This window comes from Henckelia pumila, chromosome 3 (genome assembly GCF_033568475.1).
Source record: "Henckelia pumila isolate YLH828 chromosome 3, ASM3356847v2, whole genome shotgun sequence".
Lineage (NCBI taxonomy): Eukaryota > Viridiplantae > Streptophyta > Magnoliopsida > Lamiales > Gesneriaceae > Henckelia > Henckelia pumila.
The window spans coordinates 38,174,013-38,246,101 of NC_133122.1; the positions used below are offsets into that span (position 1 = coordinate 38,174,013).

At 35.5% G+C, this 72,089-nt stretch overlaps 6 protein-coding genes across 6 annotated transcripts in view; 4 read left to right on the forward strand and 2 right to left on the reverse strand.

Annotated features, from left to right (window-relative positions):
• Positions 1 to 8,991: 8,991 nt before the first annotated feature.
• Positions 8,992 to 13,930, forward strand: LOC140890799 (CDPK-related kinase 1-like). Its single transcript, XM_073298859.1, has 11 exons — positions 8,992 to 10,125; positions 10,741 to 10,871; positions 11,087 to 11,128; positions 11,215 to 11,323; positions 11,456 to 11,534; positions 11,617 to 11,913; positions 12,082 to 12,194; positions 12,933 to 13,040; positions 13,126 to 13,188; positions 13,280 to 13,447; positions 13,724 to 13,930. The coding sequence occupies exons 1-11, from the start codon at positions 9,634 to 9,636 to the stop codon at positions 13,859 to 13,861; spliced, it is 1,740 nt and encodes a 579-aa protein (XP_073154960.1). The 5' UTR covers positions 8,992 to 9,633; the 3' UTR covers positions 13,862 to 13,930.
• A 452-nt stretch (positions 13,931 to 14,382) lies between these two features.
• On the reverse strand, positions 14,383 to 20,281 carry LOC140890800 (rhomboid-like protein 20). Its single transcript, XM_073298860.1, has 8 exons — positions 20,019 to 20,281; positions 19,837 to 19,937; positions 18,927 to 19,067; positions 17,163 to 17,229; positions 16,372 to 16,523; positions 16,118 to 16,219; positions 15,475 to 15,600; positions 14,383 to 14,945 (listed from the first exon to the last, which is right to left on the reverse strand). Exons 1-8 carry the CDS (start codon positions 20,041 to 20,043, stop codon positions 14,772 to 14,774), a joined length of 888 nt encoding a protein of 295 aa, XP_073154961.1. The 5' UTR covers positions 20,044 to 20,281; the 3' UTR covers positions 14,383 to 14,771.
• A 34,345-nt stretch (positions 20,282 to 54,626) lies between these two features.
• LOC140890474 (pentatricopeptide repeat-containing protein At1g80270, mitochondrial-like) lies at positions 54,627 to 58,653 on the forward strand. The gene is made up of 3 exons (XM_073298295.1): positions 54,627 to 54,783; positions 56,078 to 56,663; positions 57,222 to 58,653. The coding sequence occupies exons 1-3, from the start codon at positions 54,749 to 54,751 to the stop codon at positions 58,467 to 58,469; spliced, it is 1,869 nt and encodes a 622-aa protein (XP_073154396.1). The 5' UTR covers positions 54,627 to 54,748; the 3' UTR covers positions 58,470 to 58,653.
• A 518-nt stretch (positions 58,654 to 59,171) lies between these two features.
• Positions 59,172 to 61,296, forward strand: LOC140887692 (F-box protein SKIP23-like). The gene has a single exon (XM_073295118.1). The coding sequence runs from the start codon at positions 59,625 to 59,627 to the stop codon at positions 60,714 to 60,716; it is 1,092 nt and encodes a 363-aa protein (XP_073151219.1). The 5' UTR covers positions 59,172 to 59,624; the 3' UTR covers positions 60,717 to 61,296.
• A 114-nt stretch (positions 61,297 to 61,410) lies between these two features.
• LOC140887691 (DNA gyrase subunit B, chloroplastic/mitochondrial-like) lies at positions 61,411 to 69,991 on the reverse strand. The gene is made up of 21 exons (XM_073295117.1): positions 69,790 to 69,991; positions 69,040 to 69,184; positions 68,875 to 68,955; positions 68,655 to 68,768; positions 68,515 to 68,571; positions 67,897 to 67,998; positions 66,474 to 66,624; positions 66,290 to 66,366; positions 65,811 to 65,921; positions 65,013 to 65,083; positions 64,679 to 64,820; positions 64,499 to 64,597; positions 64,238 to 64,366; positions 63,985 to 64,099; positions 63,670 to 63,737; positions 63,293 to 63,406; positions 63,056 to 63,172; positions 62,439 to 62,492; positions 62,211 to 62,316; positions 62,007 to 62,137; positions 61,411 to 61,773 (listed from the first exon to the last, which is right to left on the reverse strand). Exons 1-21 carry the CDS (start codon positions 69,942 to 69,944, stop codon positions 61,705 to 61,707), a joined length of 2,208 nt encoding a protein of 735 aa, XP_073151218.1. The 5' UTR covers positions 69,945 to 69,991; the 3' UTR covers positions 61,411 to 61,704.
• Positions 69,992 to 71,531: 1,540 nt separating this feature from the next.
• Positions 71,532 to 72,089, forward strand: part of LOC140887699 (transcription factor-like protein DPB) — a 6,427-nt gene continuing 5,869 nt past the window's right edge. The window contains exon 1 of the mRNA XM_073295129.1: positions 71,532 to 72,089. This exon is cut by the window's right edge and continues 354 nt beyond it. The gene's annotated coding sequence lies outside the window, so the exon portion shown is untranslated.

The following is a 72,089-nucleotide window of genomic DNA, read 5'->3' on the forward strand; positions in this document are numbered from 1 at the left end:
GAAGTATTTTTTTCACAATCCGAACTTATTATGTGATAGAGGAGATGATTAAATATGTTTCTTAGCCATGGTTGTGTCTAGGCTGCTGGTCAAGGTCCCTAGGAGGTATAAGGTGAGTCTAGGCTCGATTGGCTCGGATGGTTCAAGCCAAAAGTGCCTAGAATTGGAGCTGGTTCGATCGGGCTCCCTTGGTGCGCAGATTAGGGTTTTGAGAAGGGGGGGGCTCGGCGAGGAGGTCCAGGCTGCATGGGGCTGGGGGCTGGGGCAGGTCAGGTCCGCCCAGACGTGGGCTACGTCTGGGCGGCGGCGCTCCGGCCAGGGGCGGCCGGAGCAGGCCGGCAGCAGCCACGGAGTGGCTGCTGCTCACGGCCGCAGCCGAGAAGGGGATAGGGCGACGGGTCCTAGGGTTTTCAGTTGGGTCCGGGTCGTGTCTGTGGTCCGGGTTGGGTCAGTAGGGTAGTGGGTCGGGTTAAGTTTGGTTCGGGTCTGGGTTGGTGGGCCGGGCTTGAGTCTTTTTAATTTTAAAGTATTTTATGATTTGATGGGTTTTTGGGCCAATTAATTAGAAATAAAATGTTTTGGATTCCATTTAATTATTTGGGATAAATTTAATTATTTTTGGGATTAATTAAATTAATTTAAGTTAATCCAATAATTTTTATGGGCTTGGGGGCCCATGGAAGTTATTGGGTCAGTCTTTGGGCTTTTGGGCTCATTGGGCCAGAATGGGTTGTTAATTGATTAGCACTCTAGTGTTCTTTATTTCTCCATATATTGATGATCTTACAGTTAGTTACGATTCTTCTTTTTATTGAAGATTGGGGAAGTGTCCTTATTCAGGGGAAGCACTTGATAGCTTAGGCATCGAGGCAGCTGAAACCGCATGAGACTCAAGGTCTGATTCCTGATTTTGAGCTCGCAGTGATCTTATATCTTGGAAGATCTGTCATCACCATATTATGGTAGAGTTCCAAAATATTTTTTGATCTAGAAGTTGAAGTATTTTTTTCACAATCCGAACTTATTATGTGATAGAGGAGATGATTAAATATGTTTCTTAGCCATGGTTGTGTCTAGGCTGCTGGTCAAGGTCCCTAGGAGGTATAAGGTGAGTCTAGGCTCGATTGGCTCGGATGGTTCAAGCCAAAAGTGCCTAGAATTGGAGCTGGTTCGATCGGGCTCCCTTGGTGCGCAGATTAGGGTTTTGAGAAGGGGGGGGCTCGGCGAGGAGGTCCAGGCTGCATGGGGCTGGGGGCTGGGGCAGGTCAGGTCCGCCCAGACGTGGGCTACGTCTGGGCGGCGGCGCTCCGGCCAGGGGCGGCCGGAGCAGGCGCTGCTCACGGCCGCAGCCGAGAAGGGGATAGGGCGACGGGTCCTAGGGTTTTCAGTTGGGTCCGGGTCGGGTCTGTGGTCCGGGTTGGGTCAGTAGGGTAGTGGGTCGGGTTAAGTTTGGTCCGGGTCCGGGTTGGTGGGCCGGGCTCGAGTCTTTTTAATTTTAAAGTATTTTATGATTTGATGGGTTTTTGGGCCAATTAATTAGAAATAAAATGTTTTGGGTTCCATTTAATTATTTGGGATAAATTTAATTATTTTTGGGATTAATTAAATTAATTTAAGTTAATCAAATAATTTTTATGGGCTTGAAGGCCCATGGAAGTTATTGGGTCAGTCTTTGGGCTTTTGGGCCCATTGGGCCAGAATGGGTTGTTAATGAGCTTGAATTATTTAATTGGGCTTAGAATAATTTTATTGGGCTTAGGTATGTTATTGGGCCAGTCTCAGTGTTAATGGGCCAGATTTAAGTAAATGGGCTTGAGAGTTTAGGGCCAGCAGTCCAGTACAATCCATGAGAAATTTGCATGTGTCCTGAATATATATTTAATTATTTTATGCATGGGAGTTATTTTAATATTTATATGTTAGTATGAAATTAAATTAAATATATATGAAGGACACACATTTTAATTAAGTACATGCATTCATGAAATTAATTTTATGTACGATTAAATGCTTAAGGTTGAGCAATAAGAAAATATTTTATGTTGGAAGTTGAATTAGTGTGACAATTTAAGATTTGAGGGGGATTCGTCCCCATATGTGAACTATTGAAGGGCAGTTTACTGCCAATTTAAGAGGTGATTCGTCATCGCCACGTACGTTGGTTTCCACGCTGATCAGTATTTAATGTATGATTTAAGGTTACACTACGGATACAACCATGCGATGTTAGAAAATAATTTGCTCAACAATATTTATGTGTTATGTTATTTAAGATAATTTAAGTTATGATTTGTTATGATGTTTTTAAGCATGCACCTTCATGTATATGTTATGTATTAGTATTAAATTGATTTAAATTATTTTAAACCATTGTTATGTTAGCATGTTGGGCCTCTAGGCTCACTACACTGGTATGGTGCAGGTGAGTACGTAGAGGAGGATGTAGCTCCTACCGGCGGCGAGGACATATGAGCGAACATGCAGTGACCCCGTGACCGTGTTAGATGTCTGATTCACGTTGCATGTTTTTGAATATGTCAGCATGTTACACATTTTTAAGTATTTTTCATTGGTTGGGTTTGAAATATTTTATTTAAATATTTTCATTGCATGCAAACTTTAATCATTTTATTTATGCAGTATTTTAATTCAATATTTGACTCAGATATTTATTTTATTAATGAATGCATTTTTATTTGAGTTATTTATTTATTTATTTTTAAATCTTTTTATTCTGTGCATATATGTATGGGCATATATGTACATATTTTATTTAGTAAGTATAAAAAAAAAAAAAAATTCCGCATATTTATTTATTAATTATAGAGTTAGGGTCGTTTCATAGGTAATACCCAAATCATGCATCCAACGGTTCGTATTTGTACACATAAGCGTAATTAATTACATATTGTTGACGTGACAAATCATGAGACATTAGATTTATCATTGGGGTATTACCCATATATTAATTTGAAATCTACCGTAAAACCCATAAGGTAGGTTGAAATAAACCATTGAGCTCCCCCTTATAGTGTCATAATTGTGGGGGTTTGTGGCAGTAAACGATGATTAGTTGTGTGGTTAATAACATCCTACACTAAGGTTAGTATTCATTAATTAATATGCATGAACATCACCAACCAATTAATATCTCTTCAAATTTTTGTCTTGTTTTCTTTTATATTTGTCACTTCCGAGGCTGATAAGAGGGCGAAAAGTAATTATTGATGTTTAGAACTTGCACAAATAAGGAGCAAATCCTAACAAATTTCAACGAAAAAGATGAACATGAACGAACCGATCTCATACTAAAATGAGAGAATAGTCTAAGACTGTGCAGCTATGAAACTGTAGGAGGACTTTAAAAATTGATAAGTATTACTCATATCAACAATGAACATCTTCTTTTCGAGAGCTCAACACATAAGAAATCCAAAGTTAAGCATGCTTGACTTTAAATGATTATGAGATGAATGACCAGCTGAAAAGTTTATCAATGTGCGTATGAATGATAACATAAGCAAACTGAAAAAATTCGTGTTGATACAATAATGATACTGTCGAATCTAGTGCGATGCAATATTATTTTATACTAGCATAATCGCACACACGTGTTGCGTGTGTATAAAATCATATTATATGTTTAATATTTTATGTTATGTATAAATATTATTTTTTCCATAGCATTTAAATTTATTTATTTTATTTATAAAATAATATAAAAATAAATTTAAAATTTATTTATCAATTTATCTTATCTATAATGTTTAGTTGAGAAAAATATGGAAATTTTAAAAAAAACAAATAAAAATAAAAGTGTAATATTTATCACATAATTAAGGACAATTTCGACAAATGAAAACATGGTGTCTAAAAAAAAGATTTTTTTATATACAGGGAGAAATATTCATCATAATTGATGCATGATTTTAATAATATTATTATTAATTAATTAATTAATTAATTAATGTAATTAAAAATTTAATTGGTTGTGACCGGTCGTGTTGGATTTTGGATGAAGGCCATCTGATAGTTTTAAAAGAAATTATAATGAAAATTGAGTATGTCTAATGTGATACGGTTTTACAGATTTATATTCATAATATGGATTTATCCGACTCATATTTATTGAAAAGCAATGATTTTAACAAAAAAAAATAATATTTTTCATAAATCGAATCTAACCGGAGATCTGTATCACAAAATTGACCCGTAAAATTATCTTATAAAAGTTTTTGTGATGCAAAATTATATAAATGATCAATTGTCTCTCTTGTTAGTGACTCATTATTGGTTAAAAACTCAAGTCAGTAGATGGAAATCGAATTTAATTATTTTTGGGATTTAGAATAATATAATAAATTTGAATATATATATATATATTTGATCCCAAATTTGAATATATTTTAATAAATAGAAAAAAATTTACAATTTTAGACTTTATTCATATAATTCAAATTTATTGAATTAATCTAGATCCCAAAAATAAATACTACATAAATTTGAGTTACCTGACTAGCTAGTAAAGTAGAAGTCGTGGTGGTTGAAACCTATTTATTGTTAATTATGATGTGATGGCACGTTGTATCAATTTATTTCAATATAAATACAAATCTCCAAGATAATGAAAATATAAGTAATGACCGCTTGACCTATAACCTCCACAAATTAATATTATCAAGATTTTAAATTTTAAAAATTAAAAGCTATTGATTAATCGATGGATTAATAATTTACTATTTCATAATATTTTTTGGATAAAATTGTTTGGACAATAATATTAATTAATGAAAAATTCAACATCATTAAGATATGGAAGAAAAAATAATAACAATGAATCTATATATTATATAATTAATAATATATTATTTTACTGACTTACATTGTTAAAATATATTTATGATGCATATTAGTGGATTTCACTTAAGAGCACGGAAATTTTTTTTAAGTAATATATGTAGTGAATTTCTAATTTAATTGAACCGTATATTGTGAAGAAGACAAAATATATATATATATATATATATATATATATATATATATATATATTTATATGGAAGAATATATATATATATATATATATATATTTATATGGAAGAATATCGCACACACGTGTGTATAAATGCATATATGCACTTTTCAAAAATAAATAAATAAATGCATATATGCATGCCATTAGTATGTATAAATATACTCGTACATGTAAAGAAAACTTTAGTATATGTACAAACTACAAAGGTGTTGTATTATTACACTTTTTTGTGAATATTCGATCAAAGGCTACATACAACGAGAATTTAAACTCGCTTTATTAAAAGTAAAAAAGTAGAATAAAGTCTTTCAAAATTCCAAAATTCTCAGTTTCGATATTAGAAGTCAACATATTTATTTCTCCTCTCCTCTCCTCTCCTCTCCTCTTTTCTGTATTATTATTATTATTATTATTATTATTATTATTATTATTATTATAATACGACGTGAGAATTTGCCATCATTATTTTTCTTTACGCACTGGATAACCCCTGAGCTAACGTGATAACCTGCAAACCATGTTAGACAGGTAAATCGAACTGGACGAGTCTTGTATACGATATGCAATATGCTAGCTCGTTCGAGAAGGTATTGACAGGGAGAATCAAACTCATGACCCCATTGATTAAACGTTCATCTAATCCAACAACTTGAACATATTGTGCATCATTTGATGGCTTTACAATCTAGTCTCGAGCATCATTTAAATCCTAATTAGGCTGGGACCTTGAATCTCATTTATATATAACAATTACTTAAAATCAATAGCATTCTATAATTTCTTCTTAATAATTTCATGATATTCTATTAATTTAGAGTTATGATAAAAAAAATAATAAAGAATGTTGCCCCAATCTTCATCTTCAAATAAACAAATAATCATTTTGCGTACAAACTTAATTAAACATTAATTTTATAAAACATGACACTGCCAAAATCATTTTTTTAAAAAATATTATCATTACAGTTTGTAGTCAATAAATTTCATTTATTGATGTCACTGAAATATAAAGTCAAAGCTTCTTTTTTTCTTTTCATACTCATTTTTTCATAATTCCAACTTATGATTTATAGGTAAGTTGTTAATAACCCCATGATAATTTGTTGGTTTTCAAAATTTTATAATTTCCAACACTTTTCCATTTCGATTACATAGATCACGTTTTCATTTTCATTTATCTAAAATATATAAACTTTCACCAAAGTTAGAAATATTTTTCCTACTTTTTTATTGATATAATTTTATTAACTAAATCTTGAAAATGTGTTACTATTTTTTGATTAAATTAAATAAGAATAAATAAAAAAATTGTCTATAAATTTGATTTCTCGCTTATTTTCTTAATATATGTATTAAAAAAACAAGTACTCTATATAATTGAGACGTTGGTGATATTTTATAATCCATGAAAGAATGTTATGGACGTAGAAGACAAAAATATCAACCATCCATCTTTACGAATACTACATTCGCAGTCTAAATTATATAGACCACGTTTTTTTTTTGTCTCAAATATAGGCTTGTATTATATCTATCAATTTTTTTTGTTTTGTATTTATTGATATATGCTTATTAACTATATATTGAAAAATCTGCAAATATTTTTTGAATGAATTCAATAAGACTAAATGTAATGACCCACATCGGAATCACCTATTAATCAAAAGCTTAAACATGCAATTAAATAATAATCAATCATAATCAGAGATAAACTACAAAAACTAAAAATAACTAAAATACCAGCATGATAAAACCTAGTGATTGACTCTGCATCACCGCCAAATCTCCAGATCCCTAGGAGAACTACCTGCAACTGCCCCGTTTAATGGAGTATCCAAAAGAATAGTACGAGGACGTGAGCATAAAACGCTCAGTACGAGAGTATGAGTACACAATATTATATGTGCATGAATGCAAGTGTACGGGTACCAAGACACGAGGTCAAGAATATCTGGTCAAGAACATACTTGGGCCTTGGGTAGGTAGCACGATGTGTCATCGCTTCAGGAGGTGACCTATATACCCAACTGATGATGACCTGACATAAGTCTACGTGTCCAACCAATATTGGTGACCTGACACGAGTTTATATGTCCAACCATCTACTGATAGGATAGGGTAAATACCCTAATACAGGATATCACAAGGATACAAGATCAATATGCTCATGGATGCAACATAATATCATGACAGGTATATGCAGATAAAATCATGCCATGTAATCAAATAAACCATGCAAATACATAATACATGCATACTCAGTTAAGGTATCTCGAACAGTACTATCGTACCTTTCTAAGGCAGATCCTAGAAGCTCTCATCTAGGTTCCAAGCCTACTAAGCAGCACTACAATACATAATAACCATGCATTATCTAACATGCCAAACATCACCTATAGTGCTCTAAAAGTTTTAACTAAGCTATAGCATACTCCCTATTTACTATAAGGAACCAGAGTTATACCTTCGTCCGTCGTCAGTCCGCTGATGTCGAATGCCTCAGAGCTTGGGCACAACCTTACTACAACCCCTGGACACCTCGCCAAAGCTCAGCTGCTTGGCCACTACGGCGGACACTGTCCGGTAACTATAAAAATACTACTACCTACTCCAAGTCTTGAATAAAGAGTCCCGAAGTCCTTAAAATAGAGCCATACGAGAGAGGTGAGGTTTCGGAATTGGCAATCAAATGAGAGCCTCAGATGCCCTATTTATAGACTCGATCGGACGGTCCGATCCTTGCATGATATCCACGTTGCATGCATGCAAGTTTGGACTCTCCGAACTCACTTCGGATCGTCCGATCTGTTACGTCCGAAACACTTGTACAATTTTTCTTGCCACTTGTCCTGATGACACATCGAATGGTCCGATCCTACACATTGGAGCATCCGATCTGGCCATGTGACGTCAGTCATGACGTCATCTCCTAGACAAGATTAAGACATATGTCCTTAGTGAGTTCGGACCGTCCGATCTCCTGATCGGAGCGTCCCATCTAACCCACCTTCCGAACTCAAATCGTGCTTCCGAACTCCCATAGTTCGGATGGTCCGATCTGCCCTAACCCTAGGACCCCTTTCGGACTATACTGAACATTATGGATCCGATTCCTTGGTCCGTTTAAGTCATATTAAAATCTTTCAAACATGATTTATTAAATCTAAACATGATTAGAAAATTAATCTTGTAAAATGGAATCGGGTTATTACACTAAAATATAAAGTTTGTATATAATTGCTTGTCTAATTATATTTCTAAATCTATGTGAAAAATGGATTATATAATGGAAAAGTACTATTATCTCAAGTACAAATGATAGTACCAACGAGTCTCATCGTTTTAAAAAAAATATTAAGTCAATTAAATCCAACTTATATTTATACATACAAATATCGTTTGGTGTTATAGATCGGATGAATGAATGATGTGTACAATTGTGATACAAATATAATAAGATATAAACGAGAAATACATAGAATAAACAATTGTGAGAAATCCACTCATATCAAGTCAATCATGCCCTCATCACATGAACAAGAAGTGATGTTTCATCCAACCTCATATGCAATGTCATCACGGGCTATAAGATGTAATTAAGGCAAAAAAATGAGACAAATACGGTTTTCATCTATGATACCAAACAGTGTCATAAAAATAATTGAATCATATATATTTCTTGTATAAGTTTAATCTGTGAAACTTATAAATGCATGATTTTAGTACTTACATCCTATATATTCTGATAAATTAATATATTAATAATGATATTAATTTTCTTTATGTATTACCAAAGGAGGAACTCAAAGTTCAAAACCCCAAAAAGGTGGTCAAAGCTCAAATTGCACACAAGTTTTTTGTTAATTCAAGAAACAAATCTCCCTCTCTGTGTCTCTCTTCACAAAGAAACAGGCTGGAAGTATCCAAAAACCTGACCCCGCCACCATTATTATCAGTTAATAATACGGCCTCGAACAAAACATGAGCGTTTGTGTTTCTCCACAAGTCTTCCAAATCAAATTCAAAGAAAATAAAGTACTGAATTTGTTGCATAAAATGGGAAAGAATTAAAATTTGAAAAAAAAAAGAAAAGAAAAGAGAAAAGAGAAAAGAATGTAAAAGCAGAACAAGAAAAGGTGGTGGCGTTTCTTTCTCTTTTACCCCTGCAATTCTCTTTTCTTGTAGCCTCTGCTAAGCATCTTTTCTAGCTTTTGTGCTCTCCTCTCTCAGTCCCATTCTTTTCCTTGTTCTTTTTTTCTTGCTTTTGCGGATTCCAATAGCTTCTGTTTTTCTGCCCATTTATTCAGCTGTAATCAGTTAATCTTGCATTGATCATTGCAAGATCGCTTGTTCCACCTTCTGGGCTCTGCTGATAAGGCCTAAAGATACTGTCTTTGTTTAACTGTTATACGAAATTGTAAAAGTTTTAGTATCGATCAACTGTTCTTGACCTCCTTCCCACCTTTCTGGAATTCTCCTCTCTTCGATCAAATGGTTTGAAATTGAAATTACTCTGTATGTTGTGATCGCAAGTTGGAAGATTATCGAAATTCTTTTTGGCTTTATTTATTTTCTCGAATCCTTTCGCTGTTCTTGATTTCATGGGACTCTGTCATGGAAAGCCCATTGAAACCCCACAAAATCTGACTGAAAATCCAATAAACCCGGGTGAAAACAATGATCTTATACTCAATTCTTCAACTGGGAAGACACCCAAGTTCCCGTTTTACAGCCCAAGTCCATTTCATGGCACCTATAAGGATTCCCCTGCTAATTCCGGCAGTGTCCTTTCAACTCCTCTGCGCTTTCTTAAGCGCCCATTTCCACCACCATCTCCAGCTAAACACATTAAAGCTTTGCTGGCTAGAAGGCATGGCTCCATAAAGCCGAATGAAGCTACTATACCTGAAGGAAGTGAGTGTGAGATTATTGGGTTGGATAAAAATTTTGGGTTTTCTAAGAACTTCACCAGCCACTTTGACCTTGGTGAAGAGGTGGGGAGGGGACACTTTGGGTACACTTGTTCAGCTAAGGGAAAGAAGGGTAGCTTGAAAGGACTGGATGTGGCTGTTAAAGTTATCCCTAAATCAAAGGTCCAGTTGTTTATTGGCTCAAAGTTTATACCCTGCAATTGGTTTTGCTTAGTCGATAAGTAGTTCTTTGTTTAAATGAAAAAATTCTTCTTGTGAATTGCATCTGCTACTGATCTTGTCTAAATCTCTCTGTTGGTATTAGTTTTTTTGTTTAACATGAAAAATGTACTTATTGTGAATCACATCCTTGCTTTATGTATCATCAGTGTGTGATTGAGAATTGAGATATTATGAATCCTACAATCTATTGTAAAGTATCTGAAGCATCTCATTGGCCGAGTAAATAGCTTATAGTTTGTTTATGGCTTAGGTTAGTGGCTGTTGATGAGATTGGCCTTCACTTGAATGTCAGAAATGGTTTTAATAGCTTTGTGATTCTTCTAAATTTTCAAGTTGAGATTTCGTGTAATTTTAACTCTACTAGATTGTTTGGCTGGTATTTTTACTATTTTACATGGGAATCTTGTGGTTTATTGGCTCCATTGCTGATTGCTTTAGGATCATATCATGATTTTTAGTTCTGATTGCACCTTTGATCTATTGTTATTCAATAACTGCAAAGTAAGGTACACTGTTATTATAATTATAATGAAATATGAGAATATTTTGATGCAGATGGCGACAGCCATTGCCATAGAGGATGCCAGAAGAGAAGTCAAGATACTACGTGCGCTGACAGGACATAAAAACTTAGTGCAATTCTATGATGCTTATGAGGATGAAGAAAATGTCTATGTAGTGATGGAGTAAGTTTGAACTATAGACATATTGCAACCTTAGCTGCTAAAGATCTGACAAAATCTGATCATGGAATTCAAGGAATCAAGTGAGAGGAACTCTCAGATAAGAATAGAGGCTTGAATAATGCAATCCGGATATCGAAGGAGTGATCAAACATGTTACACCAATATGTTTTGGAGTCATGTTTCTCACCTGTATAACTCTTTTATTCCTTTTTCAGGTTATGCAAAGGAGGAGAGTTACTGGATCGCATACTTTCTAGGTGGGCTTAAAATTTCTTATTCAATCCATACCATGGGTCATCTTGCTTTGAAGTTTAACAAGTCATTTTCCATTTGTTTGATGCAGGGGTGGCAAGTACTCAGAAGAAGATGCGAAAACTGTGTTGGTGCAGATTTTAAATGTGGTTGCATATTGCCATCTTCAAGGTGTAGTTCACCGTGATCTAAAGCCTGAGGTGAGCTACAGATATCAAGTGCAGTTAATGCTTTTTATTTTTATATTTTTTAAAAAATCATGGTCTGTCTCATCTGAATGTTAACTGCCCCATGGCTTATTCTAATGACCTTGATACCTCTTGCTGCTCTAGAATTTTCTCTTTACTTCGAAAGATGAGCATTCTCCTTTGAAGGCAATAGACTTTGGACTCTCTGATTATGTAAAGCCAGGTTTAGTCTGTTTTTGATTACTCTCGGTCTCATCTTTTATCATGGTAGAAGTGAGTGTTTGTGAGTGTATATTCTTTGGCAGATGAAAGGCTGAATGATATTGTTGGAAGTGCTTACTATGTGGCACCTGAAGTTTTGCATAGATCGTATGGAACAGAGGCTGATATGTGGAGTATTGGTGTCATTGCTTATATTCTTCTCTGCGGAAGCAGGCCATTCTGGTCGAGAACGGAATCTGGAATCTTCCGCGCTGTTCTAAAGGCTGATCCGAGTTTTGATGAAGCTCCATGGCCTTCGTTGTCTTCTGATGCCATAGATTTTGTGAAGGGATTATTGAACAAAGATTACCGTAAAAGATTAACAGCTGCTCAGGCTCTTAGTAAGTAGTTGGATAAGCTTGATCATAAAACTCATGGTTTGTAGCCCACCATGATCACCAAAATTTTTGGCATCTAATAAAATTCTGAAATAGATATCTCTGACTTACCTTTTCGCCGAGTTCATCAATACAAGTCGTAGAATACTCTAATGCTATTATCGTGCCTAGGTCATCCGTGGCTGGTTGGTCATCAAGATGTGAAGATCACTTTGGATATGATAATATATAAGCTTGTAAAAGCTTACATATGTTCATCTTCTCTGAGGAAGGCGGCTTTAAGGGTATGGATATCTTGGTTGTCAAGTACTGGATGATATTAGAAGAAGAATTTAACCAATTGCTGGTCTATTGCATTGCATGATATCACACATTTACCTGATCACTTTTTCCCTTTCCCTTCTTATGATGATTTACAACAAGAGGACTACTAATCTGCATGCAAAACGAAAGTCAAGACCAAACCAAACTAAGCTAACCATGTATGGGAAAACGCTGAAGTCAACTCAAATCGTTAAAGGTTATTTCGTACTAGCTAGATGCTAATCTCGACTAGGTGATAATGGTCTCTTCTGTCACTCTGCTTCCTAAAGGGCATTTTTCTTGTCGAATCATGAAATACCAAAATATTTCTTATAGTTCATCGAAAATGGTTGTGGAATTGGATTTTATTTTAGATTTTATGGCATTTTTTCTTGCTCATTAGTCTCTTGTTTGATGCCTGCATCACTGTCACGTGCGTCATGTCCAGACAACCGCTTTATTCCTTGATACTAAATCTTTATCAGGCACTACCTTTGCAATTCATAGATATCTGCAGTTCTTGGTTTAGCATCTCATAGTGTGTAGATACTTTTTCTGTAGATTTTTCCTCGGCTACCCTGATGTGAATTTGCCAAAAAGAATTATAATCTATGAATGTTCTATTTGTGTCTTCATATGAGAACTTTTTTTTTTTTTTTTTAATTTGTCCCCCTTGTTTTCAGTATACTCTTCATACTATCTGCTTCACCATTTGATAGGCTCTTGCAAGAACTTTGAGTATACAACAGTCAGCCTATCTACGAGAGCAGTTCACATTATTAGGGCCAAACAAAAGTGGATTGATCTCCATAACGAGTTTCAAAACTGTCAGCATTCTCGCCCTCTCTCCCTCTCTCTTTTAAGTTTTGGTTTTAATTTATTTCTTCACCAATGTAATCAATTACTCTGCAGGCTATAACAAAGTATTCGACTGATGCAATGAAGGATTCGCGGGTCATCGACTATGTAAACCTGGTAAAAGTTTTAGATATCTTTCTTTTTGTACATTCTTTTAGTATTTGACGATTCATAACTTATCAGTATAGTTTCATCATGTATTGTGTAGGTGAGTTCTCTTCGATATAGAAAGTTGGATTTCGAAGAATTCTGTGCTGCTGCAATAAGTGTTCATCAGTTGGAAGGAATGAACACCTGGGAGCAAAATGCACGTAATGGCTATGAATTCTTTGAGAAAGATGGAAACCGGCCTATTATGATAGAAGAGCTTGCCACGGTATGTCTCTCCTTCCTCTTTATCAGGCCTTGAACCCCAGATAAGATCCAAATCCGAAAACTAGCTCTTAGAGTGCAAAACGCACAACTTGCATGCATGGTAACTCAAGTGAAAAAAAAAACATCCATTACCCTTCAAGTATCACGGTGCGGATTTTGAGAGACTAGAGATTGTCTTGGCATGCTAGAGGTGGTTAAAACATGCTCCGGATCCTCATTATTGCGTCTCTTTTGCCTACTCTCTAAATTTTATAACCACTAATCTGGTTTTTCACAGGAACTTGGACTCAGTCCATCTGTTCCTATTCACGTAGTTCTGCAAGACTGGATACGGCACACAGATGGGAAGCTCAGCTTCTTGGGATTCGTTAGACTTCTACACGGAGTTTCTTCTCGTACATTTCAGAAGGTGTAAAATAGGGGCACCATCCTTTTTTGGATAGCAGGCTATTCACCTTGTCACTTATATGGTCCAGAAGATTTGTCTTCTCGATCAAGTGATGACCCGTCGAAGCCGCGGCTTTTCGCCGCGAATTTGTCGTTTGGGCAATACAAGCTCTGCTAGTTTTGTATGATGGTCACTCTTATGTTGCATCGAAGCTCTTCTTTGTATTTTGTCTCTTCCAATATTGCTGCCATTGAGGAGTTGAGGATTGTACAGATGAGACAAGATCACAAAATGTGTATTTTTTAAGGCCATAAAAACAGCTGAAAGCAGCATTTGGTTATTTAGTTATTTCCGTTCTTGGTGTATCGTTATTCTACTTTTGCACTTGATAACACGTTGCACGTGAAAAGGTTTTAAAAATGGAGAGTTTCATTTACATAAAATCAGCTGCTTGGGTATGTTTCTTACATGAAGATGATAAGTTGTACATCGCAGTTGTGATTTATTTACTTTAAAAATTCAAGGAGTAATAACCGTACAAGTCACTCGAAAATAAAGTTCTATCTCATTAACAGGAATCAGGATGAAGCTTTCGGGAGGTCGACGAAAATCGGCGAGAAATTGACTGAATGGATGCTTTCATGCATTCTTTGGAAGGAGAGTTGACAGAGTCGAATCAATAATACCACAACAAACACGTATGACAAGCATCTGTACACAACCTCAGGTCTCTACATTAGAAGTAGATGCTTAATTGTCTAACAAAAGACCATAGTGAACCCTGATGGAAAAAAATACTTGCTGGGTCTCGATTGTCTCTCCAGAAACATGTTCATGCTTTGGAAAGAACCTTGCAATTCAAAGCCGAGTTTAGAGGATATCCATCTTTTAAGTTGAACCAACATCCGGTTTTCTAATGTCAAAACTACTTCGCTGCTCAACTTGTGTGTGGGTCGAGAAGGATGTTGGTTGCTGCATTAATGTCGTTCCTAGCACGTATTAGAGCTTGCCTAGCTGAGTTCCTTTCGAATCCCATTGAAACCAGTGTTGCAATGGAGTCCTCGGGTGGTTCCAACACGGATGACGTGGGAGCAGGAGCTGGATAATTTCCCTGAAGCCAAAGAAGCAAAAAAGCCACAATAGAATTAGGTTCTATATGTGCGCGAACATGGAATAGCAATTTATACCGGGGTTACACACTTGCATGCACAGGAAACAAGAGATCTATGAATTCATAATTGACTCTTCATTTTTCCCCCTTTTGATACTCAATTTACCGTGTTGCACTTGATAAAAGGTAACTTGAGACATTTAGGTGCTTTTGTACCTAGTTATTTGAAATCAAAAAATTCAAAGCTGTACATTTCAAATTCACAATTGTTTGAATGCTAATTATATGGAGTAGTTTTAAATTCATCCTCTCTAAATTTTACCTCTTACATGAAAATTGTAATCAAATGCGCCTATTATATTAAAGTCTTTCTAGTTTCAATTTTCAAATACATTTTTATAACAAGTCCCTCCATCCAAATCAATTCCTTCTATCTATAGCTTGATGTTAAACGTCTTCAGCACAAGACAAAAAATGTAAAGAGTGTAACGTTGGGAAATTCATCCAAATCTGTATGCTAAAAACTTGCCTGCATCTGGCGAGCGACGGATGATGGTGCACTTCCCAGAACGTTTCTAGGTGATACAGTGGGCGATGTGTTTCCAATAGATGGCCAAGAAAGTCTTGAGAAGAAAGAAGCAACAAAATCTGGTAACTGAAAATGGAAATTGCAAAAGCTAGTCAGGCATATCAACGGATATATGAACTTTCGGGATAGACTTGCTAACTAGATGCCAAGGCCTAAAAGTATTTTACAGGACAACAAAAGAGTATAATCATACATAAAGGCATAAGTTCCCTATTTATCAGGCCCCAGAAATTGCAAGTCCAATGCATTACTCACCGTTAACTAGTCAGACATCCAATGTTTGAACATTTAACTTGTCAGACATATTTTATAAAAAGAATCCATAAAATAGATTAAAATGCAAATCATATTGCCTAATAGTACCACATAAGAAAAAACTTGAATCCTGTCAGGGTGTAATGTCAAAAAGCCATGCATCTTACACCAGTCATTAATTATGCAATGTTTCAATATCACTATTTCACCAAGCTAGCATTTGGAAGTCCCATTTAACATATTTTTCACGGAACAAGGATGCCAATTTTTATTGAGGAAAATGTAATCTCGAAGTAGCCATAAAATGCAAGCACAAATTACGCACTACCTTCATTCTACGTGTATGGAACACATTTGAGCGGTACAAGGAACCTGCTAGAATACCACAGATCCCTGGTAGCATAGATCTTTTCCAGGATGACAAGAGGAGCTGCAAGATAGCAATTAGCAAAGCTAGCATAAATAATAAGTATAAAGAAAAAGGCAACGACATAAAATGAATAGGCTAGCACCTAAACTCCAGAAACAAAATGATACTAAACAAATCAAAACAAACGCCAAATCCTCAATTTGATAAATTACCTGAAGACCAGCTAAATATATAAAAGTCTTGTCAGAAAAGTTCAGACTAAACACGCGAAATCGAGTTGACACGGGAATGTCGAAATAGAAAGGTACAAATGACGAAAAAATAAGGCCATATGGTCCTGACGTGAGTATATTCAAGGAAGGATCTGCCATGGAAAAAAATGCAGCAGATGGATTAGAATACTCATGTACACATAAGAAGAAAAAGAAGCACAGTTCAAATAAGCAGTCATTTCAATAAAGTAAAAATAAAGGGCAGAATCATACCAAAAAAATTCTCTGGACAGAAAAGTGGACACAACAAAAAACAATTTTAGAAATATTTAAGGGCTAATTACATACATTAACCTTGTGAAATCACGAGATTGCTGAAAACTCCTATAACTGGTAACTCCCCGCGTTTTCAAATTTTGAGCACAAACACCCCTGAAAACATATACGGACAAGGGGGTGAATGCTCAAAATTTGAAAACGTGGGGATGTATGTGCTCAAGATTTGAAAGCACGGGGAGAGGGGAGATAACATTCTTTTTTCACATGGGGATTTTAGCAATCTCAGGGTTTCACAAGAGTGATGTATGTAATTAAAAAAAAAAAAAAAGAGTGATGTATGTAATTAATCACCACATATGTAATAGAAGCAAAGTACAAGCTAATCAAATAATTGATTATGTTAATATGTAATAATGCCAAGCCAAGAAACAAAAGAAAAACCCTGAATATTCCCCTCCTTTTTTTCCAAATGAAAGAGAAAAAGGGCCAATTTTTAGGGAACTGCAGCATACCTTTGAGAAGCCATTGTGCAATGACTTCAAAAACTAAAGACACTGTAGTAGAAAACAACACAAAGACCTGTGTGAAAAGATGGACAGAGAAAAGTTAGCATCTTCATGAACAAATGCCAGCTGCTATGCCGACAACTTATAGTATAATAATAATAATAAAAACGGTCTACATCGATAGATTGGAGATAAGCGAAAAAATTTCAAGCATAAATGCCACAATATTATTGATCATTAGTATACATAACATGGAAAGTGGCCAATCTTGTTAAAACACATACACTTGGCCATCGAGAATATATTACTATTGCACTTGAACATAATAAACCTATGAAAGCTAAATGCATCATCGTAAGTCACAAACAAGAGCTATAAGGACAAGGGATTCGCAAGGAGCAACTATCTAATTTGACAGTTGTATCATTCCTATCTTTAATAACCATTTATTAAGGAAGGGTGATATAAAATAACTACCTGGGTCTCTTGGAATTTTTTCGCCGTTCTTTGTAAAACCCTAAAAAATAGTTGTCTTTGATATTTGAAATTGGTTTTCTTCAATTTTCCAAAATATATCTTTCCTCTGACTAATATATACCATATCAATTTGTAATATTTAAGATTGCTCATAAATAATTATATATTCATACTATAATTAAGTAATAAAATCACATATAACTAACTAAGATAATCCCAATTCCTTGAGAACAAGGTTCCACAAGGAGCCAGAGAACGGGCAATGAATAACCATGTGATCCTGAGTCTCTCCCCCCTGTTTGCATAGCACACACCAGTTCGGGCTAAGGGAGATATTCGGGAGCCTCTTTTGAATCAAGTCACAGGTAGGTAATCTTCCCAACGCAGCTGTCCATGAGAAAACCTGAACCTTTGTCGGAATAGGGGCTTTCCAGATTGGGTAAAAAAGAGAGAAGCTAGGAATCGCTCCTCTGGAAAGAAGGACTCGTAGAAAGATTTTACCGAAATCAACAAAAGATCTTTATGCTACTGATCTAGGAATTTGGCTTGGAGAGAAAGGAAAAGTTTTTTGGTTAATAGTGGTTCATTGCGTGTGTTGGTCGTTATGGCTGGAGAGGAACAGAAGAATATTTGAAGATAGTGAAGAATCAGTGAAGGAAATTTGGAACAAGATCAAATTGAGAGTATCCACGTGGGCCCACAAGGGTTCTAATTTTCAATCCTTGACTATATTAGACTTGTATAGGGATTGGAAATTGGCTTTGATTTAGTTTGATAACTGTGGCTGTTTGCATTGGATAACAGTTAGCTTTTGTGGACCACTGGTCCACTTTTGTAAATCTTCTAATCTAATTTTATCTATAATATTATAGTTTCTTACCAAAAAAAACTTTGGTCTTTAACGCATCAAATCTTCTTTCCCAAAGCTTCCCTTCTCCACACAATTATACTTTTACAAGGGAATATATAAATAAAAATTAAAACACAAATTTCAGTAAAGAAAAAACTACCCCAAGCATAATGAATATAAAATTACACTTTCATGTTAAAATTTATGAGCACCAGTGCACCACCCACCAAATATCGCTAATATGCATAAATGATTAACCCTGGTATGATTATATTTGTAGAATCTACGATTGAATAGTCAAAATTTGCTCCAGCAGAACATATTACAAGATTTGTAAAGTTACATCACATATACAGCAAGAGTGCAAGTTGTTTAAGATACTTGACAGCTCAAAAAACCAATAATATTTCCTACATAGAACTTGACCTTGAACAAAAACTTACAGAATATTTATTAGATCCTATCTGCCTCTCAAACACACGGAAGTAATACAGCAGATAAATTCCAAAAACTAGCTCTGGCGTGGATGAGAAGCCAAAAACCGACACTATAAGCTTCCATATTTGAAGTTTCTTAAAAATATCCTGCCAGGAGGGAAAAAATCAAGTCACCAAAAAATATGCGTCCCTCTATCCGGGCATAGAACAAACTGATTACTAGAAATAATCTAGCAAGAACACAACAATCCAACTTCCTTCTAGAGCTCTTACACAGTAAAAATTTCAGCCTCTAGGATTGTATCCATGAATAGAAATACACAAAAAATTTATTTGATATCACAAATAAACAAATGAAGATTTGAGAGGCCGTTATTTAAGGTGCATCGCAGTGGGTATTCCTGGAGCCAGTTCGGTTCAATGGAAAATATGCACCAGAAAAGATCAACAGTGACACCTCGTGGCAACAAATATTTTAGAGACTATTCTCTTTATCAAATAGGAACAGTTCTGTAACTAGTAACTGCCAGAACTGAGCATTAAATGAGCTCAAAAAGGGAAAAGATCAAAGTGATTTTGGGGGCTGGAGCTATTTTATATATGACCCAAGTTAAACCGATTATTACTTGGTGCATAGCACTAGCAGGGAAACATCAGAGGGGTCTAAATTCCAAAATCTGTAGTCCAGACTCCATCATGATTCAAAAGTAAATAAATTATCATAAAATTTTTGCTGTAAATAATCTACAATAACCAGATTCCGTTCAAACATTAGGATAAAGTAAAAAAAAAAAATGGACATGGTCAAAAAATTCAAAACCAAAAACCCGTCTCAGCTAATATAATCCCGAAATGCACTTTCAAAAGTGGGGGAAAACCCTAAAAAAAACCCATAGAGCCATAAAAGAATCCAAACCTGGTAAGACCATGCGAGATTTCTGTGACGACCTTGGATCCCAAATATAATCGTGAAAAGAACAGTAGCTATCACCGTCGTCCTAGTCACTGGCGCATTATCTTCAAAAGAAAACCATCACAACTATGAAAATCGAATAAAAAATTGCCCCAAAAACAAGAAAATGAGGGCAAAAAACGTACTGAAACCCGATGGGCCGCCGTTCATTTTCAGCTACAAGTCGACTCTCTCCAAATTTTGTGTATATACCTACAAAAATATATGCAATCGTACCGATTAGTATCTATCTACTTGCCGATCTTTGTTCAGCCCCTTTCCCCAATTCTTCTCTTCGTATCGTCGCTCCCCAAGGTTTTCTCGTCTCCTAGTCGTCTATAGACTCTTACCTTTTCGATTGTTGGAAAATTATTCCGGGTCAACCCGTTTACGTGTTCGGGTCGAATGGATCTTCTCTAGTAAATTTGATTTTGTATCCATTTTACTTTCTAAAATAAAATAAATATATACTTCTTGTTGTGAAAAAATAAAAATTTACGGTAAAAAGTAAATACTCCAAAATTCAAAATTTATCAAACTCTACACTTTATAATATTTTTCTCTCAACTCAATTGTATTTTTCATCACAAATGAAGACCTATTTATAGATCCACATTTGAGATTAGTCCAAAAATTAAAACATCATCATCTACATCATCACACACTAATTTTCCACATTTTACAACTCAATATTCAACATTCAATATTCAACGATAATAAAATAATATATTTTCAACACTCCCCCTTGTGATGATGATCGTCATATGATGATTGTCTTTATTACGTGTTTTATGTTGCCTCGTTAAAAACCTTACTAGAAAAAACCCAGTGAGATAAAAACCATAGTAAGGAAAAAAGAGTGCAGCTACGTAAACTCCCCCTCATGTTAACATGAGTGATTCTTCACATATTCCTTAGATTGCGCATCCCAATGTTGTATATATGCTTTCTGAATATCGTCGTGGAAAGTGCCTTTGTGAAGAGATCTGATGAGTTCTCACTTGATTGAATGTAACAGATATCAATATCTTTATTCTTCTCAAGCTCTTGAGTGTAGGCAAAGAATTTTGGGGGAATATGTTTGGTTCTGTCACTTTTGATGTATTCTTCTTTCATTTGAGCAATACATGCAGCATTATCTTCATATAGTGTCACAGGCTTCTTTTCGACTGTCAATCCACATGATATTTGAATATGTTTGGTCATTGACTTTAACCATACACATTCACGACTTGCTTCATGTAATGCAATAACCTCGGCGTGATTTGATGAAGTTGTTACGAGTGTTTGTTTCTGTGAACGCCAAGAAATTGCGGTGTCTCCACGAGTAAATACATATCCGGTTTGGGAACGTGCCTTATGTGGATCAGATAAATATCCAGCATCAGCATAACCAATGATACTTTGATTGGTGTCTTTTGAGTACAAAAGTCCCAAATCTGTCGTTCCTCGTAGATAACGGAATATATGTTTAATTCCGTTCCAGTGCCTCTTTGTTGGATATGAACTGAATCTTGCCAATAAATTTACAGCAAAAGATATATCAGGTCTAGTGCAATTTGCAAGATACATAAGGGCACCAATGGCACTTAGATATGGTACTTCTGGACCAAGAATAACTTCATCATCTCCACATGGACGGAATGGATCCTTTTCTATGTTTAATGATCTTACAACCATTGGAGTACTTAATGGATTTGATTTATCCATATTAAAACGTTTAAGGATCTTTTCTGTATAATTTGTCTGGTGAACAAAAATTCCACATTTTTTTTGTTCGATTTGCAAACCCAGACAATACTTGGTTTTTCCAAGATCCTTTATTTCGAATTCTTCCTTCAAGTACATCATAACTTCTTGAATTTTTTTATTCGTTCCAATGATGTTTAAATCATCAACATATACAGCAATAATTACACATCCGGATGTTGTTTTCTTGATGAAAACACAAGGGCATATTGGATCATTTACATATCCCTTTTTCATCAAGTGCTCACTTAGCCGATTATACCACATTCGGCCGGATTGCTTTAACCCATATAATGATCTTTGCAATTTTACAGAATAAAATTCTCTGGGTTTTGAATTTTGTGCTTCAGGCATCTTAAATCCTTCAGGGATTTTCATGTATATATCACTATCAAGTGATCCGTATAAGTAAGCTGTAACAACATCCATAAGACACATTTCCAAATTTTCAGACACTGCCAAACTAATCAAATATCGAAACGTAATTGCATCCATAACAGGAGAATACGTTTCTTCATAATCAATTCCAGGCCTTTGAGAAAAACCTTGTGCAACAAGTCTAGCTTTATATCTGACTATTTCATTTTTCTCATTTTACTTTCGAATAAAAACTCATTTGTATCCAACAGGTTTTACACCTTCAGGTGTGAGGACTATAGGTCCAAAAACATTGCGTTTATTCAGCAAATCCAATTCAACCTGGATGGAATCTTTCCATTTGACCCAATCATGACGAGTTTTACATTCACCAAAAGATTTTGGTTCATGATCCTCATTTTCATTTACGATGTCACAAGCCACATTATAAGAAAATATCTCATCAATATCTTCTATGTCTTTTTGGTTCCATATTTTTCCAGTATTAATATAATTGATAGAGATTTCACGATTCTCGTCAGTTTGTTGTTCTGACAGAATATTTTTATCATCAGGTGATTCTTCTGGAATACCATTTTCTATTTTATGATCGTCGTGTTTCTCTATGCCTTTTCTTTTCCAAGGATTTTTATCCTTGGAACCGACTGGTCTTCCACGCTTCAAGCGTTTTATGACATCATGAGTGTCTTCAATTTGTTTCTTTGGAATTTAAATTTGAGCAGGGGCATTTACAGCATGTATATATGATTTTGTTACCCCTTTTGTGTCTGCAAATGCATCTGGCATTTGATTTGCAATTCTTTGCATGTGCATAATTTGCTGTACATCTTTCTCACATTGTTTGATCCTTGGATCCAAATGTAACAATGATGGTACATACCATGTGATTTCTTTTTCGATGTGTTTCTTTTCTCCCCCTAACACTGGAAAGATTTCTTCATTAAAATGACAATCAGCAAAGCGTGCTGTAAACACATCGCCTGTCTGAGGCTCAAGATATCGAATGATTGATGGACTATCATAACCGATATAAATACCGATTTTTCTTTGTGGACCCATTTTTTATCGTTGAGGTGGTGCAATAGGCACATACACCATACATCCAAAAATTCTCAGATGAGAGATATTTGGTTATTTACCAAATGCAAGTTGCAATGGGGAGAATTTATGATATGCACTTGGTTTGATGCGAATTAATGCCGCAGCATGTAAAATTGCATGTCCCCATATAGAAATAGGGAGTTTTGTTTTCATAATAATTGGTCTAGCAATCAGTTGTAGACGTTTAATCAATGATTCAGCTAATCCATTTTGCGTATGAACATGAGCTACAGGATGTTCAACAGTGATTCCCATTGACATACAATAATCATTGAAAGTCTGGGATGTAAATTCTCCAGCATTATCAAGTCTTATTTTTTTGATTGTATAATCGAGAAATTGATTTCGCAATTTTATTATTTGAGCCATCAATCTTGCAAATGCCACATTCCGAGTTGACAATAAGCATACATGTGACCATCTGCTAGAGGCATCGATCAATACCATAAAATATCGAAATGGTCCACATGGTGGATGAATTGGCCCACAAATATCACCCTGAATACGTTCAAGAAATATGGGTGATTCAGTTTGAATTTTAGCTGGAGATGGTCTTATAATAAGTTTTCCAAGAGAACATGCTTTACATTGAAACTTATTATTCTGAAAGATCTTCTGGTCTTTCAATGGATGACCATGCATATTTTTAATAATTATTTGCATCATTATTGAACCAGGATGTCCCAATCGATCATGCCAATTTGTTAATATTGAAGAACTATTAACCACCATATTTGATTCGATTGGCCTTATATGTGTATAATGCAATCCAGTAGGGAGCATTGATAATTTTTCAACCACATATTTTTTTCCTGATTTATATGTGGTAAGACACATATATTTCTGATTTCCATCAGTTATCGTCTCAGTATCATACCCATGAGAGTATATGTCATTAAAACTCAACAAATTTTTTTTCGATTGTGGTGAATATAAAGCATCATTTATCAGAAATTTTGTACCATTAGGTAACAAAAAATGTGCTTTTCCACAACCTTCAATCAAGTCTATAGGACCTGATATGGTATTCACCATTGTTTTTGTTGGTTTTATTTCCAAGAAATATCTTTCATCTCGCAGAATAGTGTGTGTTGTACCACTATCTGGTATGCAAATTTTCATGATATTATTTCCATGTTTGCCCATAGCATTTTCCATATCAAACTTCACAAAAAATGCAATAAAGAAAAATTAAGTACAATACAAATGCAAAATATAACATGCTTTATAATACAAGAATGCATGAAAAATACAAATTTTTTACAATGTAGTCCCACCAATATTTTAATCAATGTCTTCAAAATCATTCAAAAAATCTGCAGCATTGAAACTAGTTGAACCAATTAAACGGTCACTATCTTCAACAAAATTTGTCTCTTTTCCTTTCCCTTTTGTCAATTCTTTATAGAGCTTACATAGGTGCTCAGGGGTTCGACAAATATGTGACCAATGTCCTGGAGTGCCACATCTATAACAAACACTCTCAGATCTTTTTGAGTAATTTTCATTTTCACTCGTATTTTCATGCTGCCTTTTTGGTGGGTGATTCGTGACGTTCTTTTGAGATGAGTTATTGAAATAACTACCTCGATTATTTTCATATCCACGGCCACGACCACGACCGCGATAATTTTTACGTCCACGTCCACGTCCACGCCCATTTCCTCGACCTCGTCCACGACCAAAATCTGGTCTATGCCTTTGATTTTGGTTTTTATTTTTCATTATGACATTTGCTTCAGGAAATGCCGTTGATCCAGTGGGTCGGGATTGATGATTTCTTACTAACAATTCGTTGTTCTTTTCCGCCACAAGAAGACATGCGATTAGTTCGAAATATCTCGAAAATCCACGCACTCTATACTGTTGTTGTAGAGTTATATTCGATGCATGAAAAGTGGAAAATGTTTTCTCAAGCATTTCCATCTCTGTAACTTCAAGTCCACAGAATTTTAATTGCGAGACAATTCGATACATCGCAGAATTATAATCACTGACTTTTTTAAAGTCTTGGAATCTCAACGTATTTCATTCATCACGGGCGGTCGGAAGTATCACTTCCCTTATATGCTCAAATCTTTCTTTCAGCCCTTTCCATAAAGTCGTTGGGTCTTTTTCTGTGAGATACTCACATTTCAACCCTTCATCAAGATGTCGGCGCAAGAAAATCATAGTTTTTGCTTTATCTTGTGAGGTTGATATATTATTTTCTTTGATGCTTTCACTTAGACCCAATGACTCAAGATGCATTTCAACATCAAGAGCCCATGGCATATAATTTTTTCCAGTGATATCGAGTGCAACGAATTCAAGCTTTGCCAAGTTTGACATGGTGGTACTAGAAAAATAACAATGCATTTTATTAGTTAATTTCTATTAGTATGACAATACAAAATAATGGAATAACAAAGATTACAAGTGCGTATACAAATAGAGAAAAAATAGGTGATGAAAAATCGCTGGTGAGTACAAAACTCGTGAGCATGATGATCATAGTCGTTATGAAAAATAGCCTTATAAATGCCATCATCTTCATCTTCGAAAAAAAACCGAGGAGAAATATTTTGAGAGAAAGATTGAATTTGGTGTGATTGAAAATGAGTTTGAGTGAACATATTTATAGGCAAAAAACTAGCCGTTTTGTTACCGTTTGTGACCGTTGAGGGTAAAAAAATGATTATGTGTTGAATAAAAATTCGTGATAATCATGTGATGCGTATAATGATAATCATAATTAAATATACGCAATAAAATATATATCATATCACGTTATTATAAGGTCAGTGTCCTAGACAACCTCTTATATAATAACATGAAATTATATATTGATATAGTTAGTATATATACATATATCATATCACGTTATTGTTTAAAAACCTTAGAGGCTTTTATACTTGTCGTATCCCTTACCGGGAGTGTGGGATGTCGTCTTAACATCCTCCCAGTATTTATAACAAGTTTTTTAAAAAAACTAATTTTTTTTCTTCATAACATGATAATATATATTAAATATATACACAATAAATAAATAAACAATAAAATAAATATTCTTACTTGTTGAATATTTTTTACTTCTTCTTGTATTTTGAAGCGTCGGAAAATATAGAGAACCTTCGAGCGATCGTGCTGATAACGTGTTGTGAAAAAGTAAAAATTTACGGTAAAAAGTAAATACTCCAAAACTCAAAATTTATCAAACTCTACACTTTATAATATTTTTCTCTCAACTCAATTGTATTTTTCATCACAAATGAAGACCTATTTATAGATCCACATTTGAGATTAGTCCAAAAATTAAAACATCATCATCTACATCATCACACACTAATTTTCCACATTTTACAACTCAATATTCAACATTCAATATTCAACAATAATAAAATAATATATTTTCAACACTTCTTTCTTTTTTGACATGATTATATATATATTTATATATTATGATAAATAAAGGTCTTTAAGTACAACACTTTGGAGCCAAGGTGGAAAACCAAAGAAAAACCAAAAAACAGTACTCAAAAGATTCAAACCAAATTTAGTAAGCGAGTAAGCGAGTGAGCCGCCGAATTAGTCTGTCTCCTCATATGATAAATTTTCATGAAAGCATCCTCAGAGAGCAGCTCATTATATATATATATATATATATATATATATATATTGAAAAGATACACTTCTTTCTAATTCAACTTTTGGTAATTTTTTCTTTTAAAAATTTCGGAAATTTTCCAAGATAAATACATAATCGTTTCTTATGAATTCTCAGTACATATTGTCAAAAAATTCGACATATAAGATATGAATCGATATGATAGGATTTTAAATAAGGGCAAATTATTTTAAATTCCCCACTACCAAACTTCTCTTTAACTTAACTCCCTACCCACCCTTTTCTTTATTTTCATTCCCTAGTGGTCCCCATTTTTGAATTAAAAATTAATTAAAACTTATCATTTGTACGTGACTTTGTTATACCTATCGAACCAGTCCCGGTCATGCAAGACTATCAATTACGCAAGGTTTCCAGCCGATATACTCCGGATTAAGGGTCCAACATGCTTCCGTAAGATAAATTGAATTTAAATACATTTTTGACCATAATGTCTTCGGGTCATACCTGTAGAGTTTTACGAAGTGCTCCTCACATCCCAACCACGCAGTCGCAACAGATGGTTTCTGCACAAGCTCCTTCAACGACACCCAGCACAGCCTTAATTCATTTTTTACCTTAAGGCGTATGGTATATAAATTTAATTATAAAATATGAGCATGAAAGAACGAGAGATTTAGGAAATTTATTCAGACATAATATTATTACATAAATCAACTCCTTTGAAGAGGAGAAGACAACTTGTTTAGCTATTCGTAGTAGCCTTGTTCTTGAAATACATAAAACAAAACTTAATACAATAGAAAAAAAAATATTACAACAATTTATTTGTAAGAAAACTGAAGGGAATGATCGATGTCTTCAGCTTCCTCAAATGCCTGTATTTATAGCTGTAGTTTCACTCGTTTCACCGAGAAACTTCAGGGAATCTTACAGCTGTCTTGTATTTCTTTATGTCATTATTGATGGCATCTTTTACTAGTGGAGGAGGCAGTTGTCTTGTATTTTTTATGCCATTATTGATGGCATCTTTTACTAGTGGAGGAATCACATGTCTGCCACTTTCTTTTGGCTTTATTCTCCTCACATGCCTACTTTATTGTTGTCGGGACATCTTTTGCTTTTGAAGTAGGCCCCTGTGAAAACGCATCTTCGGTGGTCTTTGTCCACCTTTGCTTGTCTCGGAAAAATCTTTATGATTCGTTCGGGGTCAAAGGTTTTTCCAAATTCTGGCTCCTTCTGATTTGGGCATTCTGAGCAGATATTCTCTGACTATCATCCAATATGAGCCATGTTACAAAATTTTCGGCGAGTTTCTTTACTCCCCGGCAGCTTATTGTTCCACAAAATATTTCTCTTCTTTTCGAAGAGTTCTTCCGCAAATGCTGTAATTTTCCCTGTCATTGTGTTTAATTGGAACGATCCATTCACAGAATTCTGATAAAATTTGAATGGGAACTTGACTTTGTCCATCTCAGTAAGACAGACCCAAATACCCCATGTGTAACGCCCCGTTTTTATCTTAATTGATGTTATTTGAGATAAACATTGATTTCAAAATTCAAGAGCCGACTTTTTAGAGAACAGGGTCTAATTTGCAGTTTTCGGAATTTTCAGGGACTGAAATGTAAATATGGGGTTTGTTATATTATTAGACATTGACTAAGTCTTTCCCATCACTCCTTCATCCCCTCCAACCGTGTTCCATCCATTGAAGGCGAGAAAGCTTTCCCCCAAGCTTTGTGATTTCGATTCTAGCTCAATCCGTCCGATAGAATTGATTTCTGACTTGATATCTACGATCACAGCGACGAGTGCTCCGTTTGGAAGTAAGTTTATCTTAATTCTGAGAAGTTTGAATTTATCGATGTTGTCAGAATTTGTTTATATTCGGAGATGATGATTATGAGTTAGCAGTGATCGTATATCTAAGACGGTTCGAAGATCTAACGATGATCGAAATTGTTATGATTTTTCTTGTCATTTTCGAAAATCTTGATTTTGAGATGTGTTGATATTGTGTTGGGTTTGATGTTTGAGGATTGGAATGATTTTGTTGAGTTGTTGTTTTGCTGTCTGCATTTTTGGTTTGGTCAGTTTACAGCCGTTATGCCGTCAGTTTGAGTTTTGGATATCGTTTCGATGTTTTGAGTTATACCGAGCTTAGTATGAGTTTTGATATCGATTTTGATCACTATGACTTCTTCTGATAGATTGAATTGAAGTTCTTGGAGATTGTGAGCCTTGCAGTCTTGATCAGTTTGGAAGAGTTGAGCCGGTATAGTATCGATGTCCTTCTTTATCGATTGATTTAACTTGACTTGGATATTGATTGAGGAATTGTTGTTTTCAGATTGAAGTTTTGGAACGACAAAGAAGAGGTATAAGATGACTTTGGAATGGAGTAGGACGATTAACTCGAATCCAAATTGATTCGAGTGTCCTAGAAGAAATCACATATTGCATGTCTTGAATTCTTATTTGATTATATGATTGAATTTATATTGAGTGCATGAGATTACATATGCATTCATATTGAGCCTTGATTTATTCAGATTGAATTAGACGATCTAGGGATTGTAGTCGAGTAGCTTGGTAGGCGATTTACTACCTTGTCGAGTAGCTCACTATAATGCTCTTGAGTCTAGAGGATTAAAGCATGTCACGTCCACCTCGAGAGGGAAGTCGGTGTGATTGTAGGATGTTTTAACCTCGGGATCCCAAACCAAAGAAAGAAAAAAGAATTCCAATTGATTATCTGAGTCTGATAATCCAGAAGTTTTAAAGACATGCATATCATTTTAATTCAGTACTTGAATGGATTAATTGATAATATGAGGAATGAATTCATAGTATGATTTGATATGTTTATTTGATTGCATGTTAGTCTCTTTTACTGAGAATATTATTCTCACCGGATTATCCGGCTATTGTCTTTGTTTGTATGTGTACTTGGCAACAGGTGGGGCAGGACCGAGTCAGAGGCAGCATGGCTAGATGGTTGAGAGAATAAAAGTGAGGCCCTTGGTTTTAGGAGTTGAACTGAATTCAAACTCTTATGTATTTTGGTATTGTAAACCTAGAATTAAAGCATGTTCTATTAGTTTCGGATGAATGTATAAACTCTAGAACTACGTTGTTTGGATTATGCATGTTGAACTAGTTTATGCATGTGATGGTTATGTTTTAAGTTGAGTTGGAAATTGAAGAGGAAAATCAGAAATTTCTGGTGCAGAGTGTCTCGCTCGATCGGCAGACTCTTACCGATCGAGCGGGCACCCTTTCAGCGAGGCAGAGTCTGGGAAATTTTGTGCCCGCTCGATCGGTAAGATTTTTCAGATCGAGCGGGGGTCCTGAATTTTGGGCAGAGAGTTGGATTGTTTTGGCCCGCTCGATCAGTAAGATTTTACAGATCGAGCGAGCACCCTTTTTTAAAAAAAAAAAAAAAAACTTTGTTATGCCTTAATCCTTTTAATTAGATTGTGTTGATCTATTGCTGTGGGGACCCGGGTTGCTAATCTCATCTTAGGGCAATTAATAAAGAATTAACATTCATCAAACATTATACAGAGTAATCAAACCCAAAAGTTTTTTTTTTTTTAAAGAAGGCCCCTCGCTCGATCGGGTAAACTTTACCGAATGAGCGAGCACAAAGTAAAAACTCTCGGGTCTGCAAACATATGGCCTCGCTCGATCGGTTAAACTCTACCGATCGAGCAGGCAAAAAATCAACTTCTCTGTTTTGAAAAAATAAAGGCCTCGCTCGATCGGTGAAATCCTGCCGATCGAGCGAGCTGTATTTCCAGAAAATCTGCAGGAAACACTCATATTGTCAAACATGGAACATGCATAAATATATTCTTTGACAAGCTACCAATTAATATACATGCATTAACAATTAAATCCTAACATTCACATACATCAATTCTTGAATATAAACTAGGATTCACAGAAACATGTACAAGATTCTTTGTCTTCTAACATGTTTACATACAATACATATCATCTGCTTATAACCCGAGTCTCCACTTCTAATCTTTCAATCTCGTGCTATCCAAGTCACATCTGACTTGCTCATGCCCCCAACCTGATGCAATGCACACATACAAACAAAGCAACAGCCGGATAACTCCGGTGAGAATAAATCTCAGTATGAATAACATGCATATACATCATTTAAGCATATATCTCATTCATATCATGAATGTTACATAATAACATAACATGCTAGCATTTATAAACGCATATTCTAAACCATAGAAATCTCTAGGTTAATGCATAAATGCAATGCATGTGCCAAGGAATAGGCTATCAAATCTGATATCAATAAATCGTAGTTCTGGGATCCCGAGGAAATAAAATCTTCAACAAACACCAACTCACCCAATCGAGGTGAAGTTGAATACTTCATTTCCCCTGACTTTGGTGCAACTATAGTGAGTCTTCTGGCTCTGGAAGTAAGTCTACATTCTGTGTCACTCAACTACAGCCCTCCAAACGTCATATGCACTCTAGGCCTTTCAACCCTCTGTGCTTTACAGGCTGGATTTCAAGATGAATGCAACATGTTCTGTATGCATTAAATGCTATAAAACACCTTGAACACTTACTCAATAAACCAACAAAGCAATCAAAACATCTAATCACATAAGAATATCGACAAATCTGTAAGCATCACATATTACATGTAAAACATGTTCAATACAGAAAATACTATAGATCAAATTAAACAAGTAAATATTTACATAAATATTTTGGGAATTCAAAAAAATAGCTATCTTGAATAATCTATCTCATCTATGTAAATGTAAACAATAACATATATTAAAAACATGCATGTATGTGATTTTAGGCAACTCGATAATCAAAAACAATCTCGAGTTATTCTGCCCATCTTCTTAATGTCTATTCATACCTTTCATCGCGATTCAAACATCTTGAATCTGTTGCCAATGCTGATCATCTCAAAGCTAGCCAAATCAGTCATACAATTCTGCTCATTTCAATCAATGCTACTTGAAGGTATTTTTGATTCAACTTCAAACACTTCAAGTCATTCGAACTCGAACACGTCGATTCAACTTCGATAATCTTCAATTCAAATCTGAAATAGATTATAACATATCTAAACATCAATTCCAATCTGAATCGATGATTCTTTAAAGCTTATACAATTCAAATCTTGTTAATACGATCGGAATTCAAACTGACGTCGCAACTATCCGAGTCCGATAAGTCTTTCGATTCAAATATCATCATATCTACATTTTCAACATAATCTCATATTCAATTCATTCACAATAAACTTGAAGATGAGCTCTAGATATTTAGAATGCATATCAATTCAAAATCTTGAACCGGCGGCATAACGGTACGATTTCGATCTTTCCAAAAGCTTAAACATCAATATGAAAATCATATCAATCCCATATCATCACCAATTATACAGCTAAATTTCGAAATATGCAGCCCCATAATTTCAGAATTTCAACAATTCTTTCAAAAATCGAAAACATGTTCAAACGACGATCTTTTCACGATCCGTCTTAGATATGCTATCGTCGTATATGCTAGAACATGTATATACAATCAAATCATAATTCTAACAACAACTTAAAATTCAAACATGGTAGAACTTTATAAAACTTACGTCAAAACGTAGCACTCGGAGCTGTGATCGCAAATATATGCTTAATCGGAAATTCTACCGGGCGGATCAAAAGATATCGGAATTGAAAGAATCGAAAATGGCTTGAAAGAGGTTTCTGATCTTCTTCCCTCTTTCTCACGTGTAATCTGATGAAAAGCAAGTGGAAGTTGTGATATATATTAGCATATTTGCAGTTTAGTCCCTGAACTTTTGCATATTTGTAATTCAGTCCCCGAACAAGCGATTTAATTCAATTTCAATCCTAAATAATTTAAGAATATTAGAATTTAATTCTAAACTCTAAATATTCTCAAATTAAATATTCTTGGATTAAAATTAAATCATTTCGGACCTTATCGCATTTTAGTTCTTGAACTTCTCAATATTTGCAAATGGGTCCTTGCTCGGATTTCATCCTCAAATTAAATCCTTGATATTTATAATCTTGGAATTCACATCTTAAATTCCATAAATATCAATTGCAAATATTTTTAATCTTTTAATTTAAGAATTCAGAATATTAAAATCTTAAAATCCGAAAATCCTTAAATTAAATATTTCTGACCCGAACTTGAAATCTCTAATTTTCATACATTCTTAAATCATTATTTTCTTATCTTTGGAATTTAAATATTAAATTATATCATTAAGAACTTAATATTTTCGGGCCTTACATTTCCTCCCCTCTAAGGAATGATTTCGTCCTCGAAATCGCATTCGATCTTACTGCTGATTCTCATAAGCTGTATAGCCGACTGAAGTAATATCGACTTCAATTATCTGCGCTTTCGATATCTATTCTGATATCTTCTCTTGTATCGTATCTTAATCTTCTTTCTGATTGCTTCGGCAATCATATCATTTCGCATTAACATATAATCACTGAGTCAACTTATATCTAAGTTGCTCTTTCTCGTGATCTAATTCTGCATCAGTTAGTCAGCTTCTTTTAAACTCTTATCTGATTTTGTTTTATCTGAATTGCATGCACATACATATTCTAGCTGATATGCTTCAGCCAATGCATATGAATAACAATTCATCTATCCGACAAGTCGAGTATTAACCCTTAAACTAGATCAAATACTCACACGACTCAATTCTAAAATCTTTTTCTGAACATAATGATGTTCGGAAAAGAACTTCTTACCTGATCATTCTGTTCAGGAATCAAAATCTATATCTGTTTCTCATTTGCTAGTTCTGTTAATGCTGCTCTATTCTTATTCTGTTCGAAGCAATCTTCACATTTTCTATCGTGTCTTGATTCATATCTGGCCTGATGGCTGATATTTCTGGAATATTGTTTCAATAGAAAAACAATTCTGTGTTTCTGATCAATCAATCATCAAAATACTGTTTTATATCTAGCAAATAGCTGTCACAGGAATCATAGTAATCAAGTGGCAAATAATTAATCAACTAGTACCGAATCTAGTACTATAGTTCTGAGCATATCCTCGAAAATCTGGATAATCACATCTGATAGTCCACTAATCAGAGGATGGTATAATAAAATCTCATATAACCAAACACTCAGAACATCTGACAATCAATGCCACAATCTAGAAAACAAATCTAAAGTCTCTATCTCGACAATAGATTTCAATAATTCCTGTAATCTGATCATCTTGCTAAATACATCACAAGTATCTTTTTATGGTTACCTATCTAATACAACATATTCATGAATCTGTCGAAATCTACTACAATCTAAATTGCAAAATCATGACGATTCAAGTAGATTCGAACTAAAATCGTTCACAAAGTGGATCTTATTACATATGTTACATAAACCACTTGCGTTCTTCTTTTCTGCTTTTTTTACTGGAATTTTAGTATTGGTAATGTCAATTCTGTCGTATCGGCTTTCATTTATTTTACCAATACTGATTCCAAGTAATGACTACATGTAAATCATACATGTTTAGACAACTGAATGGATATTCAATCTGTTGTCATATGCCTATTTCAGAATCTGATATTCCATGTCTAGAATATCTGGCATAATCAAACGATTATTCACTGTAAAATTCATCTGTTCTGCTCTGCTCTGCTGTCTTATCTCTTATCTTACTCTAGTGTTCTCAATCAATATTATATTGCTTGATCTAAGATCAATGTTGCTTTTATCTTTCCAAACCATTCGAGTTTAGCTTGGATCGCAACAATTCTGATCATTGAAGTATCTGTCAAGCATAAACATGCAACAAGTATAGATCTGTACCCAATAAATCAATCAAGTATCAAAAACCCATAAATCTTGCTTATAGTCTGAATATGAATTTCTATCAGTTACGAGCCAAATACATCAAGATACACTGAATAAACACATCAAATAATCAATAATTCTAAAATTTCAAATCAAAGGAACTCGCTCAAGGAAATGTCAGTCAAAATCAAATATTCTGAATGACAGCGAGTGAATCAAAGTAGACTCTAGCAAAGAATAAGAGTCAATCAATATCAATCAAGGTCAAATAACACAACCTCTGAATCGATATCAAGAAATTCAAGAATCATGATTTCTATGATGTAATAGCTTCAGCAAAATTGAAGATAAAGCTCAACTGTAACTGATTTTTCTTATTTTCTATTGACATGAGTTCAGTTATTCATTCTTAACTGACAATAGTCGAATAGAATCTTTTCGACATAACTTATTGTCATAGCATGAAACATCATTTCGGTACTATATAATTCTTTCCTACTCAATCTGCTAGTTGTTTCTGAAATTCTTCAGTTCACGTAATGCTCTTCTATACAAGTTGTCATAATACCATCGTACTAGACACCATTCTATATAGAACTGCATTCATGTCGTAGAAAGTCAAAATATGTCATTGAACTATTTCTGTACATTCTAACCACTGACATAGCTGTTAATTCTAGGTTAATTCTATATTAGTTCAATATATCGACTAAACTTCTACTGACATTCTTCCACGGTCATCCTGATATAACCAGTACCGAAATAACAAAATCTAACTTCTGAAACTCATATCATAAATTTCTATTCATTTATATTGCTTTATCAGTGCACGGATTCAATCAGCTGTTAACTGGTACTCAGTTATTGCATTAATCTCTATAATGCATTCTCACTTAATATCTCACACCTGATATCAGCACATTCAATCTTATTTCCTCAATTCTGTATTTCATCTTCTATGACTAATCTTACAAATGTATTCCATCTACTCAAAGGAAAAATCTCAGCAACTACGATGAATAAAGGCTCATCAGATACAGATTATAGCATAACAAATCACTGATCTATGAATGTATGCTAAGCAATCAATATATAAGCGGTTAACTAGAATTAAATCACTTACCTGTACTATTCTTATCTGATACAACTTGAGCCTTTTAGTTAGGGGAGCTATGCTTATAGTTCTTCCTCTGTTGGCATTTAGACTAAATCGATATTTGCTCTTATTGTCACTATTTATTGCTTCATAGCTATGCTGCTATGAAAGTTGTAGTGAAGGTGATGATCATAATGTTTTCACAATTACAGAGGCGTGAATAAAAATTCAACTCTGCCTCGTACTACCGGTTCATGATTTCGTTCTTCTCTTACTGGCTTGAAATCAACTTATGCTTCTATTCTGCAAAGTCTACTGTTCTATCTTCTGTAGCATATACGGAAAGTAACAATTCTGTTTACTTACCTGCCAAACAATTTCAGTACTTCTTCTGGCAACTTCACCAACTTCTTGCTAAGTCCTGGAGTTGATATAAAATCAAGCTGATTCTATGTTCATCTGAATATTCTTCTCTTGAACAACCGATCCAGCTCTTCACATCAACCCCTTTCTAGACATAGCATATTCTGTATCTTTCTGAGTTGATGATCAATAGCTTTGGAGTTGTTCAACTAACATACTCTTCAGTGCAATCGGCTCAAAAACTTTACCTCAACACTGTTCTGTTCTGTCTGCGATTCTGTTCTGTCTGAAGTTCTCATGCTATCTGCACAATCTGTCTTATTCGATAACAGAAGCAATATATATGGCAAAGATTATAACATACAATGTCAGTATAACATACATATAATCTCATGCTTCTGAATAGAACACATACTTGCAAAGTATCATGCTTTTTCAAATAATACATGCTTGCAACGAATTCACTTATTCTGATGAATTCAATAAATCATGCATACATATCAGCATATACGCATGTAATTCTTATCTCAATAAAGCAAGTAGTGTTCAATCAAGCAATCATAGTCGCATACAATTCTGTAAAGCAAGTAAAGCATACTTATGCAATACTATAAATGCATGCGACTCAATCTACCCCTCTCAACTTCTATCTTAGTCCAAGACTTTATGCTCTGATACCACCTGTTGTGGGGAACCGGGTTGCTAATCTCATCTTAGGGCAATTAATAAAGAATTAACATTCATCAAACATTATACAGAGTAATCAAACCCAAAAGTTTTTTTTTTTTTTTAAAGAAGGCCCCTCGCTCGATCGGGTAAACTTTACCGATCGAGCGAGCACAAAGTAAAAACTCTCGGGTCTGCAAACATATGGCCTCGCTCGATCGATTAAACTCTACCGATCGAGCAGGCAGAAAATCAACTTCTCTGTTTTGGAAAAATAAAGGCCTCGCTCGATCGGTGAAATCCTGCCGATCGAGCGAGCTGTATTTCCAGAAAATCTGCAGGAAACACTCATATTGTCAAACATGGAACATGCATAAATATATTCTTTGACAAGCTACCAATTAATATACATGCATTAACAATTAAATCCTAACATTCACATACATCAATTCTTGAATATAAACTAGGATTCACAGAAACATGTACAAGATTCTTTGTCTTCTAACATGTTTACATACAATACATATCATCTGCTTATAACCCGAGTCTCCACTTCTAATCTTTCAATATCGTGCTATCCAAGTCACATCTGACTTGCTCATGCCCCCAACCTGATGCAATGCACACATACAAACAAAGCAACAGCCGGATAACTCCGGTGAGAATAAATCTCAGTATGAATAACATGCATATACATCATTTAAGCATATATCTCATTCATATCATGAACGTTACATAATAACATAACATGCTAGCATTTATAAACGCATATTCTAAACCATAGAAATCTCTAGATTAATGCATAAATGCAATGCATGTGCCAAGGAATAGGCTATCAAATCGGATATCAATAAATCGTAGTTCTGGGATCCCGAGGAAATAAAATCTTCAACAAACACCAACTCACCCAATCGAGGTGAAGTTGAATACTTCATTTCCCCTAACTTTGGTGCAACTATAGTGAGTCTTCTGGCTTTGGAAGTAAGTCTACATTATGTGCCACTCAACTACAGCCCTCCAAACGTCATATGCACTCTAGGCCTTTCAACCCTCTGTGCTTTACAGGCTGGAGTTCAAGATGAATGCAACATGTTCTGTATGCATTAAATTCTATAAAACACCTTGAACACTTACTCAATAAACCAACAAAGCAATCAAAGCATCTAATCACATAAGGATATCGACAAATCTGTAAGCATCACATATTACATGTAAAACATGTTCAATACAGAAAATACTATAGATCAAATTAAGCAAGTAAACATTTACATAAATATTCTGAGAATTCAAAAAAATAGCTATCTTGAATAATCTATCCCATCTATGTAAATGTAAACAATAACATATATTAAAAACATGCATGTATGTGATTTTAGGCAACTCGATAATCAAAAACAATTTCGAGTTATTCTGCCCATCTTCTTAATGTCTATTCATACCTTTCATCGCGATTCAAACATCTTGAATCTTTTGCCAATGCTGATCATCTCAAAGCTAGCCAAATCAGTCATACAATTCTGCTCATTTCAATCAATGCTACTTGAAGGTATTTTTGATTCAACTTCAAACACTTCAAGTCATTCGAACTCGAACACGTCGATTCAACTTCGATAATCTTCAATTCAAATCTAAAATAGATTATAACATATCTAAACATCAATTCCAATCTGAATCGATGATTCTTTAAAGCTTATACAATTCAAATCTTGCTAATACGATCGGAATTCAAACCGACGTCGCAACTATCCGAGTCCGATAAGTCTTTCGATTCAAATATCATCATATCTACATTCTCAACATAATCTCATATTCAATTCATTCACAATAAACTTGAAGATGAACTCTAGATATTTAGAATGCATATCAATTCAAAATCTTGAACCGGCGGCGTAACGGTACGATTTCGGTCTTTTCAAAAGCTTAAGCATCAATATGACAATCATATCAATCCCATATCATCACCAATTCTACAGCTAAATTTCGAAATATGCAGCCCCATGATTTCAGAATTTCAACAATTCTTTCAAAAATCGAAAACATGTTCAAACGACGATCTTTTCACGATCCGTCTTAGATATGCTATCGTCGTATATGCTAGAACATGTATATACAATCAAATCATAATTCTAACAACAATTTAAAATTCAAACATGGTAGAAATTTATAAAACTTACGTCAAAACGTAGCACTCGGAGCTGTGATCGCAAATATATGCTTAATCGAAAATTCTACCAGACGGATCAAAAGATATCGGAGTTGAAAGAATCGAAAATGGCTTGAAAGAGGTTTCTGATCTTCTTCCCTCTTTCTCACGTGTAATCTGATGAAAATCAAGTGGAAGTTGTGATATATATTAGCATATTTGCAGTTTAGTCCCTGAACTTTTGCATATTTGCAATTCAGTCCTCGGACAAGCGATTTAATTCAATTTCAATCCTAAATAATTTAAGAATATTAGAATTTAATTCTAAACTCTAAATATTCTCAAATTAAATATTCTTGAATTAAAATTAAATCATTTCGGACCTTATCGCATTTTAGTCCTTGAACTTCTCAATATTTGCAAATGGGTACTTGCTCGGATTTCATCCTCAAATTAAATCCTTGATATTTATAATCTTGGAATTCACATCTTAAATTCCATAAATATCAATTGAAAATATTTTTAATCTTTTAATTTAAGAATTTTGAATATTAAAATCTTAAAATCCGAAAATCCTTAAATTAAATATTTCTGACCCGAACTTCAAATCTCTAATTTTCATACATTCTTAAATCATTATTTTCTTATATTCGGAATTTAAATCTTAAATCCCGTCATTAAGAACTTAATATTTTCGGGCCTTACAATTGCCTTATCTTAAGAATAGAAGATTAGAATCTAGGTCTCACATTAAGTGGTATCAGAGAAATAAGTTCCTGGAATTTGTTCTAGAAGTGAGCGGGATAGATCGAGTCCGCTTGACCTTAAATTCTCGCATGTGATTGATTAATTCTATGATTACAGAATATGCGAGCATGCTTTATGAATTGAAAATTTATTTGAATTACGTGACTTGGAGATTCAAATTGTTAAAGCATGATTTGATTGAGATATGAACTGTTTTCATGCATTTATATGAGTTCCATCTATCGAATTGGTAAGACGATCAGAGGTTTCGTGACACTGAAACGGTGAGATGTGAATTGAATTATCCGTGTTCTAACCCCTGTCAATTTAGATGGGTACTCGAAGAAGGCTAGACATGAATACTCCACCGATTATTCCTACGACAGAAACTCCTCCGGTTATGACTCCTCCGGTGGTACAGATAGATGACACGATCACGCCTATGGAAGCCTTACTGAAGAGGTTCCAATATTTTAGGTCGCCGTATTTGAATGGGAAGGAAAATCCGGTCGATTTCGAGAGTTGGTTGGAAGATATTGAGCAGCTCTTTGAGTCGCTTGACTACTCGGATGACCGCAGAACGAGACTGGTAATTCATCAACTACAGGGAGTAGCAAAGAGTTGGTGGATGACTACCAAAAGAGCCAAAGAGAATAAAGGTACGGCAATTACTTGGGCACTTTTTAGAGCAGAGTTCTATAAGAGATTCTTTCCAGTTTCCTATCGAAAGGATAAAGGTGCCGAGTTTGCAAATTTGAGGCAAGGTATTATGAGTATCGAGGACTATGTTGCGAAGTTTGACAGTTTATTGAGGTTCGCTCCGCATATTGCCGACAATGAGGAGGCAAAAGCAGACCAGTTCATTAACGGTTTGCACCCTGACATCTTTATTCTGGTGAATACTGGGAGGCCAGATAACTTTTCTGATGCAATGGATCAGGCAAAGGGAGCAGAAGCGGGACTGATGAGGAAGAGGGAGAATCAGTACCAGCCTCAACAGCAATAGCAGAGGCAGTATCAGAATCAACCACAGATGAATGAGGGTAGTAGTAGTGGTGGTAGCAAGAAGAACTATTTCCGTCCCAAAGGAAAGCAGTTCAAGAAGTCATTCGAGACAGTACGGTTCTGGACAGGGTTCAGGTTCCTCGGGAGCTTCATGTAATAAGTGTGGAGGACGACACTCTAGCAACCAGTGTAGGGGAATCTTTGGGAATTGTTACATCTGCCAGCAGACAGGGCATTATGCTAGACTGTGTCCACAGAGAGGTTCTGACCAATCTCAGAGTGGGAATGCCTCTCGACAGTCATCTCAGCCTCAGAGGCAATCGACTGCTGTTCACTCGTTCCAACCTCAGCAGCAGAACCATCAGGGAGGTAACCAAAGTTCGAACCAACCTTCCCGACCGTAGGCTAGAGTGTTTGCTCTGAATGAGGATCAGGCTCAGGCAGCACCTGATGACGTGATTTCAGGTAACTGTAAGATTTTTGGATATTCTGCATACATTCTAATAGATACAGGTGCATCTCACTCGTTTATATCAGAGAAATTTGTTTTGATGCATGCTTTACTTATTGAGCCTTTACCTTCATTTGTTTCGGTTACTTCACCTTTGGGTGGAGGAATTGTGTCGAAGAATTTGGTTAGAAACTGTGAGTTGAAGTTTGGAGAAAATTCGATCGAGTTTGACTGTATTGTACTTAGTCTGTCTGATTTTGATTGCATTGTTGGGATAAATGTTTTGACTGAGTACAGGGCTACAGTGGACTGTTTTCAGAAAGTAGTTCGGTTCAGACCAGATATGGCAGATGAATGGAGATTCTTCGGTAAGGGTTCTCGTTCTAAAATTCCTTTGATATCTGTTTTATCTATGACTAGATTATTACAAAGAGGAGCCGAAGGATTCCTTGTTTATGCGATCGATATTCTGAAGTCTAGTCCTGAACTGAATGATATACCAGTGGTTAGGGAATTCCCTGATGTGTTTGCAGATGAGATTCCGGGATTACCTCCTATTTGTGAGATTGAATTTGGCATCGAACTGACGTCAGGTACTCAGCCGATTTCTAAAGCTCCGTATAGAATGGCTCTGATCGAATTGAAAGAACTGAAGGAACAATTGGAAGATTTAATTGCCAAGGGATACATTAGACCGAGTGTGTCGCCTTGGGGTGCTCCTGTTCTGTTTGTGAGGAAGAAGGATGGCTCTATGAGACTCTGTATTGACTACCGTCAACTGAATCAAGCGACGGTGAAGAACAGGTATCCTTTACCGCGTATCGATGACCTTTTTGACCAGTTGCAGGGTTCTTGTATCTATTCGAAGATAGATTTGAGGTCTGGGTATCATCAACTGAGAGTTCGTGAAGAAGATGTCCCTAAGGCTGCGTTTCGAACGATGTATGGCCACTTTGAATTTCTTGTCATGCCGTTCGATTTGACCAATGCCCCAGCAGTCTTTATGGAATTGATGAACCGAATCTTTCAGCGTTTTCTTGATGAGTTTGTGATTATTTTCATTGATGACATCTTAATCTATTCTAAGAGTCGTGCCGAGCATGCAGAGCATCTGAGAACAGTTTTACAGATTTTGAGGGCAGGACAGTTATTCGCCAAGCTTTCGAAGTGCGAGTTTTGGCTTGACAGAGTTGTCTTTCTGGGGCACATTATTTCAGGAGATGGGATTGCTGTTGATCCCAGCAAGATAGAAGCAGTGATGAACTGGCGCAGGCCGACTTCTGTGCCAGAAATCCGCAGTTTTATGGGTTTGGCGGGTTACTATCGCAGATTTATTTAGGGTTTCTCTTCTATTGCGAAGCCTATTACCCAGCTGACTCAGAAGAATGCTCCTTTTCTGTGGACAGATGATTGTGAAGCCAGTTTTGTTGAGTTAAAGAAGAGATTAACTAGTGCTCCGATTCTTTCTATTCCATCTGGTTCCGGAGGTTTCACAGTTTATTGCGATGCTTCTCATCTTGGTCTCGGATGTATTCTTATGCAAAGGAAGCACGTGATAGCATATGCATCGAGGCAGTTGAAACCGCACGAGACTCGTTATCCAGTTCATGATCTTGAACTCGCTGCTATTGTTTTCGCCCTGAAGATCTGGCGTCACTACTTGTACGGTGAGTTTTTTTAGATCTTTTCGGATCATAAGAGTCTTAAGTACTTATTTTCACAGTCTGAGTTGAATATGAGGCAGAGGAGATGGTTAGATTTATTGAAGGACTTCGAATGCGAGATTAAGTATTACCCGGGGAAGTCGAATGCAGCTGCCGACGCTTTAAGTCGTAAGCTTTGCTCTTTATCTCTTTCGACGATTGGTGTTTCTCGATTGATCGACGACTGTTGCACTTCTGGGTTGGAGTTTGAGTTAGATAGAAATCCGATCAGAGTTTGTATGATTCAGGCCGAGCCAGAGTTGTTTGTGTCGATCAGAGAAGCACAGAAATCAGATGAGAGTATTCAGAATTCGTTAGAGAAGGTGAGATCTGGACACCAGTCTGAGTTTCAGGTCAGGGATGATGTTTTATTTGTGAATAGCCGTATTGTTGTGCCTGAGATTGATGAGTTAAGACAGCGTATTCTGAGAGAGGCGCATTGCAGTCGGTTCAGTGTTCATCCAGGAGGCCGAAAGATGTATAACGACTTGAAGAGTCAGTTCTGGTGGAAGAAGTTAAAGAAGGATGTGGTGAGGTTTGTATCTCATTGTTTGAACTGTCAGTAGGTTAAAGCCGAGAGAAAGAGACCAGGTGGGCTTCTGCACAGTCTGTCTATTTTGGAATGGAAGTGGGATCATATTTCGATGGATTTCATCACGAAACTACCCCGATCTGTTCGAGGATGCGATGTCATTTGGGTAGTGATTGACCATTTGACGAAGTCTGCTTGTTTCATTCCGTATCGGATGACATACCGACACAATCAAATGGCAGAGTTGTATGTTAGAGAGATTGTCAGATTGCACGGTGTGCCGAGATCGATTGTTTCAGACCGAGATCCTCGGTTTACTTCCCATTTCTGGCATAGTCTACAGGAAGCCCTTGGTACTAGATTGCACTTGAGTACAGCATATCATCCTCAGACCGACGGTCAATCAGAGCGGACGATTCAGACTCTAGAGGATATGCTGCGAGCAGTGGTGCTTGACTTTGGCACTACTTGGCAAGATTCATTGCCTCTCGTTGAATTTTCGTATAACAACAGCTTCCAAACGAGTATAGGAATGGCACCATTCGAAGCGTTGTACGGAAAAAAGTGCAGATCTCCTCTGTACTGGGATGAGATGTCCGAGTCCCCAGACTTGGGACCAGATATGATTCGTGATATGGCTGAGCAAGTGAAGATTATTCGATTGAGAATGAAGACTGCTCAGGACCGACAAGCGAAGTATGCAAATATCCGACGCAGACCTCTATCTTTTGATCAGGGTGACCGAGTATTCTTGAAGATTTCTCCATTTAGAGGTACTGTTAGATTTGGTAAGAGAGGGAAGTTGGCACCGAGATTCATCGGTCCGTATGAGATTTTACAGAAGATAGACGATCTAGCCTACCGTTTAGCACTTCCTCCTTCTTTATCTGGTATTCACGACGTCTTTCACGTCTCGATGCTGAGGAAATACCATCCCGATCCTTATCATGTGCTTCAGCCTGACGAAGCCGAACTTGATGAAACTCTGAGTTACTTTGAGAGACCGATTCAGATCCTTGATAGAAAGGAGAAGCAGCTCAGAACCAAATCGATTCCTTTGGTGAAAGTTCAGTGGATTCGTCACGGAGTCGAAGAAGCGACTTGGGAGACAGAATCTGACATGAGACAGAGATTTCCTGATTCATTCATCTGATGTGAGTTCTTAATTCTATTCTTGAATTCTTAATTTTCTTCTTATCAGTTGATATCGATGATTTCGAGGACGAAAACTTTTATTAGAGGGGGAGAATTGTAACGTCCCGTTTTTATCTTAATTGATGTTATTTGAGATAAACAGTGATTTCAGAATTCAAGAGCCGACTTTTTAGAGAACAGGGTCTAATTTGCAATTTTTGGAATTTTCAGGGACTGAAATGCAAATATGGGGTTTGTTATATTATTAGACTTTGACTAAGTCTTTCCCATCACTCCTTCATCCCCTCCAACCGTGTTCCATCCATTGAAGGCGAGAATGCTTTCCCCCAAGCTTTGTGATTTCGATTCTAGCTCAGTCCGTCCGATAGAATTGATTTCTGACTTGATATCTACGATCACAGCGACGAGTGCTCCGTTTGGAAGTAAGTTTATCTTAATTCTGAGAAGTTTGAATTTATCGATTTTGTCAGAATTTGTTTATATTCGGAGATGATGATTATGAGTTAGCAGTGATCGTATATCTAAGACGGTTCGAAGATCTAACGACGATCGGAATTGTTATGATTTTTCTTGTCAATTTCGAAAATCTTGATTTTGAGATGTGTTGATATTGTGTTGGGTTTGATGTTTGAGGATTGGAATGAGTTTGTTGAGTTGTTGTTTTGCTGTCTGCATTTTCGGTTTGGTCAGTTTACAACCGTTATGCCGTCAGTTTGAGTTTTGGATATCGTTTCGATGTTTTGAGTTATACCGAGCTTAGTATGAGTTTTGATATCGATTTTGATCACTATGACTTCTTCTGATAGATTGAATTGAAGTTCTTGGAGATTGTGAGCCTTGCAGTCTTGATCAGTTTGGAAGAGTTGAGCCGGTATAGTATCGATGTCCTTCTTTATCGATTGATTTAACTTGACTTGGATATTGATTGAGGAATTGTTGTTTTTAGATTGAAGTTTTGGAACGACAAAGAAGAGGTATAAGATGACTTTGGAATGGAGTAGGACGATTAACTCGAATCCGGATTGATTCGAGTGTCCTAGAAGAAATCACATATTGCATGTCTTGAATTCTTATTTGATTATATGATTGAATTTATATTGAGTGCATGAGATTACATATGCATTCATATTGAGCCTTGATTTATTCAGATTGAATTAGACGATCCAGGGATTGTAGTCGAGTAGCTTGGTAGGCGATTTACTACCTTGTCGAGTAGCTCACTATAATGCTCTTGAGTCTAGAGGATTAAAGCATGCCACGTCCACCTCGAGAGGGAAGTCGGTGTGATTGTAGGATGTTTTAATCTCGGGATCCCAAACCAAAGAAAAAAAGAAGAATTCCAATTGATTATCTGAGTCTGATAATCCAGAAGTTTTAAAGACATGCATATCATTTTAATTCAGTACGTGAATGGATTAATTGATAATATGAGGAATGAATTCATAGTATGATTTGATATGTTTATTTGATTGCATGTTAGTCTCTTTTACTGGGAATATTATTCTTATCGGATTATCCGGCTGTTGTCTTTGTTTGTATGTGTACTTGGCAACAGGTGGGGCATGACCGAGTCAGAGGCAGCATGGCTAGATGATTGAGAGAATAGATGTGAGGCCCTTGGTTTTAGGAGTTGAACTGAATTCAAACTCTTATGTATTTTGGTATTGTAAACCTAGAATTAAAGCATGTTCTATTAGTTTCGGATGAATGTATAAACTCTAGAACTACGTTGTTTGGATTATGCATGTTGAACTAGTTTATGCATGTGATGGTTATGTTTTAAGTTGAGTTGGAAATTGAAGAGGAAAACCAGAAATTTCTGGTGCAGAGTGTCTCGCTCGATCGGCAGACTCTTACCGATTGAGCGAGCACCCTTTCAGCGAGGCAGAGTCTGGGACATTTTGTGCCCGCTCGATCGGTAAGATTTTACAGATCGAGCGGGGGTCCTGAATTTTGGGCAGAGAGTTGGATTGTTTTGGCCCGCTCAATCGGTAAGATTTTACAGATCGAGCGAGCACCCCCTTTTTTTAAAAAAAAAAAAAAAACTTTGTTATGCCTTAATCCTTTTAATTAGATTGTGTTGATCTATTGCCTTATTTTAAGAATAGAAGATTAGAATCTAGGCCTCACACCATTCCCTTCTGGTTGAGATCTCATTTTCCTCGAAAGTGGACACCAAGGGTATTTCTTCAGTTTTAGGATCCTTGATAAATTTATGACTATTTATATCAGGTCTCCTCAGCTTGATGAAATGAAAGGTTCGTGTGATTCTTTCACTGTTGGTTCTGGAGCTGTACTGAAAAAGTATAACTCAAACACATCTCCTCTGGACAAATGATCATTATTTGCCCATGTTTCTTGGACTGCTTCCTGGATCCATTTTGGTAACTGTGATATCTTCGGAAAGCTTGGTGACGTTGTATAAACTGAGGCCGAAGCCCCAAATTCATCCCAGAGTTTTACATCTTTAGGATTGACATTGTTTTTTAGCCAAACCCTTGGGTATATTCCTGCAACATCAACCCTGCAAGTGTTCGGGTTGATTTCACTCCTTGTATTCAATGCTAACTGGTTGAACTCGTTTTGAAGCAACCCAAGGTATTCCCTGAGATGCCTCTGCATTTTCACGATGGAATCCACGTCACTGCCTTCCATCTCTTGTTAAGAAATCTGCAAGAATATTTTCATGAGATTTAATAATAACAATATCAAAAATATAATTTTGACATAATGTTTGCCATCTTAATAACCTAGCTTTCTCAGGTTTAGATTCAATCTAATTTTTTAGGAAAGCTTTTACCTGGGTGTTATCAACCTTCAGCGTGAATTTTTTAGCAAGTAAAAATAATGACCATTTTTCGAAAGCCCTTTTAACTGCATAAAATTCCTTCTCGTTGATATGACATCTAATGGCCTCAGATTCTGAAAAAATACCGCTACAGTATCTGCATGGTATTTCTCCATCCGGGGTGATCTTGGTAAGGACTGGTGCCCGCCATTCGTCACTGAATCCGTAAATAACACCAGATCATCTTCATCTACGGGTATAGCCATTTTTTGGGAGATTCTTACATATCTCCTTTAATTGGTTTACCCCTTTAGTATGGTCATCGGTCCATATAAACCTGGCATCCTTTTTTAACAAAGGACTGAACACCTTTCTGTATATTGCTAGGTTGTTTATGAACATCCCTGCAAAATTAACTACTCCAAGAAAACTCTGGAGTTGTTTTACATCTTTGAGTTTATCTGGAAAATTCTTAACCTTTTCCACAATATGGGGTTGTAGAGTTATTTCAGTTTCATCAATCTCAATACCAATGAATTCAATTTTCCTTATTGTTATGACTGCTTTCTTTTCAGATAAAACCAGTCCTTCTTGTTTACAAATTTTAGAGAAAATCTCTAAGTGTTTAACGTGTTAGTCTATGTTATTTGATGCTATAAGAATATCATCAATATAAACAAACATAAAGTTGAAATAATCTTTAAAAAGGTTATCCATTTTTTTTTTGAAATATCTGGGGTGCATTAGCCAATCCCATAGGCATAACTTCCCAAATATAGTGTCCTTGTGGAGTAGAGAAGGCTGTGAATTTTTTACTACCTTCTTCCATTAGAATATGGTAAAATCCAGACTTACAATCAAATTTTGAGAACACTCTAGCATTTCTTACACAGCTAATTAGGTTTTCTCTACTCGGTATGAAGTACCCATCAAACTTCATGATTTTATTAATACCTTGGTAGTTAATAACTGTAAGGCCCGTAAATATTAAGTTCTTAACGACGGGATTTAAGATTTAAATTCCGGATATGAGAAAATATTTATTTGAAGAAGTTAAGAAATGTGGAATTGCAATTTCGGGTCAGAAATATTTAATTTGAGGATTTTCGGATTTTAAGAAGTTTATTATCCGGAATTCTTAAATTAAAAGATTAAAAATATTTTCAATTGATATTTATGGAAGTTAAGATGTGAATTCCAAGATGATAAATATCAAGGATTTAATTTGAGGATGAAATCCGAGCAAGGACCCATTTGCAAATATTGAGTAGTTCAAGGACTAAAATGCGATAAAGTCCAAAATGATTTAATTTTAATTCGAGAATATTTAATTTAAGAATATTTAGAGTTGAGAATTAAATTCTAATATTCTTAAATTATTTAGGATTGAAATTGAATTAAAAGATTGGTCGAGGATCAAATTGCAATTATTGAAAAATTCAGGGACTAAACTGCAAATAGGCCAATATATATATAATATTCACTCTTTTCAGAAGAATTCACGGGGGATTCATAAGGGAAACAGAAGAAACCGTGAGAAAAGAAAAAAAGAAGGGTTAAGCCATTTTTACCTTTTCAAACTCCGATATCTTTTGATCCGTCCGGTAGAATTTCCGATTGAATATATATTTGCGATCACAGCTCCAAATGCTACGTTTTGACGTAAGTTTTATGAAGTTCTACCATGTTTGAATTTTATGATGTTGTTAGAATTAAGATTTGATTGTATAAACATGTTCTAGCATATACGATGATAGCATATCTAAGACGGATCGAGAAAAGATCGTCGTTTGGACATGTTTTGGAATATTGAAAGAATTATCGAAATTCTGAATTTTGAGGGCTGCAATTCACGTGATTAGGCTGCTGAATTATGGATGTTCTGATACTTATAAGATTGTCTAATTGATGTTTAAGCTTTTAGAATTTCCGGTTTTAATCCGTTACGCCGCCGGTTCAAGATTTTGAATTGTTATTCATTCTATATGTCTAGAGCTCATATTCAAGTGTTTAGTGGATGAATTGAATATTTGGTTATATTTATAATGAAGGTATAATGATATTTGAATCGAAATATTTATCGAATTCGAATAGTTGTGACGTCGGTTTGAATTCCGATTGTGTTAGTCAGTTTTGAAATGTATCAGCTTTAAAGAAACATCGATTCAGATTGGAAATTGATGTTTAGATATGTTATACATTATTTCAGATTTGACTTGAAGATTATCGAAGTTGAATTGATGAGTTCGAGTTCGAATGACTTAAAGTGTTTGAAGTTGAATCAAGAATACCTTCAAGTAGCACTGATTGAAATAAGCAGAATTTGATGTCAGATTTGGACAGCTTGTAGTTGATCAAGAATTGACAGAGTGTCAGCTATTTGAATCAGAAATGCAGGTATGAATAGACATTAATAAGATGGGCAGAATAACTCGAGATTGTTTTGCTTATCGAGTTGCCTAAAATCACATACTTGCCTGTTTTTATATATGTTATGGTTTACGTTTACATAAATGGGATAGATTATTCAGGATAGCTATTTTCTTGAATTTCCCAGAACATTTATGTAAATGTTTACCTGTGTAAGCTGATTTGTATTATTTGCTGTATTGAACATGTTTTACATGTTTTATGAGATGCTTGCAGATTTATTGCTATCTTTATGTGATTAGCTGCTTTGTTTTGCTTAGTTGGTTATTGAGCAAGTGTTCAAAGTGTTTTATAGCTTTTAATGCATACAGCTTATGTTGCATTCATCTTGAACTCCAGCCTTAATAGCACAGAGGGCAGTCATCGCCTAGAGTGCAGATGATGTTTGGAGAGCTGTAGTGAGTGGCATGGAATGTAGATTTATTTCTAGAGTCAGCTTGACTCATGGCACAGAATATGGATTTATGTTCAGAGCCAGAAGACTCACTATAGTTGCACCAAAGTCAGAGGAGTAAAATACTTGATGCTGCCTCGAATGGGAGTGTCGGTAGTTTGAGAGCTATTTTATTCCTCGGGATCCCAAAGAACCAAGCTTTATTGGTATCAGCTTTGCTAGCCTATTCCTTGGCACATGCATTGCATTTATGCATTAACCTAGAGACTTCTATGGTTTAGATTATGCGTTTATAAATGCTAGCATGTTATGTTAATTCAAGATGTGAATTAGTTATATGTTTAGATGATGTATATGCATGCTATTTATACTGAGATTTATTCTCACCGGAGCTATCCGGCTGTTGCTTTGTTTGTATGTGTGCATTGCATCAGGTTTGGGGCATGAGCGAGTCAAATGTGGCTTGGATAGCTCAAGATTGAGAAAGATTAGCATGTGGTGACTTCGGGCTAAGAATAGATTACTGTCAAATGCATGTTAGAAAGTGTTGATTTAGTTTGAGCTTAGAAAACTTAGAATTGAGTTTATTGTATTGCATCTTAGAAACATGTATGCGATTATTGTTATGTCTAGATATGCATGTGTTTATGCTTCGGACATATTGAGATTATGTATGCAATTTTTCAGATTTGAAATAGCCCTAGCAACTTTGATCTTTGTTGTAGCCTTTGATAAGTTTTGTAAATTTCTGCACCGACCCTTCTTGGTAGAATAAGCATAACTTTTTACTGAAAACTCTGATTAGGGTGAGGTTGGTGGCATTAAAAAGCTAAGACAAAGATCTACAACTTTTATGTTTATCATTTTACCAGATTCTGTCCGAAACCTATGCGCGGGCGCGCCTGAAGTGGGGCACGGGCGCGCGTGGGGTTCTGGAAAAAAAAAATTTGGTTTGAATATTCTTTTATTATATGATTAATTGTTGATTAATCGTTTATTGTCTTAAGATGAGATTAGCAACCCGAGGTCCCCACAATAACTAACCTGGGTTTCTTCCTTTTTATTTCACCGTGATTTCTGACCAGAAAACCTGGGCTGCTATATGGTGAAACTCCTTCTTTGATTAGACCAAGGTCCAAATGTTCCTTGATAATCATTCTCATATTCCTTTGATCTATTATGTTAATCGGGATAGGCTTATATCTGACGAATTCATACTCTTTGCCTTCTTTTAGAGTAAGACTGGCTTTGAGTTGATTTTTATCCCACCATGCCAAAGAATGCTCGTTGTAACTTTCTTTGAGCCTTTTTTTGACATCTTCAAGGGATACCTTATTTTCTAACTCTATATCTCTGTGATTTAGAGTTACCTTGAGAAGCTCCATATCCTCTATTTGGAGTTCTTGTTATGTTGTTATTTTTAACATGGTTTCTCCAAACCTTCTTGGATCTTTCATTTTTGGGTGAAAAAGTTGTCATTTATCACCACGCTGGCTGCGAAATATTATCGGCAATTGTCGATAAAAAGCAATCTTGAGTCTTTGAATGATAATTTTATGTTCACAGATTGTAGTGAACATAAGTCTTCTTGACTCATTGTCTTGTGTGTACTTCTTAAACATTTGTAAGAAGTTATTTCCTAACAGGATATCAGCTCCTGTATCATGGAAATAGATTGGTGGTGTCTTTACCTTGTACCAAGGTGTTTGACCTGCTCCTCCCATCAGGATCTCTGATTGTTTTATTCCGTTGTAAAGAATTAAAATTCTTCGAGATAAATCTCGTCCAGCAATTTTAGGCAATTCTTCTTCACATTCTTCAGGAAAGACTCCTTTTTTTGCTGTACAAATTCCTGCTTCCGAGTCAATATAAGCTGCAAAGTATTCAACCTTATATTGTTCATACAGCATCCCTATCGGAATGTATATGGAGAAATGACTTGTTGTCATTTAAAGGGATTACTAAATGGCCCTGCCATTTTTAACAGAGTGTGTTGTAACTCATTAATCCGATTAAGACTATTCACCTTTAGTTTTTCTAAGGCCTCACAGAAGGTAGAGTATGGTTACTCCTTTCTACTTCTTTAATGCGATCTAGTAAATCATGTTCATGACTTACTAATTTCAACAGTTGCTTCTTTAGGGTTTAGGGTTTAGGGTTTTTTTTTTTTTTAAAAAAAAAACACCGCTGGGAGCGGGGGGTTAGGGTTTAGGGGTTAGGGTTTAGGGTTTAGGGTTTAGGGGTTAGGGTTTAGGGTTTAGGGTTTTTTTTTTTTAAAAAAAGAAAAGGTGGCAGCGCCACTTATTTTATAAATACAGCAGAACAAACACCAACTAGAGAGGGGGACTAGGCCAAGACCTCTCCAAAGGAAACAAAAGAACATCAGAGCATAAAACATAAAAGACTACAAGAGTCCAAAATACAAAATATAACATCAGTGGGCAAATATAAACCTGCAGAAATCACCCACCTAATAAAACCAACATAAAAACAGCTACTCAAGGAGGACGCCCTGAGGGAGCACGCTGTTTTTTTTTTTGTTTTTTTTTTAAAAAGGAAACACCGCCGGAAGCGGGGGGGTTAGGCAGACCCCTACCTGTATATAAAAACAAAAAAAGCGAGACAAATAAAACCTAACGGGGGAGGGGGACTAGGCCAAGACCTCCCCAAAAGGCTATACAGAGGAAATAATAACACCAGAGCAGCTAGGGTATCGGCAAAAAATACAACCAACATAACCCTAGGAAATAAGTAAGTACAAACAAGAAACCTAGACAACTAACTAAGTCATCTACAGCAGCCATCCTGAGCAGCAAAAAGCCAGCAGAAAACCACAGCCCGAACTCAGCAAAATCCAAATCCGACACTGAGGCGCGAAAGAGTGGCTGGCGTCATCCAGGACTGGACTAAAAGATCTGATCTACGCTAGAAATATGTCCAGAAGTCACGATCAGCTGGGGAGTTCGGGTTTAGGGTTCAGGGTTCAGGGTTCAGGGTTCAGGGTTCAGGGTTTAGGGTTTAGGGTTTAGGGTTTGCCATGAACTCTATTCCTTTTTCAAGGCGTTTCCATGGTTTATGGTCCTCTAAAAACTCTAGGCCAAACGAGAGTGGTAACCTTCCTCTTGTATTTTTTTTTCTAGAACCAGAAGTGTGTTCTAGATTTATGATTTTGAGTTTGAAGATCCTTTAGTGTTCCAAGAATTTTTTCTTGTTTTTTAAGGATTTCTTCAATTTGCCGAGGTATTTCATACAACTGTTTGCTGTAATATTGTACCGTCTTTTGAATTTCTCTAAGATCTCCGGAGAATTTAGAGGAATCTGGGGTAATCTCTAAAAATTGAGAGTTTGAAATCATTTTTCGTTATCTCTTCAAAATTGAGAACATTTATCACAACCTATTGTAAGTAATCTATTGTGAATAGATTTACTTGTTTATAGGATTTCATATGAATAAAATCCTCTTGATTCAAACCTTCGTTTGAAGTCATCTTTTGTAAAAAATCTTCTCCTCAACAAAGAAAAGTTTGAATTAACGAATAATATTACGTCTGAATAATTAACCTAAGACTCTGATACCATTTTTACGGATAATTCTTTGTACCATAATTAAGCACAAAATCTTCAGATTTTAGCATAAAGTCTTTAGATTTTAAGCACAAATAAACATAAATCAAGTACAAGAATTAAACATTTAATTATTCAAGTTTGGTGGTCCTAGGGAGCTATTGCAAAAAATCTTATGGGTAGGGAGCTAGGTTAATGTCAAGTTTAGGTTTGAAGATTTATCACCGATTTGCTCTTTAAATAATCCATATTTGTGAATAGTATTACTGTTTATTTAAAAAAATAACACAAAAATACTTTTTAGACCGTCTTCAATTTTTATAAAAAAATATTTTTTTAATTACAAATTGGTGGGAGTTTTTTTTTATTTTACTATCTTCTATTTAAAAAGATTTATGTCATTACATCATAAGAACGTTTCGCGATAATTTTCTGCATTTTAAATTTACTATCCTTTTAAAAAATATAGCATAAATTTAAATTTTTATATATTTAATAACCATGCATGCTTTTCCTTATATTAGGTGAGAGCTCTTATAATTCTTGTCAATAGATCTCTCTTTTTTTTTTTTTTGAAACGATCAATAGATCTCTCTTAATAGTTTTAGAATTGCATATTATTCTCTCCGTCCCATATATAATGTCTTCTTTGGATTTTCACACAGATTAAGAAAAATGTATTGGGAAAGCAAATTTTATATAAATTTATTATTTTATCCCTATTTAATGTATTAAAAAATGATTGCACAATTTTCAAAGTGTAGTTAATAGGGGTATATTAGTAAAAAAGTGTAAAAAAATATTACTAAATATGGTATATGAATATATATTTGGGACAAATAAAAAAGAAAACATGAACAATATAATTGGGATGGAGGGAGTAATTTAATGGGCTTGATTTATTTTTATTAGGTCATCTTATAATTTTACAAACAATAGGGACCACTGTGGCATTATCAACATATCAAAGGAGCAATTTGAAATTACAGTAATTTGGTCAAGCGGCCCCCGAAGGGTTTAGCTAGGGCTTATCGATAGGGGTTCTTGCCTGCACTTTCATTTCAACCTAGCTAGCTCACTCTCACTCTTTCATATTTCTAGAATTGACATTGAGAGATTGATCAAGCAATTCGATAATCGGCATGTGGACACTCCGCAGAGCTTCTATTTATCTCAAGTAATCGTTCTTTATCTGCTTCACTGTGGCTTTGGATCGCAGTTTTTTTTTTTTTTAATTTTGGGTTTACGGTAATGTGTTTTGATTGTTCATGGGCACTCGAAATCTTGAGTGAAGGAAAAATTCATGCATACCTACTTATTTTTTTTTATTTTTATGTTTATTGATATGCTTGCATTCTATGCTATTTATGTGGTGTGTGTTATGTGTGGGAATTGGGTTTTTGCGTTTGAGCTGAAAACATTTCAGCAACTTTCAGTCGGTGATTGAAAGAAAACGGTGAGAAAATAGTTTTTTTTTAAAAAAAAAATTATTCTGGGATAAATGTTTAGTGTTCCTTTTATGTACATACTGGTGATGATAATGGATCTGTGCTGGAGATTGGTTATAATCAGCCCCACATTTCGTGATATATGTGTGCAAGCTTTAAGCTTTTCTGTGTCATTGTTTGTGTGGATGCGGTGCGTTTTGAGTAATTATATTGGAAAGCTTACTTTTGGTAATTGTGGGGAAAAATAAAGCTGTCTTAGCTTTCTTTACTCAGGAGATTATCTAGATTTTGTGGCATGCCATAATGCAAGCATTTCATCAATTTTCTGTGGAAGTGCGTACTTAAAAAGCAACTAGGTGTCAAATTGACGTGATCAAGTGTTTCTATACTATTAAGCTCATGCAGTTGAACCTAAAAAAAATGTTTTTCCACCAGTATTTTATTCCTCATATTCCGTGAATTCTGATCTGGTGGTCTTTGGATGATGGTCTTGACTCTTGACTAATCCAGTGTTTGTGTTATGGTTAATCTGCAGAGACATTAGAATAGAATAATGTATTTATAAAGAGAGTTGCTTTTTTTTTAATGAGGAATTCTTTGGAATGATCTCAATTAGATGTTACTTGTTGGTTATCTTTTATTCTTTTTGTTATTCCTCCTATCAGAATTTTAATTTACTTTACCCTTTTGTGTATTCCAAATGGTTTTTGTCTTTGCCAATGGGTATTAGGGATTGTTCTTTGGATAACTGTAATCAATAATATAGATGAAGAACCATCTATTATCTGAACCGCTTCTCTGTTTTATTCTTAAAGCGAAAGTTTTTGGCTCCCAAAGAGGGTTTTTAATGTTTAGTGAACTTCTGGAAACTGTGGTGGTGAACATTTAAGATCAATGGAATATATTTTGTCTACGTGTTTGTTACACTTAAGGAAACCGTAGTGATGTTAGTAGTTTTTTCATGGTGAAATGGCTCGTATTGTTTCTGACGTCTTTTTATTAATATATATGTTTTTGCTATAGAAATCGGGGATTACGTTATGGAGTTTCTCAGATTTGCTGTGTGACATCAGAAATCTCAACCCGACATTTGGAAAATTGTTATGCTGGTTTTACGGAACCTCGAGAAAAGTTATTAGATGGATTTCTGTCTACTGCAAGATTCTACAACACTTCTACTTCTAAGTCGTTTACAGAAATTCGGACATTTTCTTCTCAAGCTGGTCCAAACAGTAGTAGAGAGGATGATGATGACTTGGAAGATGGTTTTTCTGATCTCGAAACTCCTCATGGTCTGGTTCAAGAAACTGTATCTGGAAATGAGAACGGTGATGGGTCAATCTCTGAGTCGGAGCTGTCGGAAGAGGTAGATGCAGATGACATGCAAAAGGAGTTGGAGGTTTTAGGTGATGAGACTGGTGTTGGAGAAAGAAAATCTACCAAAAGGAGAGCTACTTCAGCAATGACTAGAGTTATCCTAGCTGCTTCCTCATCGATAAGTTATATTTTGGATAAATGGATTGAAGAAGGAAATAAAGTGACCCAAGCAGATGTCTCGATATGCATGCTTGAACTTCGGAAACGGCGACTGTTCGTCAGGGCCCTGCAGGTTGTTTTTATAATATTTCATTGCAACTTTGTCATGCTCATTATATTTATTCTTCATTTATCCTTCTATGCAGTCTTGTTATCTAACAATAGCAGCAATTATTGGTGGCACCATTCTAATAGTGTTGTATAGCAGATTATTTTTTATTAAAGGGAAGAAGGAATCCATCATTTGTAGTAGGGATATAAGGTGACTATAGGCTACAGCTGGCGCTTCTCGAGCTTAGGATTTTTCGAGCTCAACCTCAATTTATTATCACATAAGAAAACTATGTAAAGATCATGAAAGTATACATGAGCTCAACTTCTGTGTGGTCTGAGTTTGTGAATATGTTTATTAAAGATTTTGTGAACCCAAGCTAAGCTTGTGTACCTACCCGAGCTCAAGTTTGAGGTCCTTTGTTTTCTGCTCAACAACCTTAAACATGAGATCGATTGATTTACACCCTTAATCATTGTCTGTTAGTATACAAGGGCATGAAAGATGCATATATGCATATGAACTCATTGGAGTACAGAAAATTCAGTATGGCACTCATTTTATTTTCCTACGCTGCAGCTGTCAGAATGGTTGGAGACGTCTAAGCATATTGATTTTATTGAGAGCAATTATGCTTCTCGTGTTGATCTAATTGCCAAAGTACGCGGTTTTCAAAAGGCAGAGGCATACATTGAGCAGATTCCAGACTCTTATCGAGGTGAATTGGTCTATCGTACTCTGCTGGCGAACTCTGTTTTTCTGCTGAATACAAAGAAAACTGAGGATTTATTCAATAAAATGAAGAGTTTAGGATTACCTGTTACAAGCTTTTCTTGCAATCAATTGCTTCTTCTATACAAGAAAACTAATAAGAAGAAAATCGCCGATGTTCTACTGTTGATGGAGAAAGAAAACATCAAGCCATCCCATTTTACTTACCAGATTTTGATTGATGTGAAAGGGCAGTCTAGGGATATTTCTGGAATGGAACAAATTGTTCAGACGATGAATGCTGAAGGCGTGAAACCTAGTACTCAACTTTTGGCATCCATTGCACGATACTATGTCACTGCAGGGTTAAAAGATAAGGCTGAGACGGTATTAAAAGAAATTGAAGGAGATGCTATAAAGAAAAATCCATGGGTTTGTCGATGGTTGCTCCCGATTTACGCTTCCCTCGGAAGGGAGGACGAAGTTGGGAGAATCTGGAAAGTTTGTGAATCCAATCCGAATATTGAAGAGTGTATAGCAGCCATTGAAGCTTGGGGACAGCTCAAGAAAATTGATAATGCTGAAGCAGCTTTTGATAAAATGTTGGAAAAATCCAAGAGACCCAACTCAAAGCATTTTTCTGCTCTCCTAAGGGTGTATGCAAATCATAAGATGCTGACGAAGGGGAAGGAACTAGTGAAGCGAATGGGAGAAACTGGTTGCACAGTTGGGCCGCTCACTTGGGACGCTCTCGTGAAGCTTTATGCTGGAGCTGGAGAAGTTGAGAAAGCAGACTCTATACTTGAAAAGGTTGTTAGCCAGAAAAAGGGAAGGCCCCTCTTTACTTCCTATTTCGCGATCATGGATGGGTATGCAAAGAAAGGGGACGTACACAATGCCGAGAAGCTCTTCCTAAAGATTAAACAGGCTGGGTATGTTCCGGGGCTCTCTCAATATTATTCACTTCTTCAGGCTTACACAAAAGCCAAGGTTCCAGCTTATGGATTCCGCGAGAGGATGAAAGCCGATAATGTTTTCCCAAACAAAGCATTGATCATGCAATTGGACCGAGTTAGCACAGTTCAAAAGTCGACGCTATCCGCGTTGCTTGAGTAAAGGATATGTTACCGTTTTGTGATTCTTGTGGGTCTGTACTGGCTTGTAGACTACTGTGAGTAGTTAATTTTTGGATTGAAAGTTCTATTTTTTTTTTCTGGTTTGTTTCTTATTTTACTGTGTGTTTGAAGATGATGATTGTCTTCAATGCAATTATATACGTAAATCAATGGAACATGATAAATTTGCTGACGAAGTTGAACTAGGAAAATACCACACCGATATTTGATGGGATTTGGAAATGAGAGGATTTCATGGAAATGTATAAATTATTCATAATTTTGGAATTTTGCCTAAGATAAATAATTTTTGATATTATTTATAAATAACTTACTTATAAATTTTTAATCTTTATTTTAATCTTGATAAATATACAATCATATTTACAAAATATGATTAAGAAACTAGGTATTTTAAAATAAGTAATAATAATAATATCATCAAATATATGTCAAATCAAATTCTTAAATAACAATTTGAATTTTCATCCAACAAAAAAAATTTTAAACACGTATTTAAAATCCATTTTCAATTTCAAAATCGTAACACAATGAGGCTTTTGTTTTTATTTATTTATACACAACAAAATTTCATGAGATTATTTCGTCATTTCTTCGACGACCCGATGAATTAATGAAAAATTATTAACTTTTTATTTCAAAAATATTATATTTTCCAGACCCATGATTTTTCCTGCGCAGACGAGATCCATGTGCGTATATAGGGGTGATCAAACTCGTATTTCTGCTCTCACCCAATTCACACGCTTGTTTCAGTAGTTGTGGATTTTGCTCCTGATTGAAGGGCTCATTCTATGGTGGTCGTGTTCTGTAATGCTACGAACAGTTCGGCGAAAAATTGAAGCTTAAACTTTTTTTTACCGCAGGTTTGCGTTTTATACATTATTTTTAGCAAATGGGCAAGAATTACCTGTTTGATTTGTGTGGAAGAAAGTGCCGCATGGGACCAATCGTACCGCAGAGTGGCTTCATTTATTCGTGATGAAAACTGTGTGTGTGAAATATTTCACAAATCTTTCTATCTGCGGTCGATTTTTGAGATGTTGCTCATCATTTGCCACTTGACTTGACACTTTTTTCGCCCCCAAACCTTTCAAAATCTAAACTTGGTTTTTTTTTAATTGAGAGGGCAAATATGGCTGATTGGTCTAAACTTCCTTATGATATCATTCACATGGTTGCTAAATACCTAGAGGCTATTGAGGACTTCGTTGCATTTTCTGCTGTTTGTCATTCCTGGAGATCAGTGTATTTGGCGAGACAATGGTTTCCTGGTCGTCAAGTTCCCTGGTTAATGCTCTCCGACATTGAGAATAGTGAGAGAATTTTTGTGAGCTTATCTAGAAATAAAGTTCATAGCTTTGAGCTACCTGAGGCTCATTGTAAGCAGTGCTTTGGATCTTCTTCAATTTGGCTTCTCACCATAGGAAATGACTTTAAAATGCATCTTTTGAATGCGTTTACTCGTGTTCGTTTGGACCTCCCAACGAAGTCCTCACTTCAGGTTCACTTCGATAACATTCAACCCTGGTATCATTGCATAGACAAGGTTCTTGTTGTGAACAAGCCATTTACTTCATTTGAAAATGAAGACGACTTGTTGGTTGTGATAATTTATGGCCCTCTGAATCAGTTGGCATTCTCTAGACCTGGTTTCAGTTCTTGGATAACTGTTAATGCTACCTCTCCTGGTGGTGGGTTTAGGGATATTGCGTACGTGAACAATCAGTTCTTCGCTCTCCGTGACTTGGGACATTTAGTGATTGTTGACATTGATGGTCCACATCCTCCCAAGATAATTTGGGTTGCGATGTCACCTTGGTGGAGTCTGAGTCCTCCATTTTTGGTCGAATCATGTGGAGATCTGTTGTTGGTTTACCAATGCAAGATTCACAATGATCGGAAGTCTTCGATGAAGTCAGTAAGTTTTGTTATCTACTCTTTTGATTTTAGTAAGAGGCAGTGGATTCGGATACACAACTTGAAGAATCGTGTGATATTCGTTGGTGATAATTGCTGTACGTCTATTTGTACATCTGAGCTTGTTTACTGCAAACACGACAGTATTTACTTTGTAGCAGATCGAGACAAACGATGGAGAACAGATAGTGCGCATTGTGTGGATCTTTTTGTGTATAACATGGACAACGGAATTGTGGAACCCCTTTCCTTCGATATCCCGAAGCATTATTCTTGTTCGCTTTGGGTCATGCCTACCCTGTTCTAGATCGAGTTTCCATCTTGCACATCCTGTTTGATCTTTGCTCAGGTTCTAATGGACGGAAAGAAAGGAGAGAGGGATCTTACATAAATATCATGCATGCCTGATACTGCTGTAGATATCTAAACTTGACGTCTATTTTGGAGCAGATGTATTGTAATGTACCTGGAACGATTATACAGTGTTAAGGTCGTTATATTTGCTTCTGATTTCACCTTATTTTCATCGTAAAGCATATTTCTGGTTTCCGTGCTCCTTTTCGCTATTCAATTGATTTAAACAGGTCTTCCATGTGATCAAGACATCAAGTACATCAGACAACTGGTCTCTAGCTCCCAAGCAAAGGCAAAACCAGGGAAACACACAGGCATACGCTTTTCAATAGTGTAGTAGCCTCCCACTTGACGTGCATGAGACTCGAAACCTGACCCAAATGCAAACCCATAAGCAGCTTGTGCATCTCTAGAATTTGAGGATGATTGCACAGAATCATATGCACTCGTACACATCCTTGATATATTTGTCCATTTTGGTGTCCAATGCCTGATTGCGATTGTTTCTTTTTTAGTGCTAGTGTTGACTGATGTTTGGATGATACCCGATACTATTTGTAAAACTAAAAGTTAAATGTTGAAGTCATCACTCATTGCCAAAACAGAGTCAGAGAGTTGAAAAAGAAAAAGAAATATATCACTAACATTTAAAACATTCAAGGTACAATTTTGATTGAAGGAGCATTTCTGAATCCTACAGTGATTTGCACAAGATGCATCCAAGTAAGAGCAACTATGCTACACGTCTTTAGAACACCAACCTCCTCGGCACGAGCATTAGTTTCCAAAACGAACGAAGCTTTTTTAATAGATCTCCTTTTGTATATAACACCAATCTTATCAGCTCGTGAAAGGTCTGGCTCATTAACTTGTACGTGCCAAAAAAACCCCATGAATTAATTGTCTTAGTCGCACTGAATTCCAGCTTTGATGAATCAGGTTCATATATCGAGTTGATCAAGGTTAACAATTCTTGCAGATTTCTGAATAAGTTCCTTTCTGGTATCCACCTGAAACAAGTCACAAAGTCATTAAGTACACATGTTAAGGATTATTCACTTGTCTTTTGAACTTGTGGGAAGTTGACTAGCTTTCCTGTTTCTATTAGATCTTCAGACATGTTTGCAGTACAAATTTCAGCATCAACGTATACTTAAAATACACAACGAATCGTAACACTGTTGAAATGGAAACAAAAAAGAAATGGACACCAGAAAAAGAAACGAAGTTACTGTTAACTTACTCGGGCTCCCATGAGAGAAGAGAAGACAATGTTGGCTTCAGCTGCATCTTCTACTCTTAATTGCTTCAGAAGCCGAGTTTCAGGATCCAGCGTTGTTTCCCAAAGCTGTAAAGGCATCATCTCTCCCAACCCTGCATTGTACAAGTCACACTTATCATCACAAATTCATTTGCAGACACCATTATTCCAAAAGGAAAGCTTTACCTTTGAACCGCTGTATGCTATATGATGCATTTGCCGGAAAAGAACCCTGAAGTTCTTTAAGTTCGGCATCATCGTAACAGTAGTGTGCATGCTTGCCCCTCTCGACCTGAACAAGTCATTCAACAAAGAAGATTGAAATCTGACTGAAATTAGTAAACTTGAAACTCGATCCACTCGACTGACATATCACTAGCAACAAAGTTAACGAGAAAATGTCTTGAAAGATACCTTATACAGAGGAGGAACACCAACATAAATGCAACCCTCGTCGAATAAAGCTCTCTGCAAAGCAGTTAAACCCGACATGTAAATTAAACTTCCCCGCAAAATTTATGAAAAGCAAGACCAAGTTCATTATTTTCTCGTTCTCTGGAGTGCAATAGTATACCACCGTCCACAGGGCAGCCATCAGCATGTCCCCCAAAATATCTCCCATTTTCATAAGCAAAATTTGGAACCATTTTTCCCAAACATCGTAAGCTTAGGAAACAACCCAAAAATAGTTATAAATTATTGCGCACGCCTTATATATAAGCCAGACACCAGTGAATATCCAAAACATGCATGTACATGTTGCTTACACCATAGTTAGGCAACAAAAACATTGACATAACTTAAGACCAACTTAATCAAATAAATTGGGTATGAGTATTGAAGCATTAACCTTGCTGGGTCAGATACTTATCCGACACAAATTTTCTCATACGTTGGAGTTTTTGGTAGGAGGTCTAGTAATAGTCAATATTTTTGCAACTGGTACTCGCTAATCATTAAGATGATAATAATAATCGAGAAAACAAGAAAAATGACAACTCACTCATAGGTTTGAGTTCCGCTTGGCATACCTGGTATCTAAAGAAGAAAGTTAACAACAGTGTCCTAATGTGAGCACCATCAACATCAGCATCTGTTAAAATTATGATTTTGTGGTAACGGAGGGCATCCTTCTTAAATTCTTCACCCTGTAAATAACAAAAACACCCACTTGAGCAGAAACCAAAAGGCAAAAGATATTCACTGGAAACTATTTAGCCAACAACAGTAATAAAACAAACAAAAAAATTTGTATGAAAGAATGACACCTTTACTCCAAGTCCCAGGGCAAGAATAAGATTTTGAATCTCTTCGCTTTTGTACATGGCAGCTTCGTCCTTTCGTTCAATGTTCAAAATTTTACCCCTTAAAGGAAGCACAGCCTGTAACACGTTGACATATTGCACTTTCTTCATATCACAGTAAGAATTTATCAATTTTGGAGAACATGATTTTTCAGTTCTGGGAAACAGTTGGCACAATTTGAGGCTTTTTGCACGAAAATTATCAGTTCAATATTCCAAACAACGATAATGAAGAAAAGATTTGTTTGGAAATTCTTAATATAGATTTCTAGGTTCTTCATTTTTGCAGGATGCAAACAACGTTGTGGAATACGTACATTAATATCAACCAAAATTTTCACCTGAAACCGTCGATCGCGACCTTGTTTAGCACTCCCACCAGCTGAATCTCCCTCCACGATGAATATTTCTGTCAATTAAAGGAACCAGACAGTATTCACATTAGTATATTTATTGCCTCTATTCAGATGGAAAATTAGTAAGAAACATCAGAAATGCCCTTCAGGGGTATTCTAAAGAGAAGGGGAGGAACAGGGAAAAGAGACTGAAAGGACATAGAGAAATTATTCAAATGCTATTCAGAATGCAGAGAAGAATTTCTTCTTCGATCTGTTTTTCGGAGTTTGTTAGTTTATAACAAGGAGAAGTAATCACACCAGATTCTTCAGGATTAGTAGCTGAACAATCAGCAAGCTTTCCAGGAAGGGAGGATGATTTCAACACACTTTTTTGCCTCACCAATTCCCTTGCCCTCTTTGCTGCTTGAGCTGCCTATACATAAAAATTATATGGGAATCATATGAAGCATTTAAAAACATATACAAACAAAATGGAGATCACTCGAGCAAGAAAAATCAAAACTATGGAGCATATAAATGCATAAAACATCACAAGTGATGCTCAATGTACCTTAAGAGCATTGAGGGACTTTGAGAGAATCGCATCAAGGACATCTGGATGTAACTCCAAGTACTCGGTAAGATATTCTTGAATTAAATAATCAACAACTCTCCTCACTTCTGGGTTTCCCAATCTCGTCTTTTAAAATCAAAGAGAGATATCGCCAAAGAAATAGTTAGCATATTGCATTCAACAAGAGACTCATAACATCCTTGGGGTTCTTCCCCAAAAACTATTTAACCATTGATATACACTACATAACACTTGTACCTTAGTTTGTCCTTCGAATTCAGGATTTGGAACTTTGATGGAGATCACACAAGTCAGTCCCTCTCTTACGTGTTCACCACTTAGATTAATCTCTTTGTCCTGGAGAGTGAAAGGTTTTCAGGAAAGTTTTAAGAACATAGGAGTATAAAAGAATTTTTTAAAAAAGACTTTCAGTGGTACCTTGATGACTTTTGACTTCTTCCCTAGGTTGTTGAGAGTTCTTGTCAATGAAGCTTTCACTCCATCGATGTGGGTACCACCATCCACAGTCCTTATGCTGTTAGCATATCCTAACACTGTGTCTGAATACGAATCTGAACACCTGCGTAAATCAAGATATCCAACAACTTTCTGTTTCAGGAATATACACGCATCTCACATTACTTCCTTATATTATGGTATTTATCCCAAATAACATATATTGCATTAAGGTAGCATGTGTACATCCAATGATCCAACAAAGGAAAAGAAAAGGAGGCAACACAACAGGAACCGACATATTACGATCTCATACCATTGAAGAGCCACGTTGATTGAGATTCCATCTGCTTCTTTCTTGAATCCCACAACATCATGAAGAGGTTTCTGAAAAACAATGAAGACTAGGTCATTTTCCGCGAGAAAATAATGTGGTTGAATTATAGAGGCAAGGAGGTTGATAAAGTAAAATGACTTTTAACATCTAACAATTCTCAGAAATTGTATAATAATGACTTCTGATTGTCAAAGTTGTATGCACGGGTGTTGGTTAGTCACGATGCCTAGGAATAAGACACTGATATACTTATTTTATCTCAATGAATCCATGAAGATTTCTTCCCAACCATGAAATTTAAATTCCATGACAAAATTAGTGGTTCACGTGCTTATTGGCAGCGGATTAGTCACAATCTACTAAATATGTACACAAGTGAAAACAACACAAAGATGAAAAAACCACCCAAATCTCTAAGCCCCAACATAGCTGAAAGCCTGAAACCTACCTTTTTAAACAAAAGTATACATGTCATGTATTACAGAAAATAATTTCATCATTTTGTTTCAGCAAGATATAGTGCAAAGAATAAGAATAAACTTGATTATCTTCTTGGAGGAAACTGAAATAAACACAATAATTCAGTAAGAGTGTATTAGTTGAGGAAGAGACAACAATTTCGCAACTTTTCTGTCTCTTTTTGTGAAAAAATGAGACTTCACTGAAAGGCGCCTAGAGAAAAAAGGTAATATGTAGCACAGAAGCATCATTTTGAGACTTTATTATTGCTAAGCTGCCACTAATAAAAACAAAGAGCTATAGAAACACCAATCATACCTTATCAGCATTAAGCCACTGTACATACTCAGTTAATCCTCCAGTATAGCTGTACTCACTATACAGTCTCTTATCATGGTTTGCATCCTCCTTCTCGAGTGTTATTTTAACCTTCAGGTCCAAAATAAAATCAGATATCTACTCACCCATTCTAGGATCACCATGTTCTCAGCAAATAGAAGTTATCAAAGAGTTTTATTTACCATGGCAACCACAAGGATAATGAGTGTTAAAAGAAACAGGTAAAATATTCCTCAAAACAACAAAAGCAAATTCAGTCCTCCATTTCATATTTTAAAACTAGACTAACATGGATCACAAATAAACAGCACAGACTCTACCTACAGAAGGTAACCATGAAAAGCTACAAGAGGGCTCTGTAACTAAAGGCTACAGGAAATATAGAAAACTGGTGATTGTAAATTTCAATAACAATGACAGAAGTTAAGCACAGCCACCAACCAATGCTAGTGTTCTACCTCAGGATTAAGAAAAGCAAGCTCCCTGATTCTTCCAGATATTGTGTTGTGGTCGAATTCAATTGTGGTTGTGAATACTGAATAGAAAAATGCACTAGTTGAGGTTAATTTTTGAAATGCGACAGCATTTATAAACGAGTTATCAGTCATACCGAATGAATTGACTCAAAGAAAGAAAAATGACCTTCTTTGTCAGGCCAAAAATGGATGCACGTCCCTTGGAGGTCCTTTGAATCAGCAGGGAGTTCACGCGAGATTACTTTTGTCAAAGGCCTTCCATGGGAATATTTCTGCTTGTACTCCTTTCCATTTCGCCAGACTGTAACTTCAAGTTTCTGTCATAGGCATAAGTCAGAAAAGGAAAACCGAATTAGACTAAGTTCAAGGCCAATATCATCCTCCATAGGTGTCTCCAACACTGAAGAACCTATCCGCTGGAGTTAGTCTGTTCAAGAGATGAAAATAAGATTATTTTTTGAATAGATAGAAGTTAGACACAGTTCAAAGGTCACTTCATCTTTGAGTTGATTGCTTTTTACCTTTCACTAAATATGGATGAAGAGGCATGAACTACATTCAATATGTAAAAAATGTTAGAACTAGCTTCAGTTCTTTACCCTTTTCTGGAAGCTTTAAATTTTTTATTACTGAAAAACACCATACATGGAGGACTTGAGGCTATTGAAGCGAAGCTCTGCATGATCCATGTTTTGCTCGTGGGGGAACAACATTTAATTTCTTAAAATTCAGATGTTTTTCAAATGAACAAAAACGTTAGCACTTAAGATTTAGTTAATTTACCACCAAACCATTGATGATGGCTAACCCTACACTACAGCAAATTTTCAAGAATTATGTTATGAAGATTACATGGTAAGCCAAAATCACCTGGGTAGCTGAATAGAGAATAGCATCTAAATGCATCAGTCAATTCATTGTCTGGGCGTTAAATTAAGAAAAAATATAGCCAAAACTGGGGAATGCATCAGTCAATTCACAAACCAAGTAATCTCAAACTGGGGAATGTATTCTATAAAATAAAAAAAATAAAAAAAACTGCGGAATGCAGAAGAGTCTGGCAATACTAGTGAGTATTGGTGTACACCCCTGCAGAATCTAACATTTTATGATAATATAACTAAAGGCAAAGCGACTATGCTGTAGCGCAATGTAAAAGAGAATCATTTCATAGAGATCATTATTTACTTTCCAAGAAATAGCCCACATGCTGCGAATATGGTTCCATCCTTCACAAATTTTGAGAAGTAGACAGTGTGGGTCACCGAAAATTCTCATCATTCCTATTTTTGATTTTTCTCAGTGATATTTTAGTCCTTCTACCTTTTCCTCTCATATATCTTTTCAGCAAACAAGTCCAACCAACTCATTCATTCCATTCTGCTGGTGCACTTATTTAGCAAAAATGAAAAGCAGATAACTGGTGACTCATCACCTACGTAGCACAATTCAGGTTAATCTAAGTGTCAGAAACACTTCAAGATTACTGGAAAAATAAAAGATTCCAAATATCACGCACAACCAGATCCATCATCTGACTGAAGCAAAATTTCCACAATGTTGAGATCTAATGAATCCAAGATGAATACCTCTGACAATGCATTAACAACTGATAAACCCACACCATGCAGTCCACCGGAAACACTGTAACCACTACTTGAACCACCAAACTTGCCACCAGCATGTAAAACCTGTAGTGATAATTTTTCAAGCATGAATGAGTTACAATCTATGGCAAAGATGCTATTCCATTGTTTTATATTTCAGTAAGCATTGTCATCAATTTAAATACAATAATTAAACCACTAATAAGCAAGGTTCAGAAGATGACCCCTGAAACAATCGCATGTACAGATAACTCGACATAGTATTCATTCCTATGCACTTCAACAAAAAAATTTTGCAAGGCAAATCAATGTGAAGGTGAAAGTATTGGGGGGAAACCGAAAACCTACTTCCTTCTTGGTACCATAGGTTACAAAATACACAAAGAAATATATTACAGGAGAATTACAGAAACTGGCATTGTCAAGTACGGATGATTCACTCACCTCCACAGTGAAACAAGAATAACACTTTATTATGAAATTCTGAAACTTGGACAGGAGTACAACCCAAACCCTATAATCTTTTATTCTATTATCAGCTGTTGATAGATAACCTGAAGCAGTTACTCAGAACTGATATCACAAGAGATTGGAGAATACCGTCAAGACCGTCTCCAAAGAAGATTTTCTTGTGGCTGGATGCAAGTCGGTTGGAATCTGTAATGCACAAGTAAGAAGGTAAAGATAAGTTCAAAACCCAAACAGAGTTACAATTTTCAAAAAATTGCAAGGCAACTCACCCCACGCCCATTATCAGTGATCCTCACTGAATTGTCTGCCAGTAGAACAACATCAACCTTTGAAGCAAATCCTGCTTGAGCCTCATCAATGGCATTATCCAAGATTTCGTAAACCTTAAAAATAAATAAGATCAACAAATTAACTGACATAAATCTGGCATTCATTTGCTTAACACACCACAAGAATATACATCACAGGAAAAAAAGAGAGAAAATAAACCAAATGATGCAACCCACGAAATCCCGTGCTTCCAATGTACATGCCAGGTCGTTTCCTCACAGGGTCCAACCCTTCCAATACCTTCAAAGAAAAGTGTAATCAGAAGCAATGATTCTGTATAGACACACTCGACAGCAGGAATACATATTCATCTACGTAATTCACCTGAATCTGCTCTGACCCATATTCTTTTGAAACTTTACTCTCGTGAAAAGCCTCGGTGCTGATACTTGATGACATGAATGATCTGGGAGACACTGCATTCCATGGCAAATATGTACTCGAAACACCTCTAAGTTGATCACTTACCCTGAAACACACAAGACCGTAAACAAAGGTAACAATCAATAATACATGAACTAGAATCGAGAAATAATTAAAAAGAAAACTTTTCCACAGCCTGATGTTTAAGGTTACACCATCAGTCTTTGATAAAAATGTGTACTAGCACACAGTTGATTGAAATTGGGTTACGGTTCAGTATCTGAGTCCAGTTCACAAAAACCAAAACGAGAACAACTCAACTCGTAGATGGAAAGCCACTAATCCTGATAAATTTCTGAAACTTACATAAAATTGACAACTGAAGAACCAAACCCAATCACTCTGACATTGTCCCACGATTTTTTTCAAGGATAAATATTAGTAAAACTTAAGCTTACTATTTCCATCGTTCTTGAAGATCATTACCATCTTTTCGCTAGAAAGCGCTCCCTTAAGTAAGTGGAACTTGAAATACGTAAACAGCCATCAAAGAAAATTTCTTTACAGCACCTAACAATAATGAACAGGCACACACACGCGGCACACAATCCAACAGATATTTCGTTTCTCCAGTATTTTCCAGGGAAACCCATAAAAGAAACTAGCTCAAAATACACACACATGATATTCAAGAAAAGGAAAACGATTCACCTGCTGATATGAAGTGCAGAGGGTCGTGCAAGGGTTGAAGAAACAGTGATGCTACATTTACCATCGAAGTTTAAAGTGTGAATGAGAGAAGAATAATAGAAGAAACGTGAGGCCATGCGTTTCGCAGATAAGTTTGGCCTCAGCAGAAGAGCCATTAACGTAAACCCTTTCACCTTTTTTCCTTCCCTCGGGAGAAAATGGTTTCTTGGATTTGAGGTATAAAAGAAAGAGCGGGCTAAGATAGAGGTGTGCAAACCTCACTATCACGGGCAACGGGCACTGCCCGAAAATGAGCCCTTAGTTTTAATTTTCATGTTTTTAAGCCCCAATACAAATACCTCTGTTTCAAAAATAATTACAAATTAACCCCTAGAAATGGAGATGTTTGTTGGGTAGCTCAACGTTTCCGATTTAAAAAATAAAATAAAATCAAAGTTCTTATATTAAAACTAGAGGGCTAATTGCATCCACACCCTCTGTGAAAAGTCTAAAAGGCATAAAATTCTCTATTTAAAATTAATAGCATGTTAGACCCTATGTTTTAAAAAAATTAGCATAAAAACCCCTATGAGAGGGTATAAATGTGTCCGAGTTTGTATAACATAGGAGTGAAATGCGCTACATTTTAAAAAACTGAGGGATGCATTAACCTATTAATATTTTTTAAGGGGTTTTATGTCTTTTAAACTTTTTACAGGGGGTGTGGATGCAATTAATCCTAAAACTAGAACTAGAATTTAGTAAGATAGATGAACAAAATTATAATATATATATATATATATATATATATTTTCAGTGAGAGAAGAGTGTCAAATTATTTAGTATTTTTGGTATATTTTTTATATGATAGTGAGTATAATATAAAATAATTTATAAAAAATAATGATTATATTAAAAGACAACAAAAATATGAACATACATTTTTTAAAAAACAAAAGTTGATAATTTATTCAAAAAAACCCAAAAAAAAAAAAAGTTGTATGTTTTTATCTAAAATTCATGAACATATTTCTCCTTGAAAAGTTAAGTAATTCTAATTTTCAGTTATACATACAAGTTTTTTTTTCTAGCGAAGTTATTCATACAATTTAAAGTAAGATAGTCTAGTCGACGAGACCTTAGTCCAATATCCAATATTGGAGTTCTCAGACCAACTGATTTCAGGTTCGATTTTTGTTAATTACATGTAGTTTTTTTTTTTAAATTTATTTAAGTAAATTTATAAATTTATTTGTAATTTCTCTGCTAAATTTTTAAAAATAAAATAATATTTTGTCGTTTGGAAAAAATGTTTTTATTTTTAAATATAAATAGAAGCAAAAAATACAGAAATTCGATTATTTGAAAATTTCTTTTGTAGCCAAATATTATAATTTATAAGAAAAGGTTTTTTTTAAAAAAAGTAGTTTTCGAAATTAGGAATGAATAAATTTTTTAGTATTTATAAGTTATTAATAATTATTTAAGCTGCCAAAAAAAGTTGGGCAATTTGCTCAAAAATTTCCAAATGCAAATATGTTTTGCTTTGGGGTCCCTAGTCATAAAATGTGGTACAAAATAATACAAGATGTGGTATAAAATCATACAAGATGTGGTACAAATTAATAAAAAATGTGATACAAAAAAGTAGCTAAGAAGTACAGAGCAAAACATGTTTGTATTGATGATTTTTACAATTAATTATTTATATTTAATGAAGGGAAAAAGAAAAGAATGATTTCCCTCCCTTATTCGTGCCTGTGAACGCACGCTTTCTCCACTTTCTTCCACAGATCAAGAATCACGCCCCTCTTCCTTCTCATTTCGCTCTTTGATCCATAAACCTAACCAAAAGTTTCACAAATTCCAGGCTCAGTGCTTTTGATTTGTGGTTGTACGTTGAAATAAAGTTATGGGGAAAGAGGAGTTTGTGGAGTGACTGAGCTAACATTGAAAACTGACCCCCTTTTTTTTTGCGTGGTAGCAGTTGCAATTTACAGTTGTAAGTTACTGGAGGAGAACCCATAATGTGTTGATGTTTAATATGGGTAAATTTGATCGCCCCTTGAAATAATTTTACCTTTTGGCGTGGTGCTGACCTGGGTTTGTCTTTGGATTTATTTTGTTTTTTCTCTTTGTGGGTTTTCGGATAAAATCCTCAAGCACAGATTTGTTTTGGCGGCTTCTTATATTTCTTGATTCTTTGCTGGGCGGTGCTTCTGAAATCTCCTAGGTTTTTGCTGGTTCTTCTGTATAATCTAGTTTGTGGATTGTTGTTCTCTAAACCAAGATCTTCTTGGATTCCTAGGATTTTTATTTTC

What these genes read in the sequence shown, in the direction of transcription:
- LOC140890799 (XM_073298859.1), top strand. Translation starts at nt 9,634, where the DNA reads ATGGGACTCTGTCATGGAAAGCCCATTGAAACCCCACAAAATCTGACT. An exon ending in CTGGATCGCATACTTTCTAG is followed by an intron (nt 11,129 to 11,214) that starts GTGGGCTTAAAA and finishes TGTTTGATGCAG; the next exon opens with GGGTGGCAAGTACTCAGAAG. An exon ending in TCATCGACTATGTAAACCTG is followed by an intron (nt 13,189 to 13,279) that starts GTAAAAGTTTTA and finishes TGTATTGTGTAG; the next exon opens with GTGAGTTCTCTTCGATATAG.
- LOC140890800 (XM_073298860.1), bottom strand. Translation starts at nt 20,043, where the DNA reads ATGAACGGCGGCCCATCGGGTTTCA. An exon ending in CGGCGGCCCATCGGGTTTCA is followed by an intron (nt 19,938 to 20,018) that starts GTACGTTTTTTG and finishes TTTCTTTTGAAG; the next exon opens with ATAATGCGCCAGTGACTAGG. An exon ending in TGCACAATGGCTTCTCAAAG is followed by an intron (nt 16,524 to 17,162) that starts GTATGCTGCAGT and finishes TTTCCATGGCAG; the next exon opens with ATCCTTCCTTGAATATACTC.
- LOC140890474 (XM_073298295.1), top strand. Translation starts at nt 54,749, where the DNA reads ATGTGGACACTCCGCAGAGCTTCTATTTATCTCAA. An exon ending in AGAGCTTCTATTTATCTCAA is followed by an intron (nt 54,784 to 56,077) that starts GTAATCGTTCTT and finishes TTTTTGCTATAG; the next exon opens with AAATCGGGGATTACGTTATG. An exon ending in TGTTCGTCAGGGCCCTGCAG is followed by an intron (nt 56,664 to 57,221) that starts GTTGTTTTTATA and finishes CCTACGCTGCAG; the next exon opens with CTGTCAGAATGGTTGGAGAC.
- LOC140887692 (XM_073295118.1), top strand. Translation starts at nt 59,625, where the DNA reads ATGGCTGATTGGTCTAAACTTCCTTATGATATCATTCACATGGTTGCT.
- LOC140887691 (XM_073295117.1), bottom strand. Translation starts at nt 69,944, where the DNA reads ATGGCTCTTCTGCTGAGGCCAAACTTATCTGCGAAACGCATGGCCTCA. An exon ending in ATGGGTCAGAGCAGATTCAG is followed by an intron (nt 68,956 to 69,039) that starts GTGAATTACGTA and finishes TTTTCTTTGAAG; the next exon opens with GTATTGGAAGGGTTGGACCC. An exon ending in GTCGCGATCGACGGTTTCAG is followed by an intron (nt 63,407 to 63,669) that starts GTGAAAATTTTG and finishes AACGTGTTACAG; the next exon opens with GCTGTGCTTCCTTTAAGGGG.